The sequence below is a fragment of the Misgurnus anguillicaudatus genome, chromosome 7, assembly GCF_027580225.2.
Source record: "Misgurnus anguillicaudatus chromosome 7, ASM2758022v2, whole genome shotgun sequence".
NCBI classification, from domain to species: Eukaryota; Metazoa; Chordata; class Actinopteri; order Cypriniformes; family Cobitidae; genus Misgurnus; species Misgurnus anguillicaudatus.
Genome location: NC_073343.2, coordinates 26,756,327 through 26,817,274, shown reverse-complemented (window position 1 = coordinate 26,817,274; position 60,948 = coordinate 26,756,327). Strand labels below are relative to the sequence as shown.

The following is a 60,948-nucleotide window of genomic DNA, read 5'->3' as shown; positions in this document are numbered from 1 at the left end:
ACCAGAAAATTTTTCATTGTCTCTTGAGAGCTAAACATTTGCATTTGTCTTAGCAGTTGATGTCACGCATCCTAAACGCCGCCCTTTTAGCAGGCAATCGTAGAGGTATAATCGTAGACCCTAAACTCTGCCCTTTTGTAACATTGGTATCGATAGTGTTGGTTAAACAATATTTTTTAACCAGACTGTTTTTAACTTACAAACCCTATTTTCACATGTTGTAAGGGTTTCATGTTGATTAGTAACCCTGAAATGACAGAAAAAGTTTAAAACGTGGAAAGTAAAAGCATTAAAGGGATCTGTTATGTTTCAACTATTACGTTTTGGATGTATATGTCTATATCTTTTGATTTAAAGTGCGCTGTAGACTCTGTTGCTATGAAACTCCTGCAGGCGCCATTCATTTCATATTCGCTCCCGGCTGTCCTTGCCTGCCAGTGTGGTGGCGTAAACAAAATGGGTCACATGACATCCGAACCTCTATATGGTAAAGGATGCTGTTTAGGTAATTCTAGTGCCTGTATATTGTAAGATGAGGAAAAAAAACTGCAGCAGAGATATGAATTGCATCCTTTTCTTACTGGAACAGAGTTTTATTGAAATCAGTACTTTGGCATTCCGATGCTTCAGCATTCCCTACGTCAGTTATGGTCCACAGAATTTGCAAGAAGATATGAACAGAAATGAATCTCTTTAGAGGAAGTAATGGATACGGATGACTGATGGCTTGAATATTTGTCAGTCAAATACACTACAATGTTATTTACCTTTTTACATTTATGCATTTGGCTTATCAAAAGTGACTTACAGTTACTTTTGTGTGTTGCCTGCGTTCAAATACATTATTTTTTTTAATCATGGATGCTCTACCACTGAGCTTAATCCAATAAACAACTAAACAAAGCATAATAACATACATATAATATAAATATAAAACAAAACAGCTCTGGATTTATTTTATATAGTATTCAATTTATGCAACATTTATAATGATCAATGGCAATGCTTCTGAAGCAGGAGCACAACAAAATAATGCTTTGTAACCTACATGTTTGGTTGTGTTTGATTGAACATTTGCATTTACAGGAGAAGCGTGATATTTGAGCTGCGGTTCGGCCTTTTAAGGGATTGGTCCCTGATCACACATAGGCGCTCTCTTGGGAAGCAGATGCTTTCCACACAAAAAGGTTTGGTGGACAGATAATTATTTTATAGTTAAAAAGTCACTCATACAAAGTTACTGCAAAAAAAAAAAAGGCAGCAATATTATGGACACACTTTAGTTTGGGCTCACTGTGTCCCACCCATGCTTAGTAGCAACGTGGGATTTTTCTCGATATCATTTTTAAAATCTTTTTTGATAAGAAGATAATAAGACTTGACTCAGTGAGAGTATGTGGTCATTAAGAATTTGCTGAGTTTAAACAGATTTTGCAATTTACAAAAAAATTGCCTTAAAAACATACACTGTCAGAAGTATCAGAGTCGCTTCGAGCCATTTTGACGACATACGAAATTATTTTCACCCCCCACCCCCCAAACAAGATTATACAATTATAAATGCAATATTAAATACAAAAACACAAATCATGTAAAGATCAAATGATCATGTAACACTCTAATCTTAAATGCATCACATGTTTACTAGTTTATAGCTTCATTTTCTTAAAGGGGACATATAATGAAAATCCGACTTTTTCCATGTTTAAGTGCTATAGACTGTTTCATCGGACGCACGTGATACACGTCTGGATCCGAACTTTACTTCCTGTTTCATTTTTTTAATGGTCTGACTAGTTGCTAAACTGATCTCTTGAACAAATGCCTCTTCGAAAATAACAAATGTTTTGGTTTCCTAGATAATCTATGTGTTGTTTTTTTGCTTGTTATATAAATAAACTACGTTTAAAGTACTTTGTTGTTATTTATTATTAGCGGAGTTTACCGTAAGTTACGCGCGGACCGCAACAGCCGCTTGTTTATGTTGTTACTGCTGAAACCGTCTTTAAGTGGGGCCCCAGTGCTTCTATAAACATAGAAAACATGAAAAAATCTAACTGTTCACTGCAAGCATGTGAAAAAATAGAAATATGGCTCCCCTTGTAATGTCAGAAGGGGATAATACCGCCCCTTAATCTGCTCTATTCAACCAGGATACTGCTATTTAGTACAGAGATCAGCTCATTTGCATTTAACAGGACACACCCAAAACAACAAATTTTTGCTCATTCAAGTCAGTGAAGAAGTTCAAATGTATGTGCGCTCTTTGGCACCACATGCAGCTGGTGGCGCCCTAGGCGACTGCCTGGTTTGCCTATGCCTAGGCCTAAGAAGTAGCCTATGGACTACAATTCATAAGACTAGGACAGTGAAGCTTTGACCTCTAGCTGTAATATAAATAATGTAAAATAGACCTGCACAATAAAAAAAAACATTTTGCAATATAAAAATATCCAATAAATTATTATTAAATAAATATACCACTTATTTGAATCAATAAGTAAATAACACAAAACGATTGGTATCGATAGATGTCAAGTAATAGTAATATTGGCACAGAAATGTTGAATCCTAATTTTTACCATAGTACCATAGCTTTTTGTAAATGTGTTATTTCTGAAAACCAAAACTACCTCTTTTTCACTAATTTCTTTCATAGCACATGACTATATTATTACAATGTAAATACACAGTCAAATTTTTAATAATAGTTTGTTATTTGACCTCACTTACTTTTTTGACGCAAAACACACATCGCATTAAACATCACATAAATTGACAAAAAGTATGTAGCCTTCACGATCCTAAAGAGGCAATCGAGAGCGCGCAGCGTGCCCCCGCGGAGAACGGAATGGAAAAGTTAGTGGGGAGAGAGTGAGAGAGAGCCGGATCTATCCGTCGCCATTACTGACTGGAATGAGAGGGGAGGGGATGGCTCTCCGATTACACGCATACCACTCTTATTGCTAGAAAACACCAAAAACAACCACTTTCGGAAATTCACCGATTATTCCAATCACCCACGGACTAAAAGACAACCGGAATTTATTTTGGGACCCAATTCGGTGGAATTTAAGGGAAATAGTTGGAATGCCACCTCCTGTCTGTGGTGTCGGGAGCTGGGAGCGACCATGTTAGGTAGGGGAATGCACACGGAGTTTCTATCATGCTTTTCATGGGTTTCTTTACCGATTTACCTTTGATCGGTTGAATGAGCTGTGTATTTCCGAATGGAAGGGGTAGTTATTTGTCTTCGGATAATCGCTGAGATTTGTCCTTTTCGCTTACAACGCGTTGTATCGGTGTTACACTCAACTAGCGCTGGCTAACTGGGAAGCTAGCGAGCAAAGGAAGCGTCTAATGCCTTGTTAGGGACAAGGCCCGTGTGGATGCACACAAGTCAACCCAGCACATTAAAAATAAGAAAACATATCTATATATACGTGTTATTTGATACGACAAGTAGGCACGGGTAATTTATTTCACGCAATGAAACGATTCTGATGTGTAAAACCTAGATCTCAGAATCGCACGGTGTACTGTTGGGTTAAGGTGTTTTACTTTTAAGTAAATTATACTTAAGTGTTTGCCAAATTCTTGCCCGGGCCTGCTAGTTTGAAAGCCTCCATTCGGTTCGTTGTCATAGCAATGGTTGCGCAAAAATCGACACGACTAGTTGTGGGAAACAAAGTCGACGGGAAGCGCACTGATCTGATCGCAGTTTGTTACAGTAACAATAGCGCAGCTCGTTCGCTCGCGTGCTGTTCCTTGATGCTCTTCACCTTCAGCAGATGTTCCCGTCTGCTTTACATCCTCTGTTTTTACGTTCACACTTAATACAACCAAACCCAGCTGCTAACATTTGCCATGCATTTACCACATTTCTACGTGCTCAACGCCGATGTTTTCACGTTTCAGTGATTTAACGATTGTGAGGTGGTGTAGTCGTTAATGCAAGGTAAATGGGACTGTAATTCATTACATTGTCAACACCATTAAAAGTGTTTTTAAATTAAATGTCTTTTATTAAGGCTTGCCGACCTTCAGTCCGACTAATAGCATACTTTCCCAATGTATAGTTAAGCTTCTGAGGCAATACATTAAGTGAGTGACCCTTATTTTTGGTTCACTCACTTAATGGAAATTGCATTAAATGTGTTTGTCACGAGGTTAACTTTATAGTGTAATCTGCTTTAGATGGCTGTCGTTCAGTAAATCGGATGTTTCATAAATTTGACTAAAATGTAACATTTCCGTATATCATAATTTGGTTACCTGAATAAATAATGTAAAGCAGTTGCGAATGTGCTTATAGACTTTAATGGACATTAAAAAGGGAATCAGGTGTAATGTTGTGCATTTGCAATACTGTTAGAATGCCATCTACTACTTGTTACATTATAACATTTTCACTTACCTCTAGTTATGTTGCCAGTTATTGTAGTAATACATTTCTTTTTCAGTTTGTTTGCATTGTATTACATAGTTTGTAATATATCTCAACACATTTTATACAATGCACACTTGGTATTTTAGTAAACCTTAATAGCGCATGAACAACACCTCATACAATTCAAATTGACCGAGTTGCTATTTTTGGGTCTACTGTCCCTTTAAGTGTTATCTCATGATCAGTAATTGCATTTGTTTTATTGCAGGAAGGTGATAAGAGGGGAAAGATCAGTCGTCCGGGACAGATGATCCGCATTAAAGATACATCGGCTCATTCACAGTGAGACGCAAATGCACCTGCACTAGCAAATGGAAGTACGCGATTGCCTTTTCGGCATACTTCGCTCTGCATAACAAGCAATGAGAGGGGCGATATAATGGCCAAGAATAAGGAGCCCCGTCCGACGTACGCCATCAGTGTCGTCGGACTCTCAGGCACAGAGAAAGAGAAAGGCAACTGTGGTGTAGGTAAATCCTGCCTATGCAACAGATATTTACGCGCCAAGGCGGACTGCTACTACTCGGAGCACACTTCTGTGTTGAGCACAATTGACTTTGGAGGGCGCGTGGTAAATAATGATCACTTCTTGTACTGGGGTGAAGTGTCCCATCGAGGAGATGATGGCCTCGAGTGTAGAATTCATGTCATCGAGCAGACCGAGTTCATCGATGACCAGACCTTTTTGCCTCATCGGAGCACAAATTTGCAGCCCTACACCAAACGGGCGGCAAATACAAAGCTTCAGTCCGCTGAGAAACTCATGTACATTTGCACAGACCAGCTTGGTTTAGAACAGGACTTTGATCAGAAACAGATGCCTGATGGCAAGCTCAATATTGATGGCTTCGTACTCTGTATAGACGTTAGCAAAGGGTGCAATAGAAAATTCGATGATCAGATGAAATTTGTCCACAGCCTTTACTCTCAGATTTCCAAGACAAAGAAGCCCATTATCATTGCTGCAACAAAATGCGACGAGTGTGTGGATCAATACTTGAGGGAGGTTCAGACGTTTGTCGCAGGTAAAAAGAATCTGGTGCTGGTGGAGACATCGGCTCGAGCGTCCGTTAACGTCGACCTCTGTTTCAATGCTTTGACGCAGCAGATGGACAAAACTCGAGGTAAACCCAAAATCATCTCTTATTTGGAAGCTTACAAATCCCAGAGACAATTAGTAGCTTCGGTCTCAGACAGGTTTGAAAAACTCATCGTTCAAAGCGTCAGAGACTATCACACGAGCTGGAAAATTGTGAGCAATAAATTGAAAAACCACCCTGACTATGAGGAGTACATCAATTTAGAAGGCACCAAAAAGGCAAGGAACATCTTTTCCAAGCATATAGAACAGCTGAGACAAGAGCATATCAAAAGGCGAAAAGAGGATTATCTTACCAGCCTGCCAAAAATTCTTAATAAGTTGCTTAACAACCTGGAGGAAATCGAGACCCTGAGTTGGACTGAGGCTCAGAACCTTATGAAGAGCAGGCCTGAGTTTCAGTACTGTTTCATTGAGTTAGAACAAACCCCATGGTATGAAACAGACCACCTTGATAAAACCGATGACAGAAGAGTGCCCTTCGATATCCTCAGAACCATGGAAGGAGAGAGGATTTATCAAAACCACGTCCAGCATTTGAAATCTGAGAAAAGGCGGATGGAGATGAAGGAGAAATTCAAGAAGACACTGGAGCGAGTGCATTTCATTAGCCCCGGCCAACCATGGGAAGAGGTCATGTGTTTTGTCATGGAGGATGAGGCGTATAAATACATCACTGAATCAGATCGGAGAGATGTTTACAGCAGGCATCAGCAGGAAATAGTTGAAAGGGCCAAAGAGGAGTTTCAGGAAATGCTTTTTGAGCACGCCGAGCTGTTCTATGACCTGGATTTAAATGCGACCCCAAGCTGTGACAAAATGAGTGAGATTCATGCTGTGCTTAATGAGGAACCTAGATACAGAGCTCTTCAGAAACTTGCCACGGACAGGGAGTCTCTACTACTGAAACACATCGGGTTTGTCTATCACCCCACAAAAGAAACATGCCTCAGCGGCACGGCCTGCGTTGATCTGAGGGTCGAGCAAGTTCTGGCAAACAGGCTGGTCCAGCTGGATCACGGTCGCTCGAATATTTACTACAACAGCCCCAACATTGATAAAGTTAACCTTTGTCTGGTAGGCAGAGAAGGACTGGCACAGGAGCTTGCGAATGAAATCCGAGCTCAGTCTACTGATGATGAATACACCCTTGATGGGAAAATCTATGAATTAGAGCTTTTGCCTGTGGATGTCAATTCCGGCATGCTTTTGAACCATTCCTGGATATCGACTTTCAAGCCCCATGGGTTCTTTTGTGTCTTCAGCTCTATAGAGTCACTTAATTACATTGGTGACCGCGTAAGCCGGATCCGAGCCGAGATCGCCCAGAGCCGAAGGGATAGGTATACTCAGCCAGTGCCATTCATTCTTATTCTAGCCAATCAGAGGGACAGTGTTTGCAAAAACATGCCTATTTTGAGGCATCAAGGCCAACAGCTTGCAAATAAGCTACAGTGTACATTTATAGATATACCCTCCGGCACTTTTCCGAGAAAGTTTAATGAGTTTCAGATAAAGCAGGCCCTCAGAGCAGTGTTAGAGGGTTTTAAGCACAATTTCGACATGATGGGCCCCATGCCCTCCATTAAAGATTTGTCGGAGACGGATTTGCGGATAGTCATGTGTGCCATGTGTGGAGATCCGTTCAGCGTGGATCTCATTCTTTCACCTTTTCTGGACTCGCACTGTTGCAGCGCTGGACAACCCGGCCAGAGCAACACTTTGATTCTTGACAAAATCATTGGCAACAGCCGCAGACGGATACAGGTCACTGTGATCTCATATCACTCCTCCATCGGAATTAGAAAAGACGAATTGGTGCATGGGTACATTCTTGTCTATTCAGCAAAACGAAAGTCTTCCATGGCTATGCTGAGGGCGTTTTTGGCCGAGGTCCAGGATGTCATTCCGGTTCAACTGGTGGCCATTACGGACAGCCAGGCGGACTTTTTTGAGAACGAGGCTATCAAAGAACTGATGACTGAAGGGGAACACATCGCCACAGAAATTACGGCAAAATTTACCGCACTCTACTCCTTGTCCCAGTATCATAGGCAGACGGAGGTTTTTACTCCATTTTTCAATGAGGTTGTCGAGAAAAAGAACAACATCGAAAGCTCCTTCATGTTCGATAACAGCAGAGATGGAACGGGCCCCGCTGAAGATGTCTTTCCTCAGTCCCCTCACAGCCACTCACCTGCCTACCAATATTACCCTGACTCTGAAGATGATGGAGAGGGGCCGCCACCTTACAGCCCTATAGGGGATGATGTCCAGCTGCTGCCCAATCCTAGTGAGCGAAAATACAGAATCGATCTTGAAGGAAACGAATACCCAGTTCACAGCACACCAATTGGAGATCATGAGCGTAATCACAAAGTGCCTCCCCCGGTAAAACCCAAGCCCAATGTGCTGCCCAAACCCAGCGTAAAAAAGCTGGATCCAAACCTCCTGAGGACAATTGAGGCTGGAATGAGGAGCTCCAGGTGGACGCGTGGACCGGTGACGGGTCACGGCGACGACCTCGAAGCATCCGACAACTATGCAGAACCCGTGGATACTCTTCTCAAATCAAAAGGCTACGGAGATGACATATACGCTGTACCTGAAGATGCACACGGCAGATCTGGTAAGACTCGTAACTTGTTTGGTGGGCTTGTTCTGCACGGGGATGCGGAGAACGGCTTTGACTCCATGTCTAAGTCTCAGATTGGCAGAAGGCCTTCAAAGTACAAACATCGTTCCAAAATCCTCTTTAGCAAGACTAAGGCTTACCATAGACGTGTACATTCGGACGTCAGTGATGATGAAGGTGGGGCAGCGACGCAGAAGAAGAAGAAAGGAAGGGGCAATCGAGGAAGTGAAGAGGACCCTTTACTTTCACCAGTGGATCCTTGGAAAGGAGGGATAGACAATCCAGCCATCACATCAGATCCAGAGCAGGATGAAAAAAAAATGAAGAAAAAGAAAGCACCAAAGACCAAGGAACCCAAAAAGGTTAGCGCTTTGTATTATTTCCAACATTCCAACTTCCAACATTCATCTGTATTTAGCATGCATACATTAAAAAGCTTAAAATGTGATTATATTTATATACATGTCCTTTCTCCTGCACAGACAAAATCAACAAAGACCACAAAGCCATTGTACCCACCCACTCGAAGAAACTGGGAGAGCAACTATTTTGGGGTGCCTCTTCAGAACTTGGTCACACCTGATAGACCCATTCCTTTGTTTATCGAGAAGTGTGTTGAATACATTGAGCGAACGGGTAAGTTTTTCAGGTTTTTACAGCTGAATATCTCAATTTAAGATCAGTTACTCAAATAACACCTGAAAATGTGTGAACGCATCTTCTCAGTTTATTACTGTAGGCTTTAATGGGATATTTAATCTCTCTTGAGCTTAGTTCAAGTAATCCCCAAGATAAGTTCACTGCAGACAAATCTGGACGTGACACAAGTTTTTAAATTTGTGTTTGTCAGTATGAGATGATTGTTTACAGGATTCTTTATTAGTATTAGCAGTATTATTATGTAACTTAAGTTTTGTCTTTCCAGTTATTGATATTTGACCTGAGCATTTCACAGTGTCTGCATTGTAAAAGGCAGAAAATTGTGCACACGGTTCAACAATCATCAATAAATAAATTTACGAATTAAACAAATTAAATCCATTACTTCAGGATTATAAATAAATAAACAGGAAGTTTATGGCCAGGGGGTAAGGAGACTGGGTCTGGTAAATGATTTAATGTTTTTTTATGGCTATGTTATGACAATCTTATTTTTCCCACTTTGCTGTTTTTACGTAGTCTATAAGCGACTCGTAAACGTTTAGAGCTTGATGCATTACAAAAACACTAGACATTGGTTTGAACAAAATCAGTTTCCTACACTTAAAGCAACGACAAGGCATTTTTACGCTGACTGTTTGATAACAACATGCCCTTCAGTACCTTGTTCTGTATCTGGTTCAGTGTTCAATGGAAAATCTGACTTAACACATGGATGTCAATAAAGTCCAGCTGACCTGTCACATAGCTTGAAGTTTCATTAGTGTGTGTCACTCACGCACGGCTCTGCAGGTTGGCAGTAGTAAAACTGCATGGATGAAGTGCACAAATGTGTTTTTTTATGGAAATTTGCTGCTGTTTGTGGTTTTACGGCTGTGTTCTGGAAGTGGGCAAAGTGTCTGTGGTGAGAAACGGTTCTGCTTTGTGTATGTGTGGCCATGTGGTCTGTGCGATATGTAAATGAGAGACTCAACGTGCATTACATACAGATCTCACATATTGCTTAGCTAAGTAAAAGTGGCTAATGCAGCAAATGCCTTTTAACCGTCCCTTTGTGTCTAAACACTTTTTGGTGACCCTCCTAATAAAATCAACGAACAACTCATTTATGACCCTGCACCACAAAATCAGTAATAACTGAGATACAACTATTCTGAGGGTGTAGAAAAATCTAATGATTGTCCAAATGTAGTTATTAGCAACTCACAAAATAAAGTTTTGATATAGTTACGAGAAATATAGATAATTTTGGCCAATACAATGTATTTTTGGCTTCTGCTACAAATACACCCGTGCTACACATTTGTTTACATATGATTATTATAAACATAATGTTTTATATGCTATTTAGGTTTGCATGGTAAAACCTGAGCAGCCTTTTTGTGTAAGACCTAACATGACTTTACTTTTTTTGTTGTTACATTTGCCTTTGACTCGCTCTGGAGAACAAGATGCCGCCCATGGCTGTATCTGAGCATCACAGGCCAATGTCTAAGAGCTTTTCGAAAGCATCTTGAATAAAAGAGCACAAAGAAGGCCAACCTCTTACCCCCTTCTATTTATATTGTTCTCCTGCATTGTGAAGAAACGTTAACCTTATTAGGGGTCAAACATGAAGGTCTATACACATGAAGGTCCATAGCCTCTGTTGCATTTTTTTGTTTTTTAGTGCCATGAGAGTGATCGCTAAGAGAACCATTTGTAGGAATGTGATGGAGTTTCAGGTTGAGATGGTCCTGAGTAATAATCTGATCAAGTTTTGGGTCTCCAGGACCAACAGTAACACCACCACCTATTCAAAAATCTATTTGTGTTGGGTCATACCAATCTTGTTGGGATCAGACAAACCTTGTTCATCTGCCATTTTTGAAGTAAAATACAAGTTTTTTGGTACTTCAACTACAAATCTTGTCCAGTTATGTCCAGAATTGGCTCGGATGATGTTTGGACTAAGATATTTACAGATATTTATCATGCCTTTATGAAGTCAGATCTGTCCGTGTTTGTGGTTCTATGTTAATTAGCTAATCGGTTAGCATGCTAACCCTTGGCCATTTTTTTCAAATGTGGACTTTTGGTTGTCAGGCTACCCATGAGCTAGCTAATTGCTAAATGTGCCCATGAAGCAAAATGTAATTTTCTCATGTAATCATTTGGCACTGTGCTAATCTTTGTACATTAAGTATTTATGCATTGCTTCTCTGCTCGTGTGCTCTCTTAACAAATATCCGACCACTGTGATAAAGAGCATAAACCTGATCTAAAGGTTGCAGGTTTTGATCCATTGTGGTTTGATTTCAAGGTGTATTTAAAGCTCCCGTTCTGTCTGTGATTTTGAAGCTTTGATTGTGTTGGCAATATAACATGTGTTCATGTTTCCTGTGTAAAAAAACGCGGTATTTTTCACACAATTTACTTATCTGTATAGTGCTGTTTTCACTGTCCTCAAAACAGGCTGATGTCTTCCTTGTTATGTGAAATCCCTCCTTCAGAAATACGTATCGAGTTCTGATTGTGTAGTTTGTTTAGTGTGCTGTGATTCGATAGCAGCTTAGCTTAGCAGAGCAGTTTGAGCCAAAGCTGGTGACTGACGTATTCATGTGGGCGAAGTTTAGTCCACGAACTGTTTTACTGACGTCATTAAAGCAGGAAATAGAGGGCTGTAGTCCAAACCGGCCGTTCGTTGTAGGCTTTTAAAGAGGAATTCTATTGAAGAAAATATATCGCCTGCCAGTGAACTTTGAGCTTTATCATTTTACAGGTATTATTTATGCTATTATAGCAACATTACACACTAACTAGGGTTTAAAAAATGGTATCAGGAAGAACGTGACCTTTAAAGAATTTGGTTCCAAAACGCAATAAATCCATTTTGACTAATTTCGGTAAAAACGTGTTTTCTATACCAAGAAAGTGACACGATGAAAACCAATATTTTCTGTCACAAACTTTTACAAAGCATCTTTAGGTTATAATAACATTAAAAATTCAAATCCATAATTTGATTTTCAAAGATTTATTATAAAAACTGATTATTTTTTCCTCAAAATGCAATAAATCCAAGATGTTTTTTCAAAATGCTATACATCTATTGAATCAATAAATGTGCATTCATCTTTGCCATGTTATAGTATTCATTTAGTTGACTAGTGGTATACACTGACTAAAAAATAAACATAATGGCATTAATCAAAACACTTACGTTGTCATATTAAGAACACATTGCTGCTGTTATACTTGGGACGTTTTTGCTGAACTTTTTTCACAGTGATCAGCTTTAAAATGTTTTGGTCCTGCTTGATTTTCGTTGGCTTTGCGTAAAGTTTTTTCATAAGATCCCCTGGAGTCAATGTGTTAGCATGAGAGAAGCAACCAGCATTTTTCCGTCTCCCGAGTGCCTCTCGCGTAAATTATTAGATGTTGATGGCTTACGTATTTTTCCCGTCACAGAAAACCACCACAGGTTTATCAATGCCATTTAAGTATTATTTCGTTTTTGTTTGTTTGTTGATCACGAAGTACAAGATGAGGAAAACTAGGATTCAATTTATTCACCTTGCCCCCATTATTGTTTACAATGCATGGAATGGTGCGCTGTTATTTGTTGAGGGGATTTATTGCATTCTGCAGAAAAGGATGATTGGCGTTTATTGCGTTTTGGGATAAAAGGGAGAAAAGATGAAAGAATAACACGGCGGATATTGGATTTTGCGTAAAATTAAGAATTTTAACTCATTTTTTTAAAGTGCCGTTAATTGCATTTTGGAACCAAACTCTTAATTTGATGTTGTAGTGTTTCTATTAATTTCTTTTTAACTCAGTTTATCTTTCTTTGATCTATCTCTGGGCTTAAAAATAACAGTTTTAAAATGTAGTATTATCACCTTGAAATCTTACCTTAGTAAGTAGTTGGCTGTAAGCCCATTGCGAAGCAAACGGCATTTCTCGATAAGCAATTATGCAGCAAATTTCTTGATACGGTTCTTGCACAGTTAGTGCTTGGCCCTGTATTACTGCTAGCAGCGGCTGTGCATTTTCATGGTCAAGCATAACTACTCCAAGAACCCACTGCCTCAATCTACTGCACCCACTTAGATTCTTTATTTTGCATTCACCGTTGAAAACCAAAAGCCTGTGGCGTTTGAAACTGTAAGGAAAAATGGACTTTATGGATGTTTCCTAATTGACTTTCATGGCTCATTTAGGCCTAGATGCTCCATTTACCCAGCAGAAGAGAACCCCCGTTGTCATTTCCTTCTTGCGGTGCTTTGCTGTAATAATGTCTTCTGTGTGTATTTCCTATGAAATGTTATGGATATTTGGACATTTATATGAGACACCAACTATGAAATAAGGTCAGAAAACCATGAATTCAAAGACACTGAAGAGCTGCATCACTTTATTTCAAAGGTTTGAATAGGCCTGTCAGAGTTACTACCTGTTTGCATTGAGCGATTATGTGAGCTGACCGCAGTGATTGTTGATGTTTCACAACCGTGTTATATCTTTCTATTCAAATAAAGAGATTTTGTGCAATTCTTTGAAATTTAGCAACAAATGCATGCCAATTATGTGCGTTTGATGTGTTCCCCATGGGTGCAGTTGGTGCATTAAACAGCCCCGTGTGAAGGATGTAATTTACAGTCAGTCTTTTTTTGCTTAGCTTTAACGTTTAAATGCAGTTTGCTATCGTTGTGTAATTCAGTTGGACCAAAAAAAGAAATTCTAAATAGCCTGATTACTTATGACACACAGTTTCAGTTGCTTTTTATTGTAGACCTGCACAATCTAGTCAAAATAATTTTGTGTACCACCACAAACAGGTAAAACATCCCAGCTCGTATTTCAAGTTTAATTGACATCGCTTTGCCAACATTATTTCATCGTCTGTCATTGAAATCAACATCATGTAGTCAGAGCTAGTTGCAAAGCCAAACACAAAGACTTCCCTGTGGGCTCATTTTGGTCTTAACTCAAAAGCCAAATAACTTGAATGAGCTGGCTATACGGGAAAAGGTGGCAGTTAAAGGCAAAAATACCATAAAACCGCAGCTGTGTCTCTTCCGCAGCAGGAGGGCCATTGCAGGCTCTTCCACCTGAGTGTCTAATGTGAATGTGATATGAATGCAGCTTAAGCTAGACAAACAATAGGAAGTGTCAGGAAGAAAGCTCATCCATATTATTGCAGTCTTTTAGCCACTTCAAGGGATTTTCAAAATTACTTTTTCGTATAAGGTCTGAATTGCTTGTATGTGTTCGATTGGTTAGTTACATGTAAACCCAGCTAGATGGAGCAGAATAGAACTGAATGCAGGGGGCTATTTTTAAATATTGAACTTGACTCGGTTGTGGAGGGATGCTCAGAAAAACCGCAAGGCGTGACACAATACGTCTGTATGAATTTGTGTGGCTTTAGTGGATTAAGGGGATACATTTACATATGCGACTCGTATGTAAGGGCTTTATTGTTTAATCTGCTATTGCACGTTCTTAGCATGCTAATCATAGCATAAAATGCGAAAATAAGTAATAAGATAAATGTAGATAAGTTAAAACAGTTGTTGGGCGACTAGTCAACCGTTGCAATGCTACACAAATTTTGTTAGTCGCATATGTTATCCCATTAGTGAGCTTAACAGTACATTACCTCACCAATGACTGAATATGATTTGTATCAGACAATACCATCTCTGGCAGCTGGTAATTTATTCATAAATACCATGTATATATACAAATTGCTAATATTTTTAACTATGGGTGCACCAATAAATGTCGATATACACTAATAATACGTGGCCGATAACTATTCTGAATCGCACAGCCGATAATATTCACAGCTATTTCATGTAATACGGCTTTTGATCAGTAAGTCCTTATGGATCTGAAATCACTGTTAGTTTGAGTCGTTTTTAACATGCATTTGAACAGATATATACCATGTATATATACAAATTGCTAATATTTTTAACTAGGGGTGCACCGATAAATGGCGATATACACTAATAATACGTGGCTGATAACTATTCTGAATCACACAGCCGATAATATTCACAACTATTTCATGTACTACGGCTTTTGTTCAGTAAGTCCTTATCGATCTGAAATCACTGTTAGTTTGAGTCGTTTATAACATGCATTTGAAAAAACAACACTCGTCAAACATAATCATTATACATATTCTTTAATATCATGAAAATACCTAAAAAGGTTTGAAGAACAGCAATATAAATAAATCCTTAAGCCATTTTCTGGAGCTGCGTGTCATAGCTGCGTCTGTATAGGTACTCGTCTGCAGCGCACATTGAGTTTCTGCACGAGAGCGCCCCCTGGCTTTTGGATGTAGCGGCATTCACCGTAATTCATTGAGAAGCATAGCAAGCATCATTGGCCGATATATCGGTGCACCCCTATTTTTAACATTGTGGCTGCAGTAGGTGAACTCAGCTGGACATGGCAGGATGCTTTTTGCAAAAATAAACAATAATAAATGCTTATTTTATCCATCAATTAATCAGCAACTAAAATGTTATTGCAACGTCTAAAAAGCTGAGACGTAAGAGTTCAGGAGTGTGTTTAAAAACAACCTCTTAACCATCTGTGATTCCAACCTCACGAAGTTGCGTATAAATAGCACGAAGTGTAAAAATCGTGCAATACATATGCCAAATTCCACTTTGGAGTGCATATGATACGCCAGTCCTTCCCATTCACTTAAACGGTGCATCTTTTTTTGTCGTTTTATTTATTGGTTTCTCAATTTTTTTTGCTATTTTTCCATTTTCGCTTGGGTTTAGGGTTAGAACAACTTTTTGTTATATAAAAATGTCATCCTAACCCAAACCCCATATCTAACCCCAACTCCAAGTGACCATGGCTTAAAAATAGACAAAAACATAGAAAAACCTTTATATTAAATAACGTTCCTAAAGCAAATCTAACCCTAAACCCAAGCGAAAATGGTTTAAAAAACAGAAAAAAATTGAGAAACCAATAAATAAAACGATGACTGGCGTATCATATGCACGCCAAAGTGGAATTTGGCGTATGTATTGCACGATTTTTACACTTCGTGCTATTTATACGCATCTACATGAGACTGGTATGGTTAAAAATAAACAAAAACAAGTAAGTGCGTAAAATATCAGTGGTCAAAATGGTCTGTTTACTTTACTCCAAATTGCAACGTAAGCTTATAATAACAATTATTTAGTTGAACTGCCAGGTACGATTTTGAAGGAAATGTCAGTTTGACGCCATATAATGCGAAACTATTAAAGTAACCCGCAATTGTATGTTTCAAACAGAGATGGGGATATAAAGGCAAACGTTACGTTTTGCAGCTTTACCAAGGTTTAAACTTGGTGATTTTTACAGGCCCGTGTAACAAATTTCAGCAACAATTGTTTGTGAATACCTTACAGTGGTTTCATAAGTGTATTACCTTGTTTTACTCGAGTCAGAAATCAGTATTAGATTACTGCCTGTGTACATGGCTGCGTTTCAAACTCTAGTAAGCTGCATTTTTCCAGCACCTCTTCACGACAAAGCCTGTATCTCAGTCTTTCCTTGCTGTCTTTGTACATCTGATGTCATTTCAGCTACTGAAAGCCTCTGTACCATTCGTTGCCACAGGGTCACACAAGCAAGAGACTGCGCTTTTGCCAAGATCTTGTTGCAATGATGCACTTTTTAAAGTGACTTTCTTGCCCTGGAAATGCAAGAGTCAGCCTTTTCACAACTCTTTAGCCTTTTAGCCCTGCTTTTCAATACGGCAGGCTTCCTCTCAGCCACAAGGATTACTTAACTCAGTGGGGAATAATTGTCATGCCCCATTTCTGCAGCTCGAAGCCTGGGGCTGCAGAGTATCTCAACACGACATGATGAATTGTGTTTTTAAATGAGAAGATAGTAAATCTTAGCTGATTTAGAATGAGGTTTTTTTCTTTAAGTACGCTTTTAGTATTTTTGTGTCCTAATACAAGTGTATGCGTGGTACTGTATTACAGTTATTTGTACAGTTATATACTCCATAGCTCCATATTGGATTGTAAGAAGCATTCAAAAGCTTTCTGTCATTTTGGTTAATATGTTGTTTTGAAGAGAGCTGTTGGCACCATTTTTTGTGGTATTGGGCATTTTTATGGAAATTCCAGTTACCCTGGTGGACATTTTGTGATGTGGATATTATAATAATTATGTTTGTTTATGTCTGCGCAGACCTGCAATGACAGTATGGTAGCTGTCACAAATCCCAACTCGAAACCACTGCTCAGGGCAGTTGCAGGAAATTTATTTTCTGGTGGTTTGCAAATTGTCCTATATCAGAGCATTGTAGTGCAGATTACCTGATCCAAAATAATCTTATGGACACAAATGCCAGTATAAGGTGTGGCTTTGGTTTGTGCAGTGGGCGTGGCTTATACTGTTATGTGTCCTGATTTACCACTTTGCTCTTTTTTCACTGGAATATTTTTTCTAGTTTTTCCTCAAGTGTTAAAATAACTCAGAAATTATTATTTTTTTGCCACACATTTGAATGGAAATGTATGTTTTTCCTCAAAACATTGCTTTTGTTTGTGATTACATGCACTTTCCTGACAAATAAGGAATACGTTTCAATATCAAGTCCCTATTTGCAGAATTAGTGTGGGTTCACACCAGCCGCGTTTGAGGCGTCAAACTCACGTCTAGTTTGCCGCTTGAACATTTTGGGTTTAGTCGCTTCATTCACGTGTGAAAGTTGCGTGTGAAATTCTAGTTATCGAGACATTCATGCGGAAATTCGCGTCATGGGAGGGGCTTTTGTGACTCTGCTCGCTTTCTGTAATCACGTCACTACTAAAGCAAGCTCCTGATTGGTTAACGCGGCGTGTTTTTCCACCAAAGTTAAAAATTTAAAACTTGTGCGTTTGCCGCCGCAACGCTCAATTTGCGCCATTTGCGCGAACTAGACGCACGAATGAGGCAGAATCGCGTCTACCGCGCCTCGCTACACACTTAATTCGCGCCGTGATACCTCCAGATGCGCGTCAACGTTAGGGTTGCTGCGGTGACAGAATTTTCCCACCGGTTAATCGGCGCGTGACAAACCCGGTGGTGGGAGGGGCTTATAAATGCGCATGCAGACGTGTGCATTTTACTTTCACTTTTGAATCACGCAACTGTTTAAATGCAGTGCTTGCGTAAGCTGCGTTAAATCCACTGATCTAATCGCGTATGAATTTGCGTGCAATGCAAGTGCAACAGCTGGTTTAATTAAGTGCTTGAGTCAATGTGCGCAGGAAATTTTCACATAACCCGCCAGTCCCAAGCAGAACAACCGGCTACTCCTCCATAAAGCGCTGCTTGAATGATGGGTTTATTATTTTTCTTATTGAAAAATACAAACAACAAAACGATCTCGCTTATATTAAACATCGTATATTATAACAAATACGAGTAAGCACGCGGCTTCTGCCATCGTCTGGTCTGTCAGCTCGCCTGCACACTGACAGAAATAAATGAAATCTGACACCTGCTGCTCAGTGACGTGACGCGCGTTCAGCTCCGCTGAGCAGACACATTCAGTTCTTAATGTTTGCTCTCTCTAACGAAACTAAATGATTTAATTACACGAAAATATCAAAACAACGGTGAAAGACGGTGTCGCGGTGGGCAAGTGATCTAACCGGTGAGAGGCTGAAGCACCGGTTATCACCGTTTCACCGACTATCGCGGCAAGCCTAGTCAACGCGTCTTTATATTGACTTAACATTGAAATCAATCGCGCTTGACGCCTCTACCACGGCTGGAACACAGCATTAGGCCCAGTCACTCATTCGCTGCATCTGAAACTGCCTATTTGCATACTAGGCGAGTAGTATGTCCCAATTAGTTTTGGGGCGATATGCCCCATTTTGAGGTCCTCCTATCGCCAGCCTGTGAGATCGCCGATACATGATGGTATCGGGGAGCGGGGCAGTAGTTTACTCATTTATTTATTTGTTTATTTTTTACTCATGACAAGTCACTTGATTTGCTGACATTTGCGCAATAAGTCCAGGTGCGTGCGAGAAGGAATTTGCGCGGGTTACAAGCTCTCTCACGCAAAGTGAAGTCCTCAAACCCTCTCATGCGAGGAAAAGCACGCAATGCGCATGTAAATGTGAAACTATGATGATAATAATAATAACCATCGCCAACTATCGTCATGAAAGCCTGCTATTAGTGATGTCTGACGATCGTCGATACACAATACTATGTCTATCGGCACAACCCTAGTCCCAATTCGTAGTATTAAAAAAAGTTATTCAAAAATGTCAAAAAGTGGACTTGAACGCACGCGACATGGACTCCTTCTAGCACCTGAACTTTTCCTTGGGTGCACATGGGTGACATTTCCTTGCACTAGAGAGGTTGCGCAGGGGTTTAAAACCAGCGAGTTTGTTGTACCTGCTCCCTGGCACGCAGGAAATTTCAAAGCCCCTGGGCTTCAATGACACCCTCGGATTAATGGCGATCTCATAGGCTGATGATAGGACGATCTTAAAATAGGGCTTATCACCCAACACTAGTATCAGCATGGTGGATGTAGTACGTCCGGATTCATACTATCCATAATGAGTACCTACTGTTTTAATGGTCAATGGGTAGGTACTTCATCCCATTCAGTACATACTGTATGTGATTTTGGACACAGCGATTGTCTCTTCCCAGACTCATAAGTGTCTCCCTGAATAAACAAAATCCACTGTTGATCTAAGTATTCAGTCAGTGTTTGATCAGTTTAAATGGACATCGTTGATTGGAGCATGTCCCTATGATGTCACCTCCCACACTACTGATCCAGTAGAATTAGGGACTGAACAGACAGGTTTGATCTACCAGGCTGTTTTGCCCTTTGATGTCTGTCGCTCTGCCCATTCTAGACAAGCACCTTGCTGAAGGGTTGCAGGAAGTTTTGATGACTATGGCTTTTTCCTCCTTTGACACATCAAGGTCTCCGGTGAATGCTTAGCAATAAGTGTCCGACAACGTAAAGTCCTGGTATTCCCTTTGGTTTCCTACTGCTTGTCATGCTTGAGGGAAGGGGACGTCAGAAGCACTTGGCTTTGACGGGCTGTCGCCACACATCAGTAGTGCGGATAGACCCGGAAAGTGGCTTAGAAAATGAAATGAAGGGAATGGTGATGATGCCGTGGGCTTTGTGATTTAGTGTGTGAGGAAACTAGAAAAGAGCTGATGTGCTTTAAAGATTTTAAAGTGGAAGTTCACTTTTTGGCGCTCCTAAAGGCTTGTGTCCTTGTTTATGCAATGCATACTGTGCAGTGTTTTGTTTCTGTGCATACTAGTGCACTAGTCTGTGCTCTAGTCAATACTCTGTTGTTTGTGGCAGTAATGTATTCAACAAACAAAAGACCTTCCGGTTTTTGTGAGCTCACCTTGTCTTTCTACCGCTGTTTATGCAATTGTGGGGGATTACGGTTTAAAAAAGCAACTATTTTTAAGCATATCCCATCTGTTCCTGATGAATTAGAGATGAGCTGGAGCGAATGATGCCATCACTGTTTGCTGAAGGACAGATGTCCTGGGTATGCTGGTCAGTCCATGAACAAACTGACCACAGCTCATCTGACTAAAGCCAGACGACACATTACACATGCATCGCTGCCTTAAGCACAGACTCCAAACCGCACGCTCACTTCTCGATGATAATTGGTGCTGAATAATTTAACATGGTTTGTAGTCTTTCATGGTTTAGTTTTATTCTTTCGCCTGTCCTCTCAAAACACGTTTCACTGCTAGCTTATTTTCATGATATCGGATTTGTGTCCGTTGACCCGGCATGCACCTGCAATGTTTTCGTGTCTTCGAATACTTTTTCAAATCAGCGGCACGCAATTCTCAGGGCTGGGCTTGGGGATGCAGTTTAGCTGCAGGCGGTAGATAAGGCCGCTCAGCTCTGTTAAATCCTTTCGACTGCCATGATTTTCTCATGGGGCTAAACGCACGCAAACCAACCCCTCTTTGATAACAACCAACTTGCTGCACTCACAACGTTTTATTTTAATAGCACGCAAGTGTCAACTTAAGACTAAATTTGTCGAGGTTTAATTTTTCAGACGGCACTTTGCATGCCTGTGGATTTCCAACAAAAGCATAGGGTTTTAATGACACGTCTTGACCTAAAAAATATATCAGATTTTACAATGGTGTGTGTTTTGAATAGAAGTTCCCAACCCAATTTCCGCATGCTGTATCCGCAATTACTTAAAGGGACACTCCCCTAGAGTTAAACATTTGATTTTTACCATTTTGGAATCCATTCAGCCGATCTCCGGGTCTGGCGGTACCACTTTTAGCATAGCTTAGCATAATCCATTGAATCTGATTAGACCATTAGCTTTGCTTAAAAATGACCAAAGTGTTTCAATATTTTTTTTTTAAACTTGACTCTTCTGTAGTTACGTCACGTACTAAGACTGACAGAAAATGTAAATATGGCTAGGACTATAGTCTTAATCTGACGTAATAATTAAGGACTTTGCTGCCGTAACATGGCTGCAGCAGGTGCAATGATATTACGCAGTGCCCGAAAATAGTCATCAGCTATTGAAAGTTATCATGGGGACTATTTTCGGGTGCTGCGTAATATCATTGCGCCTGCTGCAGCCATGTTACGGCAGCAAAGTCCTTAATTATTCCGCCAGAATGAGAATATGGTTCCTAGCCATATAATGCCTAGAAAATCGCAACTTTTAATTTTCCGTCTGTCTTAGCACACAATGTAACAACAAAAGAGTCAAGTTTTAAATAGTTAAAAATATCAAAACTCTTTGGTCATTTTTGAACGTGATGCTAATGGTCTAATCAGATTCAATGGATTATGCTAAGCTATGCTAAAAGTGGTACCGCCAGACCCAGAGATCTACAGAATGGATTCCAAAACGGTAAAACTCAAATGTTTAACTCTAGTAGAGCTTATTTTGTCCTTATTCTTGCATAGATTTTGAAATCAATGAAAGGAGAACTAGTATGCTTTCATATTATACTTCGCATCTGCTGCTTTGATTTATAGGCGCCAAGAACTGTGGGGAAGGGCAATTATTATCACAGTAGTGTGAAAATTGATGACTCCACTCGAATTCTGCCCCCCTTGACGTTCTGCGAGCGCTTTCCAGAGAAGCTGTTGTTTCTTAGGAAAACTGAAGATGGAGTAACTTCAAGTGACACTAATTTTGGCACATGAAGGTTCACGTCTGACGTTGCCCGATCAACCCTGACCTGAACTTTTTCCTAAACGTTGTTACGTTTATTGAAACCCTGTGAGGAATAAGGTCAATAAGGGTTTGGCATTATTTAAAAGCGATTTCCTATAGAAGGAGCATGCGGGTTGACATCTCCCCCTGCTGATTTATTATGGTGTGTTAGTGGAATGCTGAGGCAATAGCTCTGAGACTCACGTTTGCCCCCTGCTAACACAATCATACTGTATCGCATGGAGCATTTCTTCTCCATGTGTCTCTGCTGACAAATGAAGGTTGCTGTAGAAAAGCACTTTCTCTTCTTCTCTATTTGCGGACCATGATATCTGGTCCTTATCTCCACTGTGGGGGTGGCCATTATGCGCAGAATAATTAAAGCAGATGGTGACTGTGTATAATAGTTCAGCATTCGATGTGCAAGATCTTCTACAATATCCTCTTGATATGAAGGGGTACTGGAAAGATGACTATAAAATCAATGACAGTTCTTGAAGAAGTATACACATATTATTGGTATGTGTATATAATGCTTTTGGCAATGCATTGTGGGATTGCCTCTCAGTGAAGGATACATGCAGTGCAGCTATAGAATAATGGATAACTGAATAACCGATATTCCCCATAAAATGAAAATTCTCTCATTTACTCACCCTAATGCCATCCCAAATGCTAAAGCCTCTAATAGCGCTTTTCCATTGCATAGTACCCCACGGTTTAGGTCGGGTCAGGTCACCTCACTTTGACTTGGTTAGCTTTTCCATCGAGTTTAGTAGCACTTCGGAGTGGGAGGGATTATAGGCGTGTCGTTATATTTGCGCCACCTACTGCTGTGACATCATACAAGTGAGAGCGTTGTTGGAATGCCATACATCCCCATACATTTATTTATTTATTTCTCAGGTCATTGACGACCACAAATAGATGTTTGCACATTGCGTTCATCACTACTTCTGTCTCACATGACATGTTTTTGTACAAACACCCGTGGCGTCAGTCGCTGCACTCCGCTGAGCCTTATTTAAGTTTCATTTAAGCATATATGCGGACGTGCGCGTCACGAATGTGCCACCACAAACTGCAAGTCTGGAAAAAACTGGTATGGTGTTCCTGATTCATCGCTAAAAGAGAGTTTGGGAACTTACAGCAAAGCTCAGATGACAATAGGTTTACTCGAGACAGCGCAAGCTGGCACGAAGGTAAAGCAATTTTTTTTACATTATAGCGATGACGCTGGTAGTGCCGATTCTCTCAGACCAATCAGTGATCTACAGTGTTTTCGCGTCACGTTTTGGTATCAGCTCGGGTCGCTTGAAACCATAACCGAGGTGGTACTAAAAAAAGTATTGGTATTGAAACCATAACCGAGGTGGTACTAAAAAAAGTATTGGGTACTATGTACTGCCCCCAGTGGAAAAGCCCCTAAAAGTAAGCTGACCAGAACCAAACCCTCAGGTACTATCCAATGGAAAAGCACCATATATGCCATCTCTGTCATAAATGAGATATTAGCCTCTTTCACACAGTAATTCTGGTAAATTACCATGAATTTACCAGAATGAATTTACCAGTAAATACAATAATGTGCTGTTCACACATGCAGTGACGTTCCGTCTTTTTACCAGTAAGACATCGTTCACACGACACATCAGTATCAAAATACCGGTAAACTCGGAGAGAAAGCGGAAGTTACATGTGGCGCGTGGCCGGCGAGCTCCGTCCGTGTCGTATTTGTAAACGGCGGGTTATGACTTAATATCCCCGGTCCGTATTTTGTTGTTTTCACATCTGTGGCAAACGGTCGCGAAGTTGCTCGTGACCAAACAACATTGCGTTAGGCGGCGTCAAACGGAACCTGCGCGTTTGCACATTAGGCTTCACAGATGGTGTGCTAAGGACGTCGGCAATTTGGCAATTGGATGGTAAGCTGTTTTAAACAACTTTGGTGAAGAAATGTGGATGTTAACTTCAGGTGTGCTTGACTTTTAAGCAACATTTATGTGGAAACGTCCGTAAACAGTCTGGGGGAAACCGCGTCACCTGTATAAAAAACTTTCTGATTGGCCCGCCCGATCTGTCAGCGCGGTCTGACGTCATCAAAATGCCGGTAATGCTATATTTTTCGTTCACACACAGCGCTTACCGGCAAATTACCGTTAATCTTACAACCTGTCTTACTGGTAAATTGGGAGCACTGATTTACCGCAAAGGTTCTGTTCACACATGACATGTTAACTGCAATTTACCAGTAAATTACCAGTAAAGACTGTATGTGTGAAAGGGACTATTGATATTAACAGAATGCTTTCAGCACGTATCATACGTTCATCAAATACTTTCACTTTAAATACGCTTAATTCAGGAAGTCATATACATCTGGGATGGCAAGTAAATTATGAGAGAATTTTTATGTTCTGGTAAACTATTCCTCTTAAATGTTGGTAAGGTGAGCATTGTTTGGGAACAGAGCTCATGTTTTTTTGAAATACAGTATTTAAAGTCTTCATTCAAGCTGTGCATTCAAGTTTGGGCACTGTCAAACAGTGCAGGTGCCATCTGGGTACCCCGAAGGGAAAACATGAAACGTTCCTTTTGGGATTCTCAAACATTTCAAAACCACAACGTTGCTATTCCCAAGACAAGGTGTTGTGTATTAAATGGATCAAAGTGTTGTAGTGGGAATCAGACTTAGTGTTAGGTTGTTTATACAGGCCTCTGTGAAAGTATGATTCTTTTCATAGCAGCCCATCCCTGATGCGTTCTTCTCCAGGCACACCCTTTTCAGAAAAGATCTGATGATAGCATTATAAAGGAAGCTTGGTGAAAAGGTTACAGTCCCGCTGTGACGTTTGTCTAGGACTAAAGCAAGAACATTGATTCCACACAGACATGCGCTGTAGCATTTACAAAAGCAATGACCCTGAGCGTTTGACTTTTTACTGTGTGTGCGACAGCTGCCAGACATGATGGTTATACAATGTGTAGCATTTGCCATTATACTACAGCAGTGAATATAGTTCTTGCGCGAAGACCCAGACTTGACATTGAACATCAAGGGGTGACCGACATGTACCATTTATTTTTTTAGAAAATAAATAAACCGGTACATCCTTAAAATCATACTGCATGAAGACCCAACATTGCTATCGACCCTGAATCCGCTTGTTAAGTCTGACACCACATCTTCCGTTTCAAACGCTCCATCAAATGCCTTCAGGGTTTATAATGCTAATGCTGTTCAGTGATGATGCGGTTGTAACATATCCTGTCTATGTAGGACTCTGTCAAGAGACAGATGAATTTGTCGCAAAACACTGACTTATAATATTAACAAATAAAGACATGGGATGCAATTTCTTCTCGCAATTTCTTTTATTTACTAACTATACACGCATTATTTGGTTATTTTCTCACAGCTGTGAAATTCAATCCAACGCTCATGAACTTCCTGACATTGATGCATTTGTTTACACAATGCAGCATCAGATAGGCAGAGTCTGGGTGCTGCACCTTCCTTGTAATATTGTTCATTGTCCTGCTGTGTAAACACTTATCAGGCTATTAGAGATAAAACAGTGGCTGTCATTGACAAAAGCCTTTTTACCACACTGACCCTTTATGTTCCTTATTTCAGTTAATTTCAAACCAGGATGGAAATAAAATTATTAAAGGAGAACTACTAATATGTGAGGATGATAAATATAACATGTATTTACATTTCTGGATGGGTCTGATTTGATTTACGGCTTGTTTTTGCAAATGTAGTCTATTTTGACATTTCCTCCATGTGATTTCCTGTATCATGATGGCCTTTTGTTGCCTTTGAGACCGTGTATGATGATAATCTGCTGATGAGGAGGTCCAGATAAAGTCCAGTGGTGGATGGGACGGGCTTTGAAGAGACAATAGTTGTGCATCCAAATTAAGATCGTTTCCCTTGGTGCCGCTTCCTGTTACTGTTTTCACGACACCTATGACATTGACCTTGCTCACAGCATTTGAAAGGATTTTTCCTTTCAACAGTACCAAATTTGTAAAAGAACAATTTAATACATTTAGGTAAAGCATACATAATGGAATCAAGAATTATCAATATAGTAATTTCTTAATAGTAGCAAATGCTTAAAGTCCCCCTGTGGTGAAAATTAAAGGTGCCAAAGAATGCACTGAAATAATGTCTTACATTTGTTTTCTGATATCTACATGGAAGGTATGTGGCTGTATTAAATGCAAATATTATCCAGAGACGGTTGGACCATATCCAGTATGGACCTGCAAAACGTAACTGCAACGTCAACAGTAGAAATTCAGCCTAAACGCTAGCATATAGCATTAACTAGCAAATAGCGCTAACTCAACAGTTTTTAGCATTGTAACAACATTTTAATTACTTAATGTTGGGGCGTACATCACGAGTGTAATCTCTCAGTTGGTGTTATGTTAAAGAGACACTCCACTCCTTTGAAAATATGCTCATTTTCCAGCTCCCCTAGAGTTGAGCATTTGGTTCTTGCCATTTTGGAGTCCATTCAGCTGATCTCTGAGTCTGGCGATGGCACTTTTAGCATGGCTTTGCATATTACATTGAATCTGATTAGATTAGCATTGCGTTAAAAAATAACCAGAGTTGCAATATTTTTCCTATTTAAAGCTTGACCCATCTGTAGTTGTATTGTGTACTAAGACCAACAGAAAATCAAAAGCTGCGATTTCTAGGCAGATATGGCTAGGAACTACACTCTCACTCTGGCCTAATATTCAAGGACTTTACTGCTGTAACATGGCTGCAGCAGGCGTAGTGATATTACGCAGTTCCCAAAAATAGTCCCCTGCCATTGAAAGTTACTAAGGGGACTATTTTCGGCTGCTGCGTAATATCTTTGCGCCTCCCGCAGCCATGTAACAGCAGTCACGTTTTAAATAGGAAAATATCCCAACTCTTTGGTTATTTTTTAGCGTGATGCTAATGGTCTAATCAGATTCAATGGATTATGCTAAGCTATGCTAAAAGTGGTACCGTATAGTTTGAATAGTGCTTCAAACACGCAGTTTACGCATGCATTTTGAAAAACACCGGACTAAGTAGTTATGTGTTTGAAACTGTAGCATCTATTTACATATATATCTATACTGATTTACATCTGTTAAAGTCTGTTTCTAGTTTTCGTCACAAATAAGTCTTAGAAATTGGGTCACCTAATTGGTGGTATTTCATAGAAAGCACAAGTTTTTGTATTGAACATTTGTGCTGCTCTTTATCACTGCAGTAGTAAATAAGCTACAGCTGACATGCTCCCGAGCAGGTTGACAGTTTTGTATGTGTGAATTCCTTCTAGACTTTGATATCATACAGTGAGGTTAGTTTCGGCCTGTTCCTGCACTTGTTATTTAACTCGCACTCTGCTCACAGTGACAGACAGGGCATAACACCACCAGGCCAGTGTCAGGCCTGACAAAACGCCGGAGCCAAACCCATGGGAACGGCAGTGAACCATCACTTAATCTCCATGAGTCATCTGTGGGCCTCCAATCATGCACGTGCCAACAGTTTTAGTTTAGTGACATCATGCAATAACAAGCTATGAGCTTTCCCGAGTTCAGGTTTAGTTTCTTGGAAACTCTGCTAAGGTTGGGCAATGTTGAACATTTTATTACATGTTGTGAAATTCATAGACACATCCCTGTTAAAGTAATAGTGAAAATTAGCCCATAATCTTCAGCTGAACACAGTCAGAGCTTGAATGCATTGAATATTTTGAATCATCCATTTGACTCTAAGGGGTTAATATATGACTTCAGAAGCAAAACAGTACATTTGTGAGGGAAAACGATCAATATTTTGACCTTATTTAGATATAGACAAGTTGAGTTTCAATGTAAATATCACTAAGTGGTGTAGACTTTAAAATGGCGGCACACAGGTTTTGTGTGTCTGGTGACTAGTCATCATATGTGTTGTAACGAAGCGCACATTCACGTGACGCATGAGAACCAATAATTGTCTGATTTACCAGCATGATGTTGTTTACTTTCAAACAGGATGGCATGAGGGTGGGTAAATTATGGGCTAATTTTCATTTTTGGGTGAACTATTTCTTACAATTCCTTAAATTCCTAACAGTACAATTTTGCTGTATTTACTTCATTTTGAAAATAAGTAATTGTAAGATGTATATCAAAAAGCATTTTTCAAAAATATGTAATTGTACATCATTATTAACTTATAAACTCCACTAAAACATTTAAAGGATTAGTCAATTTTCTTAAAAAAAATCCAGATAATTTACTCACCGCCATGTCATCCGGGATGTTGTATGTCTTTCTTTGTTCAGTCGAGAAGAAATTATGTTTTTTTTTTTGTTGAGAAAAACATTCCAGGATTTTTCTAGTTTTAATGGACTTTGGTGGACCCCAATACTTAACAGTTTTAGTGCGGTTTAAACGAGGCAAAAAATATGCACTTTTAAACCACAACTTTTCGTCTTCCCCCGGTCCTGTGATGCGCCAGCGCGACCACAAGTAATACGCCATCACGTCAAGAGGTCACGGATGATGTATCGAAACTACGCCCCAGTGTTTACAAGTGTGGAGAAAGAGGACCGTTTCGATTTTGTTGTATGTGGAATGATACTAATTAATGTCTTTGTGTCAGTTTATTGTTTAAAATGGCGCAAATGCGCGTTTCATATATGTAACACGTGACCTTTCGACGTCATTTTCGCAATTACGTGAGGTCGCGTTGGCTCGACACACAGCCGGAGGAAGAAGAGAAGTTTATTTTTCTTGCCAAAAATGACAATCGTTTTGCTAGATAAGACCCTTATGCCTCATTTGCATTATAACTGTTAAGTATTGGGGTCCATTAAAGTCCATTAAAATGAGAAAAATCCAGGAATGTTTTCTTAAAAAACAATTTCTTCTCGGCTGAACAAAGAAAGACATCAACAGTTTGGATGCCATGTTGGTGGGCAAATTATCTGGATTTTTTTTTTAAGAAAATGGACTAATTCTTTAAAGGGATAGTTCACCCAAAAATGAAAATTCTCTTTTCTCACCCTCATTTTGTTACAAACCTGTATAAATTTCTTTGTTCTGATGAAGACGAAGCACTGCCGCATGGGCGGAGTGATTTGCACAACTCTGACCGAACTCTTTGCTCCTCACCAGGGGCTTCTCGTGTGCTGCGAGCAGATCACTCCGCCCATGCGGCAGTGCTTCGTCTTCAGAGAATATAGTTCTCAGTATGTATACTGTTAAAAGATCGCTGTGTCTCATATCACCTTGTTATTTGTACACGGTTTGACTATACAAATCACAACACATAAATAGGAAAATGATCGCGTTATTTTGTCACTTATTGGGAGCAGTATACTAGCTGGAGCCATGCATTTCCAGTCTTTGTGCTAAGCTAAGCTAGCGGGGGCTGCGTCAGACAGAGTTACAGCACGCACGGAGATGAGAGAGGTATGTATGGACTTATCTAACTCTGGGGGATACGGTGAATAAGCTAAATTCCCAAAATGTGGGCGTGTTCCTTTAATTATGTGGCCCGAGTCTGCAAATAATTTTATTGTTATTATAAGTTTTATTCTTTGCATGTTATTTCCTACATAGATTTTTTTAGCAGCCACCAAAACAATTTTTTGTCCCGCCAAAGTCTTTTTGTAATGTAATTATAGTGATAATGTTGATGATTGCATGAGAGAGAACGAGCAGAGCCCCGCACGCGCGCACTACTAGAGTGGCCGTGTCTTAATGCGAAGGCTGCAGCCTCCGGAGCTCGCATTTCCAGGCGGCATACGTCATCAAGACTGTCTTGTTTCAGAATATTAACAATTATAAAGTTGAATATTATTCTTCGTTTATAGTTAATAGTTGTAATGTGCGTATGACTTGCGAATGTAATGGTCAGTTAACTTAAATAAACCATGACGCTGCATATGCGACCTCCGCAGATGGAAACGGACAGTATCTGCTCGTGCTTTCTCTCCCTCTCTCGCGCACGCTCACGCGCATCCAGCGAGAAAATGTTTTCCGTCTCGTTTACAGAAATGTTTCGCGATGTCCAGCTGGGATTAGTTTACAACGCGTCTATTCCCGCTAAGTACGTGAACTAATGACTCATCTAAACCGAATACTTTTAATAAACGATTGAAACTATTGATCTGTAGCCTACAACACTGAACTCATGAGACGTCAGTCAATCAGACACTTAAAGCCAGGTAAAAAAATCACAGCTTTTTTGCAAAGAAGGCAAGAAATGACAAGAGTATCTGTGTCTAATAAATGCATATTATGGTGGAGATTGTAAAACTCTTTATTAGTATCTTAAAATGCCTCTCAGTTTCCTAACTGCACAATGAAGGATAACAGAAAATTTTGAGTGTGCTCATGTGTTTTTGTCATCACAATTATTTAAAAAATAATCTGTAGAATAGTTGTACTCTATACACTTTGTCATTATTTGCCAGGGCTTCTACGTTCAAAGCTAGGTATTAATTGAGTTATTAACAAAACTAATAGTAAGCAAATGCAGAGAAAATTATGCAATGTACAGTAATAAAAGAGTAGATACATTCATACAGTCCTTCAAATACAACCGGCCCTTTGAGAGCAACCGTAATGCTGATGTGGCCCGGGATGAAATTGAGTTTGACACCCCTGATTTAGAGTACATTCAGAATCAAGTGGTGTGAACAGGCTTGATATTGTGTTTTCTCTTTTCTTTACTATTATATCATGTGATAATAGAGATGCATTGATACCTCTGTTTTCATGCCGCCTTTTGTATAGAGTTGCTTTTTATAGATCTCACTGCCACTAACTGCTTTGTTCCACAGAGGTTTGTCACGTAACCTTTTCGGGATTGATTTTAATGAAGTGTAGCTCTTGGTTCGCAGGTTTCACTGCAGAGGGCCTTTATCGAGTGTGTGGAAACAAAACAGATCAAGACAACATTCAGAAACAGTTTGACCAGGGTATGTATTGTTTTAGCACTGTGGGAAATCAATGAGACAACATTTTCTTAGGACAGGTGTCGGAACAAATTTGGTAAATTGGATGAGAGGACCTAATACAACTTCAATTGAATTGTTGATTTGTTTAGCGCACTGCAAGGTTGCCAGATTCACGTATCAATACCAGCCCAATAGACATTTAAAACTAGCCCAAAAGCATCCCAATGACAGGGTTCCCACGGGTCCTTGAAATCCTTGAAAGTATGTGTGGACAAATATTCAAGGCCCTGGGAAGTTTTTGAAAATATACATACGTAGATACAGGTCATTGAAAGTGCTTGTATCTATTTTATGCAAGAAGTTTTCTGAAAAATCCATATTATTCCATGTGTAGTGTAGGATAATATCAAAATTTCTAGACTTTTTAAGCACACGTGCTAAACTGTTCGCTTTAAATGCTTATATATTCTGTGTGTGAATGTTGATTCATAACAAAATGCTTTTTTGCATAGTTAATTTGTGTTTAACACATGAAAACGTCTCTGGTTACGTATATAACTCTTGTTTCCTGAGAAGGGAACAAGACGCTGCGTCTCCCTTGCCATACTTCCTGCGTCCCTGTAACGCCGTCTTTGGCAATATTTCAGAAAGCGATATACTTTCTTGGCTCCCGCGTCACCCTGTCTTTGTCCTTAAGCCTCACCATTGGTCGAAAAGGGAACCAATTTCCTCGAAAGGGAACTGTAACAATGTATCTTTAAAGGTAGCACAATGTAACCTTGTCTCACTTGAAATGTGTCCCCACATTTAAAAAGCCGAGGACTTGCCAAAGCAGCACACACCATTCTTCATCGAGTTTGCACTTTATCTCTGGATAAATGAACAAGTCAAAGTGCAGTTGGAGAAAGTTGTTTCTAAAGGAAAACACCACTGTTTTTCAATATTTTACTATGTTCTTAACTCAACTTAGACAAATTCATACATACCTATCTTTTTTTCAACGTGTGCCCTTTATCTTTGTACAGGGGTGAATTTAGAAGCCACCAAACACTTCCATGTTTCCCTATTTAAAGACTGTTATATGAGTAGTTACACAAGTAAGTATGGTGGCACAAAATAAAACGTCCCCCTCTCGCTCAAACTTCTGTCAATATTACTGCACCCAAGGTGGAAGTGCTGCAAACTAAGTGCTCTTTCGCCATACAATATAGTTTTCATTTTTTATCCGCTTAAAAAATCGCCACGTTGTGTTTTCTGTCCATACTTACTCATGTATCGGTCTTTAAATAGGGAAAGCGTGGAGGTGTTTTGTGGCTTCTAAATTCATTCCTGTTTGGATCCTAAGGAATGAATGGGGCTAGGCTAGATGCTAACATATTCACAACGTGCTGTACAAAGATTAAGTGCATGCATTGAAAGAGGATAGGTATTTATTCATTCGTCTTAGCTGAGGTGACAACATGGTAAAATGTTGAAAAAGGGTGGTGTTTTCCTTTAAGAAGTTTTCAGATATAGGCAAAGAAAACACACTTCCTGAAAGGCACGACACTATTTTATTGCTTTATGTAATGTTATAAAAGACATGAACACTGCATAATGTACAGTGCTTGATCCCATTCCCATTAATAATGCGTATTGCCTTGCTATTGCATGTTTCTGTGACGAGAATCATGTGATACGTTAATAAGTGGTAAATGTAAGACGTGAACTTGGGGGGATAGTTCACCCAGGGATGGGGGTTCTGTCATCGTTTTCTCATCCTCTAAACCTGTATGAATATCTTTTTTCTGATGAACACAAAAGAAGATATTTTGATAAATGATGGTAAGCACACTTGAGCCCTGCACGGGCCAAAAACTCCAGCCCTAACCCGGCCCTGGCCCGAAGTGTTCACGCCCTACCCGACCCCAGCCTGACAATGCCTGCAATTTTTTCAGCCCGAACCCGACCTGACCCGAGACCAATATCAATCACTTTTAAGCTCTCTCTGACGCGCGTTCTCAAACATAATAAGAGGTTAAGTATAGCTTTAGCCTACAGAAATGCTTATTGCTTTAATGTAGGGAGTTATAATAGTTCATTGTTCACAGTTCATATTTATGATCTTATTGTCCATTTGAAAATGTTTGTACGAACTGACCGTATTCGTCAGAAAAACACTAAATAACTTATCTTCCCTTACCTGTCGCTGTTCAGTGTGCAATTAATTAATAAAAATTAGTATGACGTTAATTTTTAGAAGTGTGCGAGGTCCTTGCACGTCCTCCGCTAGCGACACAGAAATAGCAAAAAGCGCAATCGGCTAAACGAGCATTAAATATTAATATGACGTTGATTTTTTGTTTTTATTAATTTATATTCACAAAACTTATCAACAAAGCATCGATTTAAATTAAGAGACAAATTATATGAAACGAAATTCATTTTAAAGTAGCAAGAAAAACTTAAATTAAACTCGAAAATAATGTCTGACCCATTACAATTTTCACTTCAAATTGACCTTTACAACGCCCTATATGGCGTTTAAAATTACGGTCTATCTTTCGTAATAAGCTAACTAAATTTAAACAAAACATAAACAACAATATTCAAACCCACTCAAACATAAATATAAAACAGACATTATCTTTAAGGATACATAAAACAATCTGATAGCTTTTATAAAAGCTGGTTGGTAGATGTTTACTATTTTTGGCAAAACCTCCATTGCAAACCTCCATTTACCTGAATAAAAATAATTTTTACTTTGAAAATGATGCGCTGTCACATTAACATGAGCTGTTCGTTTACATAAGACTCCGTCTACGTTCACTTACACAGCAGCGCAACGTCTGAGTTCTCAAACTAAAACAGGGTCTGCAGCTTTTGCGAACGAATCCGTTTATGAGGGTCGAAAACGGTGGTGTGTAAATGAAAGGCAAAAGTAACGTATTAAAGGATAAACGCATTCACGTAAACATAGCGTCAGATACGCGCTGCCGCTGTCTCTGCTACACACGCAAACACACACACACAATGAGGAGAGACGCTAAAATAAGCCCGAGCCCGACCCGAGCCCGGTCTGTAAAAAAACGGCCCGAGCCCGGCCCAAATGGGCTTAGCCTGTTGGGCTCTAAAGCACACAGCTCATTGTGGCCATTGACTTCCATAGTAGGAAAAACAAATGTAATTTGCATGTAAATCACTGGGTACTGTCAACTCTGTGCTTAACATAATATTTCAAAATATCTTCTTCATCATCTATCACAATACTTCCATAATGTTTGTTCTCCTACTATGGAAGTCAATGGCTACAGCAGCTGTGTGCTTACCATCATTTATCAAAATATCTTCTTCTGTGTTCATCAAAATAAAAAACTCATACAGGTTTAAAACAACATGAGGATGAGAAAATGATGACAGATCTTTCATTTTCGGGTGAACTATCCCTTTAAGCACAATTGTTTTGCGCATATGCACAAGGCATTTTGAATCCCATTGAAAAAATATGATTCACGCATTTACAATGAGTACTTTTCTCCTGATCATCAAATCACAGATCGGACTACACCACCCTTTCAATACAATCAAAAAACGTACACGTGAAAGAACAAACTGTACTCTCTCTGAGACTTCTCTCGAAATATCTTCTTTTGTGATCAACAGAGGCATGAAAGAGTCATGTACAGCTTTTAAATGACATGATATAATACATGAATGACAAAATAGTATTTTTGGTGTAAACTATCCCTTTAAGTTAAAAACACAACTGTTAAACTATATTTTAAATGTATAGTTTAATCTCTTCCCTACTGAAAAATCCAGCTAAGACCAGCATAAGCTGGTGGCTGGTTTAAGGTGGTTTACGCTGGTCCTGCCAGACTGACAAAGCTGGTCATGCTGGAGGGCCAGCTGGTCTTCCAGCCTGACCGGCTAAGTCCAGCTAGACCAGCTTAAAAAGTGACCAAAACCCAGCTAGACCAGCTTGTTACACCAGCAAAATCAGCTTCATACACCAGCAAAACTTATGCTGGTCTTAGCTGGATTTTTCAGTAGGGTTAACTGTGATTCGATGAGCCAGCTATATTATTGCATCATGTACCTTTGTTGCTCGGCAGCCAAGAACAACTAAACTCATAAACAACTTCTTTAACAGTGTTTTGCCTAACAACAGCCCTCAGAAACAAGTTCTTCCTCATTTTGACATTTTTTCCTATTACTCCATGTTTCTCCATCTCTCTTGTGTGTAAATAACCTAAATGGTGATAGCCTAGCAAAATCTCCCCCGCTTAATATTTCTAACTTGACGGAGTCTATATTTACAACCCAGTACTATTACAGGAAATAGATTGATGTGACCGAATGAAACGCACGCTGTGTTATCATACATCTTTCAAATCAAATACTGTCATCTCTAGCTGGTGAGCTGAAAATCTTCAGTGGAGTGACACAGATTATTCACTCAGTGAGCCATCGCACGCCCAAAAGAGCCACTGTAGGCATCAGTGATGGCCTGGCCTGAATCCATTAGTCTCTCTCGCTTTCGTACATCCCGATAAATCTGTGAATTAGCCGTTTTTCCTCTTCTTGTATTCATTTAGTGCTTTCACTGAGAAATCTATTCTGACAGCTGTCATTTCATCTCTAAAGCAAACCACTCATTTCCCCCTCAATTTTCCTTCATTCGTGTCTTTCCTAAATCCAGTTAAAGATGTTTTATGGCCTTTTTCATCATATACTAAGGCAGGCACACAGTTACATGACCCTTCTGTTTTTTTTTAGACCACAGTATAGATCTGTTTGTGATGGACGTAGCTGTGAACGCCGTGGCAGGGGCTCTGAAAGCTTTTTTCGCCGACCTTCCTGATCCCCTCATACCGTACTGTCTCCACCCAGAACTAGTAGAAGCAGCCAGTGAGTATTGACTTCCTGTTTTGTTTTTCTGCTTTTTTGCTGATGATTTTGACAAATTTCATTGTATTGTCTACAAAATATTAAAGTCTTTCAATTGGTGATGTAATGAGGACCCGTCTTATCTAGCGGTAAATTGTGAAGTTTAAAAACATGTTTATGCCAGATCTAGTGTGTCTAATGATGAATCGATGGTGTGTATGAAATATTACTTGTATATTTTATACCATTAGTTTATCGCAGGAAATAATAAAGTATAGTTAAATGTATTAATTATTATTCATTAGTACTTGAAAAAGTATACTAAATACTAGGGATGCACCAATATGGAAATTTTGGCCGATACCGATAACTCTTTATATTTGGGGGCCGATAACCGATATATATATAGGCCGATAAATATTCATATTAATTTCACAATGTCTTTGCGCTAGACTAGCATACTCTTCTTAAAGCAACACTTAAGAACTCTGGCTCTTTGCTCCCCCTACAGGTTAGAAGCGTAATTGTTCATTACCACTGTCGTTAATACTGCAGCATAGCTGGCTCTGATTGGATTGTAGGTCTGCCGTAAAGCAAGTTTTTGTAGTTTTCACTCGAACTACAGGACCGCTACCCGACGGTTGGAAACTTCTTTAGTGCGGTTTTGGCCGATAGAGGGCTGCAAAGTGCCATTCACCCTGTTTTGTGTGGATGAACCACTGAAACTTTTTTGGAAACGTTATTTTAAGGTAAAAAAACCTCTTTGGTGTTGCTTTAAGCCCGCAACATGTGTCATCTTCGTGCTATGTCACAGAAAGCACCAATCAAAACCCCACATGGCCAGCAATGAGCAAGTGAAGTGGTTCAACAAACCAAAATAATCCATCATTTATCGGCTTTCATTTATCTGCCTAATTTTGCTATCAGACCGATAACCGATAATATTAAAAATAAGCAGTTATCGGCCGATAACGATATGTCGGCCGATATATCGTGCATCCCTACTAAATACCATTAACACGAAAAATGATTTTTAGTGTATTTAAATGGCGTCTTAAAACAGCATAGTTAAGTACACTTACCCCTGATTTCCACCGACTGCGGAACGGCTGCGCATCTCCACTGAATGCGTTCCGAATCCGTCACAGCTCCGGCCATCCGCAGCTCTCTGGGACAAATACGCAGAGCTTCTATATTTGCCGGATGCCGGACAGCTTCGCAGGGCAGAGCAATGACTATATCGCGTGATCATACCTGTATTCGGAAGATCTCGTGATGTAATCTGGGCTGGTCCAGCAAAACGTCATAATTTAACGCATAATGGGCGGAGACAGAACTAGATATCGCGCGATCATCACGTGAATATGGGTCCTCGTCACTTCAGCATGCAGCCGCTCTTCATCAAATACGGAACTGGTGGGTATTGGCGAACGGCGGAGTGCGGATCCGTAACGCAGGCGAGCCAATCTGCAGCCGATCCGCAGTTGGTGGAAACCGGGCTTAGATTTTCTTAAGAAGTACTAAATAGGGTTGGGCGATGTCCCCATAAATTGGCAGTTGACGATGGTTACGTAAACCCTCGCGATGGACGATGATATCGTTAGGTGGGGGGGGGGTCTTTTAATTTTTCGGTATTATTCGTTATTATATAATTATTTTTCGTTATTTTACTTTATTACTTCCACTTAAGAAGAGTTGTGCACTTTTTATTTTAATATATATTTTACATAAATACTATTCTGTACTTAAAATCTATAATTTTGTTATTTTACTTTCCCAACTAATGTCTCTTTCCTATAGGAAAAAGTAGCTTTAATCCACTGAAGAAGAGTTGTGCACTTTTAAGCACTTTTTAATCTCTTTACATAAATATTTTTTTCTATTTAAAAGCTATAATTTCGTTATTTTACTAACCCAACGACTCCTCCGCGCTTTCCAAATTTTGCACGTAAATATCTGTGCATATGTGCCACCAGTACTCCGTCAGAGAGCGGGTCTTCAGCACCGCGGGGAGCAGCCAGCACTTCAATCCGCAGCTTATTAAAACTAGACAAAATGAACAGGGCCAGACACATCGAAATTTAAACATGGTCTGTGTATGTAAATCCCGCGTTTCGGTCGGAGTGTTGTTCCCGTTTTCTTGTTCTTGACGTTCGCTGAATTCTGGGTTTATATCCTAAACTGCCGCTTCAGTGCAGTATAGCCTCAATGTAACAATGAGCACGATCTCCCGAGACACTACAATAGGCTACTAATAAATGATTAATATGGGCTGTTTTCTTGTACAAAATTAATTATTTTAAGATAAATGTACAACATGTAAAAAGACAAGATTCTAGCAATGTCAAGATTAGGGATGGGCATTTTCCAGTAACTTACTATTACCAGTAATTTACTATTACTTTTAATATTTAATTTTTGAATATTTAAGCTCTTAAAGAACGAATATTCGTTATTTAAATTATGTTAATTAAGACATGCGTGTTTTGTATTTTTCATTTTGTCATAATTTCACAGAAGGCTTATAATTAGGAAATATCCACAACAAGCTAAACTTATATTCTGTATGTATATATATGTGTATGTATTTTTAAGTTGAAAACATTGTAAAAAAAAATATATTTTATTTATATATATTTTAAATTCTTCTTAAAAAATATCCTACAGAAAAAAATGCGTTAAAACTTAATGCGGAGCGAAGTCTAGTCAAATCCTTAGTTTCAAGTCGGTCGTTAGTATTAATTCATTACTGTTTGATCTTACATACATCATATTATACCAAATATTATACACTAACCCCAAATCTAAGCGAAGTTTGAGGACTTGCGAAGTTTAAAGTTTGAGGACTTGACAAAGTAGGCTATCATCATTTAAACAGACTCAAAACACCAAGAGCCCGGAGCAAATGAAAAAACACATCTACATAACCGACTGCTCAGTCGCCATATAAATATCTTCTCAGTTTAATTTGACATGTATTTGTGATTAAAGAAAACCGTATTTATCCTACCTGCTTCGGTGAAAGCCCATTCTTCTGACTAGATACAATAATGCCGGTGCTGCGGAGAAAACTCTTCCTGATGAAGATTATCCGATAAAAACAACAGACGGATTGAACAAGATTGAATATCTGTATTTAACATTATTTTGCAAATAACGTAAGCGGCTCGATACCTTATTGTTGACTGTGCAAAGTTACTAACGTTAGCTTAATTTAACAACATTTCACAAAGACGGTGCTTTGCTTTAAACTGCCATGTGCAGTTATCCGGTTCATTTTCAAAAGAGCACCGCATATAATAAATCTTCTCCGTTTCATTTCGTTCTCCGTGTCTGTCTCCTTATTAACAAAATAAAGTAGACTTTATAACAGAAAGCTTACAAATCTCTCATGATGTGTTGATTCGGGCGGCGGTAATAACACGTGAGCCCTCACTGAGCCAGTGGCCAAATACGGCGCGGCGCGGACAAACCCGGAGATAAAAGGAAAAACTTAAATTCGTCTGCAATCTGCATTGCCAAACAATCAGAAATACATACAAATTAATGTTCATGTATATTTTACATTTAAGTCTGTAAAAGACAGTATAGATGAATTGAAAAAGCATTAAATAAGTTGTTACCCTTTGGTGGCACATTAAAAACAAACAAACATTCGAATAGCATTTTTTAAATTCGAATTATTATTGCCATTCGAATATTCGAATATCCGTGCCCATCCCTAGTCAAGATCAAATGCCTGACAGGATATTTTCACAGACTAACACACGTCACGTCTCAGGCATAGACTACAGTATTTAAAATAGCATATATGCATTAGTTATATTTTCTATTTAATTTATAGAGCAATTCACGCAAAGATATTAGGTTAACTATAGTCTATATAGAAGAGAGTAAGTGTATGTCGACTCGCAGCGGAGTGGGGAGGGGGCGTGGCATCACGATGGTGTCTCTCCATCGTGATGTCAGTCAACCATCACGATGGACGATGATATCGTCTATCGGCACAACCCTAGTACTAAAGACAATTTTTTGTATGTTAAGTAAAAAATTAGTGTGTTAAAATAATACATTGACTATTAGGGCTGGGTTTCGATTCAAATTTCAAGAATCGATTCGATTCCGATTCTCAAGATCTTGAATCGATTATCATTGTTCGATTCGATTCGATCTGATCCGATCTTCAAGATTTAGATAAGTGTTTTTGAAAAAAGCCCGAAATGGTGCCAGATAGGGGTGCACGGAATGACCAAAAATCTATTCCATGAGTCATTTTATTTCACGGTAACAGTATATTTCATGGTATACATTTTTTCAGAGGGAGAGAGAGAGAGAGTTTCACTGGAGACCCGCGGTGGATTCACTGCATGGCGCTTATTATAAAAATTACACAAATAACTCGTTCATTTGTTATGAGTGGATTATTTTACACGTAGATCGCAGCTTTGAGCGTTTCTAGAGTTTTCAAAACAACCGCTTGCTTAACGTTACTGACCGCTATGTTCGTTGTTTTAATGTCCTTCCACCTCGCGCGCATGCGTGAATTCAATGAAGCGGCAAGTTTAAGTTATTAATTATTAAATCGATTCTTTGAGTTACGGATCGATCTTTAGAGATTAACATGAAAATCAATGAATCGATTTTTTCAACACAGCCCTATTGACTATTTACAATTTACAATTACAAGCGTACTTAAAGGCATAGTTCATCCAAAAATTAAAATTTTGTCAATATTTACTCAGCCTCAGGTTTTTACAAATCTGTATACTTTTTTCTGAGTTTTGCTGAACACAAAGGAAAATATTTGTAATCAAGCAGGAAGTAGGAGCATCATTGTCTTCCATAGTAGGAAAGAAAAATACTATGGAAGTCAGTGGTGCTCAAAAACTGTTTTCCTTGGTTTCCCAAAACATCTTCCTTGGTGTTTAGCAAAGGAAGAAATGTATACAGGTTTGTTAATGGGTGTGGGACAAAAAGTCTAAAGCCCGGGATACACTGCACGATTATTGGCTGTCCCAGACGAAAGATTGCCATCATGAAACAATCGTCGCGATTTCTGTGATCGTGGCTCTTCATCGTTGGTCCTATGTCGTACAATGAGAGAGGTTCAAAGACGGCCGTTTTCACCGGTCTTGCGTCCAAACATAGCCTACGATAGTTTTCTGACAGTGTCAGAAATTCGGCATGATCACCGCACAGTGTGTTTGCTGCTACGACCTGTGCGCCGGTATTTGTTTACCACGAGCGCATGCTGGTCACGTTGCGCAACATGTGACGCTGCCGCTGAAGCTTCCGTGTCATCATCGTACAGTCTACATGCCTCTCGTACCCGAGTTTAAACGATACATGTCGCACAGTGTGATAAGGTAATGATCTTATAGGAGGGCAAAAATCGTGCAGTGTATTCTGGGCTTTAAACAGAACATATTTGTATATTAGGATTACTTTATTGAACACTTAGTTGCATTAAAATACAGTATATGACAGTTCAGAGACTAGTAGCAAAAGTCCAAAACTTAGTCTGGCTTGGAGAGCAAATGTGACGTAATGACATCACAAATATGCAAATTAGTACATCAAGAATCGATTCTGAATCGAATTGGGACCCTATGAAAGGGCTATGTAATGCTTTTTTTCTACTACATTAACTACGCCAAAAGGTAAGAGATTACACAAACTATTAGAGTTACGCGAAACGCAGGGTGTTGAGGACATCTGCTGGTTACCCGCTGTGTAAATGCAACACGAACAGCATATTTACATATTTCTTGTAATAAAACCTTTTGCAGTAGTTTAACTTTACATGTCACTGAATATGCAATATTAAAGGCAAGTGATTTGCGTGAGTGCCGTGCGCGTGAGCGAATTAGCATAGATGTATCACTATCATTCGATGATGTGGACGCTAATATAGTTATCGTTATAATATGAACGGCCCTTAAGAATCGATTCATGAGGGTCCAAACGATTTCCAACCCTAGTTTGTAACAACTTAAGAGTAAATTATGACAGAATTTTTATTTTTGGGTAAACTATCCCTTAAAATTAAAATGTATATTAAGTGCATTTCTTTCGACTGAGTATATACACAGATAGTGATTTAAAAAGCATTGTAATCCTATCCTGAGGATGAAAATTATGGATCAACACATAGTGAAATATTTGTCTCTAAAGGCAAAGCATTTATGGAGATGGATTTTGTTTTTAAATTTGATACATTTGGTATTTTTATAATTTTTTTTATAAAAAAGTCTCTTGTCTTTGAAAACAAATAGGACACGGCTGAGTCACTATCTGTTATTATTGTACGACTTCCGTTTATGTTTGATTCTGGTGAATCATGTCATTTGGATGTCTGTAATCCCTTGAGACAATCACTTAAACTGCCAACACACCGCTCATCCAGTACTGCTTATCTTTAATGTATCACACTGCTGCTGCCAGGTTTAAATTAGTTACAGATGAGCTAATAAAATATTTCTAATATTATTCAGTATATCAGTATGTCATATTCAGTTATTTTCTGATGTGGGAAGTAGGCGTGTAATAAGCAGGATAATGTACATCGATTAATATACATTCATTATTTCCTCATTAAAATCTGCTGGATATACACCATCTCTTTCTTTTGCCAGCCTGCGATCACTACATTTTTTTACACTAGTCGACTCTGACATCTTATCCACACATACGTCTTTACACGCAGCAGGTGACGCAGCGTGTATGAGTTATATCACAGTTTACGGCTACGGAAAATGCAGGAAGTATGAAAACATGTTAAGACATGCTTACCTCAGCAGCCTGCAAGTCTAGTTACTCATTCGCCTACATAGTTACTTTTTCTATCGCTTGCAACTAGGTTCAGAATTAATCCTATCACCACACGTCTAATCCCAGCCTAAAGAAGCTACTGAAGTCATTTAAATGCATCTGCATTTCCGTTTGATGCTTCCGAGGGCCGAATCGAATCCAGGCCCCCTGTGATGCATTCCTCATTATTTCTGATCCACTCCACTGTAGATAAATGATTTGAAGTAGCGGGATGATGTTCACTGGAAACTTCACTTGCATCTTTTTTCTGCTGCCTTGTGTTGTACATCATTCCCCAGAAATGTGTTTTTTATGTGTTAAAGGGATAGAAATGTAAATTCTGTTGTCATTTACTCACCTTCAGGTTTTTACAAACCTGTATAAATGTCTATTTGTAATCAAGCAGGAAACAGGAGCACCATTGACTTCCATAGTAGGAAAGAAAAATGCAGGGCTCCCACGGGTCATTGAAATCCTTGAAAGTTTGTGAATCTGGGGGGGGGGGAATTCAAGGCCCTGGCAAGTTTTTGAAAATATACATACATAGATACAGGTCGTTGAAAGTGATTGAATCTATTTTATGCAAGATGTTTTCTGGAAAAAAATCCATATTATTCCATGTGTAGTGTAGGATAATATCATTAAAATTCTAGACTTTTTAAGCACACGTGCTGAACTGTTCACTTTAAATGCTTATATCTTTCTGTATGCGAATGTTGATTCATTCCAAAATGCTTTTTTGCATATTTGTGTTTGACACATGAAAATGTCTCGGATTATGTATGTAACTGTTGTTTCCTAAGAAGGGAATGAGACGCTGCGTCTCCCTTGCCATACTTCCTGCGTCCCTGTAAGGCCGTCTTCTGCAATATTTCAGAAAGCGCTATACTTTCTTAGCTCCCGCGTCGCCCTGTCTTTGTCGTCAAGCCTCACCATTGGTTGAAATTGATTTACACATTCAGACGCACTTACCCCTGGAGCGTCCCCAAAGTGTCACCGCAGTGACGCAGTGCAAGTTCCGTCAAAAGGGAACTGTAACAATGTATCTTAAAAGGTAACACAATGTAACCTTGCTCTAACTTGAAATGTGTCTCCACATTTAGTCCTTGAATTTGAGGCTATTGGACCTGGAACGTCCTTGAAAAGTCCTTGAATTTGAAATTAACTAAGGTGTGGGAACCCTGAAAATACTATGGAAGTCAATAATGGTTTGGTTACAATGGTGTGTGCTGGAAAAAAGCATTAATAGGCCTACATGCTGCAAAACTGTACATATGTTTAGTTATTTTGATATTAGCTCATATTCTGTTTTCTAACTTCTAATGAAAATGTTAAATGTGTTTCCTTCCAAAATTGTAGATCACTACGAGAGGCTGCAGGTGCTTAAGGAAATTGTGAGAAAATTTCCTCCTGTAAACTACGAAGTTTTTAAATATGTCATCACTCACCTGAACAGGTAAAGCCGTCTTTAGTTACAGTTGTTTTTCTTTATTGAAGTCAACTTGAAATTTACTTTATCGACTTAACAGATTTTTTTACTGAATTGGGCATGCCTAAATTTAAAAGATTTTTTTTATTTATAGTATTATATACCCACATACTTTAAAGTAAATTAATAAGAATGGTCTTATTTTACAGAAAATGTTGTAATCCACAACAATATTAAAAAAAAATGTAATAATGCAGTTTTGGCCCCCGGCAGGTCTGCAGAGTTTAAGGGTTACATCTTATATTAAATGTGAACCAGTTTGTGAAAACCCAGCTAAAGTATTTTTTCTATGATTTACTGTTTTTGACATAAAATCATTTTACATAATGTAAAGATATATAACTTTACTATCTTCAATTTTGACTGAATAAGGTCATGTCAAAGATTAAAACCAATGTTAAAGGAAAACACCACCGTTTTTCAATATTTTGCTATGTTCTTACCTCATATTAGACGAATTAATACATACCTTTCTTTTTTTAATAAGTGCACTTAAACTTTGTACAGCGAATGTGTTAGCATTTAGCCAAGCCCCATTCATTCCTTAGGATCCAAACAGGGACGAACTTAGAAACCACCAAACACTTCCATGCTTTCCCCATTTAAAGACATGTTACAAGTATGGTGGCACAAAATAAAACGTGATGATTTTTTTAAGCGGATAAAAAGAGAACTATATTGTATGGCAGGACTTCGCACTTGGCGCCCAGTAACATCATCACTCCTGACTACTCTCGCTCAAACTTCCGTCAATATTAATGCGCCCGAGGTCGAAGTGCTACACACTAAGTGTTCTTCCACCATACAATATAGTTCTCATTTTTATCCCCTTAAAAAAATGCCACGTTTTATGTTGTGTCACCATACTTACTCATGTAACTAACAGTCTTTAAATAGGGAAAACATGGAAGTGTTTGGTGGCTTCTAAATTCATCCCTTTTTGGATCCTAAGGAATAAATGGGGCTGGGCTACATGCTGACACATTCACGACGCGCTGTACAAAGATTAAGTGCCTGATTGAATAAAGATTGGTATTTATCAATTTGTCTGGGTTGAGGTAAAAACATGGTGAAGTGTTGGAAGACGGTGGTGTTTTCCTTTAAATGAGTGATTAAAATCAAATTTGATGCTTCTCATCTCATAATTAGATTATGAGACTTTAGCCTGGATTTCACAGACAGGGTCCCGTTTTACTGGTAAAGGGAGGATAAAGTCCTTGTTATAGGCTACTGTTGAAGATAATGAAACCTTTCTAAAATGGCAGTTGTTAAAGTAATTTTGTGCTGTTGACATAGGAAAGGTTAAAGCAGTAATGGCAAATAACAAGGGACGTAAAAGCATTGGGATATGCCGAGATGCTCTTGAGGGCAAACTTGACCTTCAGTCTCTAAGTCTAAATAAAAAAGGTTTTTCAAAATTGAATGTCCACAAAACAAGCACTTTTCCTGATCCAAGCAATTTTTAGTTTTTTTCTATTGTTGAATTTTCTAAACTGTGTCACTTTATTGACTTCTGTTTCATGTTGCATTATTGAACCTAAAATGATCTTTCATTACAAAGCTTTTTATTCTTTATTCATCTCTTTTTGCTCCACCAGGGTAAGTCAACACAGCAAGACCACGCTGATGACCGCCGACAATCTCTCGATCTGTTTCTGGCCAACGCTTATGCGGCCGGACTTTGAGAACAAGGACACGCTCTCCACCACCAAACTCAACCAATCCGTCATCGAGTCCTTCATCCAGCAGTGCCAGTACTTCTTCTATGGCGGTGACATCACGGAGCCCTCGAGCGCCGAGGGAACCCCTCCTCCGCACGGCCACGGCCTGGAGTCGCTATTGGCCCTGCAGCTCCCTCCTCCCCTCCAACCTCAGCAGATCCAACACCCGCTGCCCCCCGAACCTCTTATATAGACTTCGCGTTCGTCCTTGCGTTCGCAACACGCATGCACATGTGCGTGTAAACCTCTTAAAAAGTGAATTTTGTACAAAGACAGATGTGACTTGCATAAAAGACATTTGGTTTTTTTTCTGAGCTGTTCCTTTTTTTTTAATTTTCCCTTTTATTTTTCCTTGGCCAGACTGAATGAGACTGAAAAAAAATTTAAATGTAAATTTGACATGCACATACACTAAATTCAAACATCACTGACATACGGATGATATATTTATAATGCCTTTTGTTTCTATAGACAATGAAGTTGTCATAAGCTCACTTTAAAATCAACACCATATGCACGGCGCCCTGCCAATTTGTCCGCTTGTTTGCTTTTTGTTTCGATGAACTAATTTGTAGGATATTTTTATCTTATAGAAAGCAGTAGGGTGGTGGCATCCTCTCCATTTATAAACTCGGTCTGCCTAAGATGCACTTTGTCCTGCAGACGTTGAACCACGGGCCACTCGTGCCTCGAAAACCACAGAAGGGAAAAAGCCCACTGCTACTATTTGGCACATCTCAGAGATCCGGGTGTTCCTGGTTATCTCGGTTTCGTTTAATGTTTGTTTTTCGGTTGCGCAGACCACCTTTGAATTTCCATGGTCCTGTTTATTCACCTCCGAACTGAATTTGCATGTCTTTCCACTTGTAATGACTAAAAGATTAAAAGTGGAGGAAAAATGTTTAATGCTTAACTGTTTTTATGCCAGTTCCGTTTTTTTTTATCTAACTTCTTTAAGGGAACATTAAAGTGGGGTTAAATTGTTATTTTTGTTTGTTCGTGACACTCCATAGTTCGACTTTCAATATCATATTTTGGCATTGTTTCCCTAAAATAGGAAATAAAAAATATCTCTATATATATACAGTATATATAAATATATAAATGTCAGCCTTATTCGACAGCTGACAAAACGAAAATCACGGGGTACTGGAGCTCTGTATAATCTTGTAAAATCTATAATCAGATTTCATTGTGGTATGATGTATTAAAATTTGGGGTTAGATTCATTGACTGTGTACTTAATTCCCTATATGAATAAAACTGTTTTTATTAGATGGTACTGAATTTTGTTCCTCTTAACAGATGCTGTGTAGAAAGCTTGCAGTGTTTGTTTGGAATACAGCACAACACAGATGTTTAGTTTGGTGCGAGTGATGCCGGAGTTTGTGTGCGAACGGATGGAAAAGTTTTTCGCGAAAGCTTTCTAAGACAGGATTTATATCTCAATTGAATCACTAAAACTGAGGAAGGGCTCAATAGGGTAAATGTGCCGCTGCTAGGATCCCATTAGTCTAGTAAAAAAAAGAGCAACATTATGTTCATATGACTGCCTCATATGATGTACAAACTAAATATTTTAACATCATCTGCTATGTATTATAGTAAATAAATGATTTTGACAATTGATGTTTGTCTGATGCTGTTTTTATTTCATGTTTAAGCTGTGTATATGAATGTCTTCATGTTGATATACAGCAGTGGTTCTCAAACCTTTCGGAGTCCGCCAATGTCAAACAATCTCAAACCAAAAATTTTATTTAAAGGGGACATATCAGGAAAATCTGACTTTTTCCATGTTTAAGTGCTATAATTGGGTCCCCAGTGCTTCTACTAACCTAGAAAATGTGAAAAAGATCAACCCAGTAACTTTGTTTTGTTAAACCATTCAACCAAATTTGGCTCCTTTTCTGATGTCAGAAGGGGATAATACTGCCCTTACTCTGCACTATCCAACCACGGCACTGCAATTTAGTGCAGAGATGTAGTGCACACCCAAAAACGGCACATTTTTGCTCACACCTACAAAAGTGTCAATTTTAACATGCTATAATAAATTATCTATGTGGTATTTTTGGGCCAAAACCCCACATACGCACTCTGCGGACATTCAAGATCCATTTTACATCCCAAAAAAGTCTTGTGAAATGTCCCCTTAAAACAAAACATTAAATTATACGTTAGTGCTGTTAGTTATATATTTATGAGGTGTGATTACAGAATGTATGATAAATGAATGTGTTTGTCATAAAAAATGTAATAAAACTGGGCTCCCTGGCACCATCTGCCCCCCCCTACAGTTTGAGAACCACTTTCAGTGTAACACTGCAACCGTGTAAATGAAGTGTGCCACCATCAGGTCATAATATCAACTACACAACCAAATATAATACTGTGCACTTGTGCACAGGCATTTCATTTTATTTTTATATTAGGCACAACCCCTACATGTTTGACTTTTGCAATAAAGATGGTAACATTCACATACTGTATGTTCACAACTATCCCCAAAACACACGGTTTAGATGTAAGTTACAGAAAATCAAATCCTGGGCGAAATCATCACTCGAAATTGCTTTCAAAGGAAGTTATTGTTCCTTCTGCTTACTGCTGAAAGATTTTACAATCATGTGAAAATTTGACACGGCGCACTCGGTGCAAAGCAGATTGCTCTTTCTCTAACATCATGCATCTGATCTCTCAGCTCACTTTGTCTGTGTGAAGAATAACAAATCTTATAGTTATTCTTGGCTGGAGGTGGATGTCTTGTGAAATTAGAGATCAGCAGAAGCCTTGTGTTAAAATCGAATCTCTGCTGTTTCCCATTTTGACATGCGACAGCTTAATATTACATATATTAATATTACACACTGCAAGATATAATTAGCCTGGAAAACAGATATGGATTACGTTGTCACAAAACAATTGACAAATATTTTATTAAATTTAATGGCTTGAAATAATTTAAACCTTTTATGACACCAAAGAATACTGAGGATGCAATCTGTTTGCTAAAACATATACTTGCTACTATTGTTTGGAATTAGTTTTACAGTAGGGTCCAAAAATTTAAGACCAATGTAAATGCTTATTTTTGGCATTTTTCTTAAAACAATAAAAAACTGATTTGCATACACTCACCTAAAGGATTAATAGGAACATCTGATCTTATTATGCAATTATCTAATCAATCACATGGCAGTTGCTTCAATGCATTTAGGGGTGTGGTCCTGGTCAAGACAACCTCCTGAACTCCAAACTGAATATCAGAAAGGGAAAGAAATGTGATTTAAGCAATTTTGAGCGTGGCATGGTTGTTGGTGCCGGACGGGCCGGTCTGAGTATTTCACAATCTGTTCAGTTACTGGGATTTTCATGCAATCTCTAGGGTTTACAAAGAATGGTGTGAAAAGGGAAAAACATCCAGTATGCGGCAGTCCTGTGGGCCAAAATGCCCTGTTGATGCTAGAGGTCAGAGGAGAATGGGCAGACTGTTTCAAGATGATAGAAGAGCAACTTTGACTGAAATAACCACTCGTGAGGTATGCAGCAAAGCATTTGTAAAGCCACAACACGCACAACCTTGAGGAGGATGGGCTACAACAGCAGAAGACCCCTTTGGATACAACTCATCTCCACTACAAATAAGAAAAAGAGGCTACAATTTGCACAAGCTCATTGAAATTGGACAGTTGAAGACTGGAAAAATGTTGCCTGGTCTGATGAGTCCCGATTTTTGTTGAGGCATTCAGATGGTAGAGTCAGAATTTGGCGTAAACAGAATGAGAACATGGATCCATCATGCCTTGTGGTTACCACTGTGCAGGCTGGTGGTGGTAGTGTAATGGTGTGGCGGATGTTTTCTTGGCACACTTTAGGCCCCTTAGTGCCAATTGGGCATCGTTTAAATGGCACGGCCTACCTGAGCATTGTTTCTGACCATGTCCATCCCTTTATGACCACCATGTACCCATCCTCTGATGGCTACTTCCAGCAGGATAATGCACCATGTCACAAAGCTCGAATCATTTCAAATTGGTTTCTTGAACATGAAAATGAGTTTACTGTACTAAAATGGCCCCCACAGTCATCAGATCTCAACCCAATAGAGCATCTTTGGGATGTGGTGGAACGGGAGCTTCGTGCCCAGGATGTGCATCCCACAAATCTCCATCAACTGCAAGATGCTATCCTATCAATATGGGTCAACATTTCTAAAGAATGCTGTTAAGCACCTTGTTGAATCAATGCCTCTTAGAATTAAGGCAGTTTTGAAGGCAAAAGGGGGTCAAACACAGTATAAGTGTGGTGTTCCTAATTATTCTTTAGGTGAGTGTATTTGCATTTGGCAGATGGATTTAAGTGACTTAAAGTCTGTGTAAAGTCCGATATTAAATGTTTTTTTTTTCAGTTTGTCACACCACCGAAAAATATTATTAACCACCCAGACAAAACTGAATGATTAAAAAAACTGCAAGTAAATAAAATAAGTTATCAAAATCTGGCAGGATTTTTTGCTCTTAAACGCTGAAACCATGCCCACTCGCGAGAAAGTTGCTCTCTCTTTGACCTTGTTCACACTGTCAGTAAAAATCCAATTTTGGTGCATATCCGATTGGAATCCAATCACATTTAAAATGTGTGACAGACAAAAACCACATGAAATCCATTTTTTTCTAATCCATTTCAAGATACATCCAGAGGTGGTTTCAAATATGTTCCATATCGCATTTTCGGAAATCCATTTCAGTCTGACTACTCTGATCGCATTTGAGTAGCTTTTGGTTACGTCATGCTGTCACATCACGTAAACGCAACCCCAGCACGAAGGCGGGAACAGTCCATTTCTGACGAAATGATAAGGTGTTTGGGAAAGTCCATGTATTGGAGAATATAGTTTCTACAATGTCAGACGTCGAGGCGGATTGTTGTGCCAGCGTGACATCATTGCCATAGAAACAGTGCAGATAATCCGGAACACGGCAGAATGCTACAGGACGCACAGTTCGGATCTGAACAACTGTGATACACGATATGGACAGTGAGTCTGTCAAATCGGACATGCACCAAAATCGGATATGGACAGACAGTGTGAACAAGGTATTTTAACTGTCAAATACTGATTGTTTTATGGGCGGGGCCATGCTCTGTGGCTCCAGTGTGTCATCGAGCCACCGTTTTAGCCCCGCCCAAATAATCCTGAACACAGAAATGTGGAAAAACTGTTTAAGGTGTAACTCCACAATTCAGTACTACACAATTATTATCAGCAAAACTATTTTTTTGTGAAAATTAGCATTGAAAAACTTAAAGGAATAGTCTACTCATTTTCAATATTAAAATATGTTATTACCTTAACTAAGAATTGTTGATACATCCCTCTATCATCTGTGTGCGTGCACGTAAGCGCTGGAGCGCACTGCGACGCTTCGATAGCATTTAGCTTAGCCCCATTCATTCAATGGTACCATTTAGAGATAAAGTTAGAAGTGACCAAACACATCAACGTTTTTCCTATTTAAGACGAGTTGTTATACGAGCAAGTTTGGTGGTACAAAATAAAACGTAGCGCTTTTCTAAGCAGATTTAAAAGAAGAACTATATTTTATGGCGTAATAGCACTTTTGGGAGTACTTCGACTCGGCGCAGTAACACCCTCCCTCTCCCATTATGAGAGTGAGAAGGGGAGCGGACTTTTCAGGCGAGTCGAAGTACTCCCAAAAGTGCTATTACGCCATAAAATATAGTTCCTCTTTTAAATCCGCTTAGAAAAGCGCTACGTTTTATTTTGTACCACCAAACTTGCTCGTATAACAACTCGTCTTAAATAGGAAAAACGTTGATGTGTTTGGTCACGTCTAACTTTATCTCTAATTGGTACCATTGAATGAATGGGGCTAAGCTAAATGCTATCGAAGCGGCGCAGCGCGCTCCAGCGCTTACGTGCACGCACACAGATGATAGAGGGATGTATCAACAATTCTTAGTTAAGGTAATAACATAGTTTAATATTGAAAATGAGTAGACTATTCCTTTAACTGACAGCATGCAGTTCAGCTGGAATGGACTGCACAAATTTAGGCAAGACCTGATGATCTGCGTTAAAACATTGTTTCCATAGGCATCTCTAATTTTAAGACTTTTTTAAGATGTCACATAAATCTTTGGTGTCCCCAGAGTACACATGCGAAGCCCCATCTCAAAATACCATATAGATAATGTTAAAATTGACACCTTGTAGGTGTGAGCCAAAATGTGCCGCTCTGGGTGTGTCCTTTAAAATACAAATGAGCTGATCTCTGCACTAAATGGCAGTGTCGCAGTTGGACAGTGCAGACCAAGGGGGCGGTATTATCCCCCTCTGACATCACAGGGGGAGCCAAATTTCAATGACCTGTTTTTTCATGTGCTTGTAGAGAATGGTTTACTACAACTAAGGTACTGGGTTGATCTTTTTCACATATTCTAGGTTGATAGAAGCACTGGGGGCACAATTATAGCACTTAAACATGGAAAAAGTCAGATGATCATGATATGTCCCCTTTAATGGAAACAAGAAAATCTGACCTATTTAAAGGGATAGTTCACCCAAAAATGAAAATTATGTCATCATTTACTGCCCCTTAAGTTGTTACAAACCTGTAAAAATGTCTTTGTTTTGCTGAACACAAACTTTTGACTTCCATGAGCACCACTGACTTCCATAGTAGGGCAGAAAAATACTTGGGAAGTCAATGGTGCTCAAATTTCCATTTTCATTTTTGGGTGAACTATCCCTTTAACAATGTCACATTTGCACATAGTTGACTGCTGATGGAGTCCAAGCTTTTAAATGTGGCCTCGGACATTTGGACCCACTGTAATTGTAAACATAATGGCAGATTTACATCAAAAGTAGATGGGAACAGTTAATACGAGCAGGTGCTTGCTGCAGCAGTGCGACAGCCTGCCAACCACAGACGGCACTTGTAAAACATAACATGCACTAAGAGACTCAAATGCAGTTCCGATGGGAACAATGTTAATCGCGCACAGCTGCTTGATTTTAGGGAAACATTCATGTCCAACCTACAGCTGATTAAGTTGTGTCATTGTAACTTCACTGAATGACTAACCAAACATCATTTCACCAGTAAAATTTGGATTTATTTCATTTTAGATTTGAAAATTGTTACAAGGCAAAATGGCTGCAATCACAATATTTTGCCACTAAATTTACAGGGTTTTGTTTTACCCGTTTAAAAGTTGTTGGAAATTGTGACAAGATTCAAACTGATCATAAATAGTATATTTTTTCAGAAACAAAATAAAGTGTCCATACATACATACTTTATATATATATATATATATATCATTTAAGCTGCATTTCATTTCAAATTCAAATCGTTTAGCTGATATTTTCAGATAAGAAAAGTGTTAGTATATTAAAATGATGTTTTAAAGCTCTGAAGGGCTGCCAATGCTCAAACCAGACCGTTGTTCGGTTAAATGCTTTCAGAGGGTTGTCGAAAGCCAGGGGTGCAGTTGCGTTTTGGCCTTGCACGAGAAAACAGATGCCAAAGTTGAAACAAGTACTAAACATTTAAAGCAGGCAGACTGAAACATCTGTCAGTGGACTCCCATTCACACTCATGCCAGGAAACAAACTCTTACTTTTTGCAGTACCCAAACTGGAAAAATGTATACCGAATGAAAGATAAAATAAAATAAATGTTTAAGCAACAGACCCTGAGGTAAGACTGAGATATCAGAATTTGGGATTTATTTCGGGAATTATTCCGACTCGAGTCTTTTGCCCAAACAGTTTGCAATATGCTACATGTGAGAATCTCAGGAGCCTGTCGTGATCATGGCACATTTAAATTTCAACCCATATTCATGAGTATATTAAAATAGTTTTTGTAAGATTATTTTTGTGATATTTTCCACCAAATTCTTATTACTGTAATGCATAACAAAAACCTCATTAAATAATTGTTACAGTAATCAAAATATAATGCAAATCACAACAGGAAATAAAAAAAATATTTAAGTATTTCTGTGTATGAGAACTGAATATACTGAAGATAATACCAAAAAGTACTACAATAGAGCTTAAATGGATAGTTAACCAAAAAAATGCAAATTCTGTCATCATTTACTCACCCTCATGTTACAAACTGGTAAAGGAAGATATTTGTAATAAAGCAAAAGCATCCTTGACTTCCATAGTAGGAATAAAAAATACTATTGAAGTCAATGGTGCTTGAAACAGTTTGGTTACAAACATTGCTCAAAATCTTTTTGTGTTTAACACAACAAAGAAATTAATACAAGTTTGTAACAACATGAGGGTGAGTAAATAATGACAGAATTTTCATTTTTGGGTGAACTATCCCTTTAATAGTTTTTGTTTACATAATATATGTGGGTGCACTGTGTATAATAATTATGTATAAATAAATACAAACACATGGATGTATAATCTAAAGAAAAATTAAATGTATATATATTTTATATATATAAAAATGTATATACACATGTAAATATTTCTTAAATATATACATGCATGTGTGTGTTTGTATTTATACATAATTATTATACACAGTACACTCACATATATTATGTAAACAAAAACTTTTATTCTGCTAACGATTAGTCGCGACTAATCGTTAGGCATACCTAAATCAGATTCATGAGATTCGCCCACATATAGCATCAGTTGGTGTAAACAAAGCAAAACATTCACCAAAATCGAATGTATGGATGTGATTTTTCATTAGCACAATGTGTACCTTAAAGATCTGTTGCATATCGTTCATGTCTTTACTTCACATTATTATTAAGCAACAAATTGAGCCGTTTTGACTAAAAAAGAATCCTGAGATTAATGACGTCATCAATCCGCGCCTCTTCCGGTTTACAACAGACGGAATTTTGATTGGTTGATGGGATTGGCTCTGTCACAAAGCATGCAGCCGAAAAGAACATAATCGTCTGTTCATTCATGAGGACAAAAACTTGTTTGTTTAAATCAAGAATAAAATGATTAGTTATCTATAGATCATAAAGAATACTACAAGCACCCCTTATTTAAAGTAACTTATATAATCATTGCTGACCAAAATGATCTTTTATGTTGGTTTTTACAAACAGGTCTATAATACTCAACTGAAGATAAAAACGACATAAAATATTTTCTCTAGAACAAGAACGGTTCTAGAACAAGTGTCAAAAAGGTGCAATGCTAAGCACCTTAAACTGTACAGTTTTCTTTGTTGGATTTGTGAAGCACGACACTAAACAGTCATGGACTAAGTTGAGTTTGAAGGCCGCAAAAACACATCCCTTTCTATTCAAATGCAGATCAAAAGAAGGCAAAACAGTGGAAGAGGTAAATGGTGTACGCACTGAACAATATCAGTGGGAAGCGGATGCTGTAAGCGAGCGTGATGCACCTCTCCACCCGGTGACAACCATAGGAGAGCATGAAACAGAGAACAAGCGTCCATGAGTCCACACAGATGCAATTCTGTGTGGGGTCCAATACAACGCCCCCGTCCCTACAAAAGACAGCATTGCCACAGCTTCCCAACTTCAAAAGGCAAGTGCTGCTTTGTTTTCTGAACACCCGCGTTTCACTTTTTCCACCCTTTTGTAATGTCACATTTGTCTTTATCCCTATATCCCCAAGGATTCGTTCGAGTACTATGAACCTGGAGGGCTGTGGGCGTCTCCGTCGGGCCAAAGGGTGGCAGGTCGCCCCAGCGTGACAGCTTCTGTTACGGAGGGTGGCTGCAATTGCTCACTAACCAAGTTCTCATACTCGCTACTGTCCTCGTCATCCTCTTGGTCTTCCTGGCCGGTGGCCTGACGGTTCAGAGAATCCGAGCTGGAGCCGTCTCCGTTACCCAGGCCCAGACTGGGGGAAGGGTGGCCGGGCGAGCCTACGGCTTGGGGTCGAGGCAGCAATATAGCGCTCGGTGAGTCCGGAGGCAGCGTGGTGCTGTAAAGTGGTGGAGGTGAGGAGTTGACAGGTCTTTCTAAACTGGGCTCAACCGAGGGACTGGACAGCTCTGCTCGTGTCATGGATAAGTGCGAGGGGTCGGGCAGGGCAGAGTCATCAGGAAGTGTGACAGATGTGTTGGTTGCCTCTTGGAGTCTTCAACAAGTAAGCGAGTAGCACATACTTCTCTCTTCTTCGGCCGCATTGCGTTTCCTGAGAGCGATTTCCTCTTTGAGTTTGTTCACTTCTTCTTGGATTTTCTCTCTTACTCGTTCGCTTTGATCGACTTCAGAACATACAGCCTGGAAGACAACGGGAGACACAGTGCTTCAGTGCTGGTCTAACTACTAGATTTATTTAAAGGGATAGTTCACCCAAAAATAAAAATAATGTCATTAATGACTCTCAAGTAGTTCCAAACTCGGAAGACTTCCGTTCATCTTCAGAACACAGTTTAAGATGTTTTAGATTTAGTCCGAGAGCTTTCTGACCTTCCATTGAAAATGTATGTATGGTATGCTGTCCATGTCCAGAAAGGTAATAAAAACATCATCAAAGTAGTCCATGTGACATCAGTGGGTCATTAAAATGTGTTGAAGCATCGGAAATACATTTTGATCCAAAAAAAAAAAAAATACAACTTGGTTCAGCATTGTCTTCTCTTCCGGTTCTGTTGTGAACCTCGTGCACGAGACTAAAGTCACGTGACTGCAGTGATGCGGCTGACGTGTTATCCTCAGACATGTTTGCGAAGTTTTTTTTTCAAACGTACAGCATGCGTCTCCCTCAGATTGTAAACGAAGCTCAGGCTCACAAAAAAAGCTGGGGTGCACAAGATAACACGTCAGCTGCGTCACTGCAGTCACGTGACTTTAGTCTCGTGCACACGGTTCACCCGCGTTTCACTTTTTCCACCCCTTGTAATGTCACATTTGTCTTTATTGAGTACTATGAAACTGGCGGGCTGTGGGCATCTTCGTAGGGCCAAAGGGTGGCAGGTCGCCCCAGCATGACAGCTTCTGTTACGGAGCATGGTTGCAATTGCTCACTTACCAAGTTCTCATACTCGCTACTGTCTTCGTCATCCTCTTGGTCTTCCTGGCCTGTGGCCTGACGGTTCAGAGAATCCGAGCTGGAGCCGTCTCCGTTACCCAGGCCCAGACTGGGGGAAGGATGGACGGGCGAGCCGACGACTTGGGGTCGAGGCAGCAATATAACGGCTGACGTGTTATCCTCAGACATGTTTGTGAAGTTTTTTTTCCCTCAAACTTACAGCGTGTGTCTACCTCAGACTGTAAACAAAGCTCGGGCGCACAAAAAAGCTGGGGTGCACCAGATAACACGTCAGCCGCGTCACTGCAGTCACGTGACTTTAGTCTCATGCAGGCGGTTCACAACAGAACCGGAAGAGAAGAGAAGACAATGCTGAATAAAGTCGTAATTTTTGTTATTTTTGGACCAAAATGTATTTTCGATGCCTATCTAACACTATCCAACCGACCCACTGATGTCACATGGACCACCCCGATGACGCTTCCACCACCTTTCTGGACATGAACAGCACACCACACAAAGACTTCCAATAGAGGGTCAGCAATCTCTCGGACCAAATCCAAAACATCTTAAGCTGTGTTCTGAAGATGAACGGAGGTCTTACGAGTTTGGAACAACATGAGGGTGAGTCATTAATGACATTATTTTCATTTTTGGAAGAACTATCTCTTTAAGGCAAGACTAAAATGTAACAATTGAAATGATTTGAAAGTTCAGAAGCAGTGCAAGGTTATAACTCACCTGTACTCTTTCTTGAAGAGCACTGTACACCTGAAAAATAGCTCGGATGTCTTTCATCACCCCATCTTTATCAAAGAACTCTGCCCTATTATTTGAAAGTAATTTTATTAGTTAACATTTATTATTATTAAACGGATCATTTTAATGTGACCCTGCTTGTGAAAAACCAACTATAGTCAAATTGTCAAATCTTTGTTTTACTGCTAAAATTACCTTTACAATATAAATACGATTCTGTGAAAATATAACACTGATATCTTTAATATTGACTGAGTAAAGTCATATCAAAGATTGAAATCAATGTGAAATCAGTCACTGAAATCAAACTTTGATGCTGCTCATCTCATAAATAGATTATGAGACTTTAGCCTGGATTTCACAAACAGGGTCATATGACAAGTCTGCTAAAAGAGTTACACTGCTGTCAGTAAGCCTCACCCATGGTCTTTAATGACACTGGCGTAGTTTTTGGAAGTGTTAGGTACAGAAGAGACTTTATATTCCTGTTGACTGGTGTTGCCCAGGTTTGGGATACTTAGAGATATCCTCTGATTATACCTGCTGGAGTACAGAATCAAATGAATAAAAAAACATTATTAGCATTTTAAAGTAATCCACTACTATAAACATCTTCGCTTAAACAGATTATGTAATTTTCCTGTATCTCTACTGGTATGAGCATAGCGCTAGCAACACCATAGTGATGGGTTTGTTTTCCAAGAATGCACAAACTGTTTAGCTTTTAGGCATTGCAAGTGTCTTTAGGAAAAAATGTGTGCCAAACGCAAGTAAATGAATTATAATTTGGGTTTTAATTATGGAGACAATAATTAAAATTAATGCTAAATGATGACACAACAATGATTATATAATTGCAAATACAAAGTAGGGCTGCACGATAAATTGCACACGATTGTCACGCGCATCTCATCAGTAAAGGCGGTTCCTTGATTAGTAATAAATCGCCATTAGCTGCTTTCAGATGGAGTGGCATTTACTACACAGAGCCGTAGTTTACTGTCAAGCGGGGAAATATCACATTCATGAACGCGGATGAATTGCCTGCGATTATGAATGCGATATTTTCCCGCTTGTCAGTGAACTACAGCTCTGTGTAGTAAATGCCGCTCCATACATTTTTTATTATTTTAATAATTTGGTACTCATTATCAAAGATCATAGAATGTTACAGGCCATAATATAATATTTTCTGTAAAATGTGTCTTGTAAAGCTGAGAATCTATTTGAAAAAAGCTGAAAAAAAAGACTTTGGATACCAAATGTACCTGCAATTATTTAATCATCCATATAAGCTACTGTTCAAAAGTTGAGGGTAACTTTCCTAAAATATTTCTCAAAATCAGGATTTAAAGGTAATGCTTACATGTTTAGACAAAAATATAACTGTGCCAACATCTGAATTAATATTAGTACAATAAATGTATTTAAATGTTTTTGAAATAGATTAATTGTACCGAATTATGAAAAAAGCAGCCAATAGGAGCCCCCCAAATAGGGATTCCTTTAATACTGTTAAAAAAAGCATTTAAAAAAAGCTTGGAAAAGCTTTGGAAAAAATTTGGAGTTTTATAGTCAAAACGTATTTCCCCTAGTTGCACTTTCCTAGTTACACTATGTTTTTTATTATTTTATAATTATTAATTAATTAAAACATTTCCCTAAACTTCTTTTTTTAATATTGGTTGGAAAAATTAACTCAATAACTCAAACAAACCTATGTTCAGTTTCAATAGCTTTAATCAAACATCATCTACGTACTTTCTGTTAGGCCTGAAGAGCACATACTCCAGAGCATGTGTGGAACTATTGGCTGTGGAGATGAAGCTGAAGAGGAGGAAGACGAGATCTGGGATGCCAAGTATCTGAGTAAGCTGCTTATGGATCACCTGCTCTCTAAATGACATCTGCTGCTGGGTGTTGCGTCGAAACCGGTACCAGCCGATAACATTCTGCACAGAAAAACAAACAAACAAGATCAGCATGGTTGCATAGTCCCTGTATAGCTCACTGGCAGATTATTGCGTTAGCAACGCAAAAGGTCATGGGTTCCAAATAGGGTGGCCATTCGTGCCAGTTCCGCCGGACACTTCGTTCTCCGGAAGTCGCGTTGCTCGACCGCATACGTCATCGAGGTTCTCACATTTCAGTTAAAATACATTTGAAAATTAAGATTTATTTCTTTTAAGACATACAATCATTGTAGTTTCATTCTTACCTTGAAATGTAACTGTTGCTTTTCTGAAATTAAACCCGAAATATTAAACCTTGGTGACGTATGCGGTCGACCAACGCGACTTCCGGAGAACGAACCCGAAAACATGTTCGGGACGTGTCTGGCGGAACTGACACGAATGGCCACCCTAGTTCCAAACTAGGGAACACTGATAAAAATGTTGACCTTGTAATGCACTGTAAGTCGCTTTGGATAAAAGCTTCTGCCAAATGCATAAATGTAATCCGATAGGTGTAGTGGATTCAATAAGAGTTTGTATTAGAGGTCTTACGGGTCCACTTAGATATGAAAACCCCAGGTCAGAGTGGGTTCGGGTCTAAAAGTTTCACGTGTGCCTCGGACAGGGGTCAAGTATAATAATAGCGGCATCGCGTCTCGGTTAATTTAAAATGACTGTACTATCTCGCGTGTGTGCGTCAATGTCCTTTTCCAACCCCTCCTCTGTTTGCCAAGACTGCTTGCGACTAGTGTTGGGGAAAGTTACTTTTAAAAGTAATGCATTACAATATTAAGTTACTTCCCAAAAAAGGAACTAATTGCGTTACTTAGTTACTTTTCATGGAAAGTAATACTTATATTACTTTTAGGTTACTTTTTCTTACTTGGCTGAGGCTTAACCTCTTTCAGGCCTTGCAGATGTTTTTATGACTGAGAAGTTCTGCATTCAGAAATTGCATATTTCCATCGCAAAAATGTCAAGTTCTGGCCTGCCATCTGCGTTTCTGACTCAAACTGTACCCGCGTAGAGTGTGTAATTCTATGTGACTACGTTCAGTTTCATTCAGTACGTTATTATTATTTTTTAAATCAAATTAATTAAACTGAAAAGTAATTCAAATATTAATGTGTACATTTGTAAAGTAATGCGTTACTTTAATCGTTACTTCAGAAAAGTAATATTATTGCGTAATGCACGTTACTTGTAATGTAATGTAATGTAATGTATTTTTTATAGGTTTGTCTCAGGTCGGGTCTTTCTTT

General features: G+C 39.1%; 2 protein-coding genes across 3 annotated transcripts in view; one reads left to right on the top strand and one right to left on the bottom strand.

Moving 5' to 3' along the window:
• The first annotated feature begins 2,864 nt into the window (after window positions 1–2,864).
• arhgap5 (Rho GTPase activating protein 5) lies at window positions 2,865–47,561 on the top strand. Of its 2 annotated transcripts, none has more exons than XM_055171569.2 (7): window positions 2,865–3,138; window positions 4,659–8,546; window positions 8,667–8,820; window positions 30,986–31,063; window positions 35,804–35,935; window positions 44,075–44,180; window positions 45,812–47,561. In XM_055171569.2, exons 2-7 carry the CDS (start codon window positions 4,830–4,832, stop codon window positions 46,125–46,127), a joined length of 4,503 nt encoding a protein of 1,500 aa, XP_055027544.1. In that variant the 5' UTR covers window positions 2,865–3,138; window positions 4,659–4,829; the 3' UTR covers window positions 46,128–47,561. The 2 variants fall into 2 exon arrangements, with proteins under 2 accessions (XP_055027544.1, XP_055027545.1); XM_055171570.2 differs by lacking the exon at window positions 2,865–3,138 and adding an exon at window positions 3,185–3,958.
• Window positions 47,562–53,058: 5,497 nt separating this feature from the next.
• The window catches only part of abraxas2 (abraxas 2, BRISC complex subunit), a 10,424-nt gene continuing 2,534 nt past the window's right edge, over window positions 53,059–60,948 (bottom strand). Inside the window, 4 exon segments of the mRNA XM_073869664.1 lie at window positions 53,059–56,221; window positions 57,714–57,798; window positions 58,152–58,271; window positions 59,493–59,683. Of these exon segments, the coding sequence (XP_073725765.1) occupies window positions 55,622–56,221; window positions 57,714–57,798; window positions 58,152–58,271; window positions 59,493–59,683 (996 nt within the window). The 3' untranslated portion in view covers window positions 53,059–55,621.

What these genes read in the sequence shown, in the direction of transcription:
- arhgap5 (XM_055171569.2), top strand. Translation starts at nt 4,830, where the DNA reads ATGGCCAAGAATAAGGAGCCCCGTCCGACGTACGCCATCAGTGTCGTC. An exon ending in AGACCAAGGAACCCAAAAAG is followed by an intron (nt 8,547 to 8,666) that starts GTTAGCGCTTTG and finishes TCTCCTGCACAG; the next exon opens with ACAAAATCAACAAAGACCAC. An exon ending in AGAACTAGTAGAAGCAGCCA is followed by an intron (nt 35,936 to 44,074) that starts GTGAGTATTGAC and finishes TGTTTCCTTCCA; the next exon opens with AAATTGTAGATCACTACGAG.